A 72,089-nucleotide genomic window follows, 5' to 3' on the forward strand; every position below is an offset into this window, starting at 1 on the left:
GGCCACCTCCCAGGAATTTAGACCGTGACTACGAACAGTCAGTTTGGAAACGAAACAACCAGAGTAAGACAGTTGGAGGCTGGTTAAAGCAGAAGCAAAGAGATTTGGGTAATGGTTATTAGTTAATGAGTTACCTGTCCTTTTGACAGGGTGTTTGGTTGTTCTATTGGGCGACCGATGCTTCAGGTTGGGTTTAGTATAGGGTGGGCGTGGGAGGGTCAAAGTTGTTACGTTAAAAATCACACAAAGTTCAAGAGGTGCACAACAACAACTCCCTTGCGTATGACTCACATAGAACGAAGGAGCAAACAAATCTCAACAAAGAACCAACAGGTGTATGGTCTAGCTCAATCCCTGCCCGCATTGGTGGATCATGGAACACCCTTAGATATGCAATATACTGACACCACACATGCACAAGTTACATGGTACAGGGCACCAACGTAGATAAAGGCAGAGCCATCCGAGTGATGACATGGAACGTTAACGGGCTCGGAAATAGTATTAAAAGACGCCTAGTCCTACAAGCACTGAACCGTCACTCACCGGATGTGGCCTTCTTAACGGAGACACATCTGGTGGGCACGAGATGTACACTGTTTAGACGTACAAACTACCGACAAGCCTTTCACGCCGGATTCACCATGGGATCACGTGGGGTATTGATCCCAGTACACAAAAGACACCCCTATAGCCCCACTGTGGTCACCCAGGACCAGGGAGGTAGATATGTACACACGATAGGAACCCTTTGGGAACGCTCTCCATGATCGCTGTATATGCACCGCCTAACCTACTAACCCCCCTGACTAATGACATTACGCCCCTAATTGTTAACAACACTGAAGGCCTCACATTGATTGGAGGAGACTTCAACGAAGTCATGGACATAGAGCTGGATAGGTCACATGTACGATCCAGAAACCCAGACATACGCACTTAACTCGCCACATTTACCAATGCACTGGGGTTACATGATGCATGGAGATCCCTACATCCCAACACAAGAGAATACTCGTACCATTCTGGTGCACACGCTTCGCTATCCAGGTTGGATTATTTCTTCCTACCACTGAGTAACATACATGAGGCATGTGAGGTGCAACTGCTCCCCAGAGGTATTTCAGATCATTCCCCACTTATGTTAACGATTAGGACCAACAGGCCACTCCCCCCCCACCAAGCTGGAGACTGAAGGGTTATTCCCTAGGATTTCCGGAATTGGTGGAACACATACAAAAGGTTACTGAAACATACTTTGAAACAAATACTGACTCTGGACAGGCCAACAACGCTATTGGAGGCACTAAAAGCAGTATTAAGAGGTGAAATCATAGCCTGGTCTACAGCCTACAAGAAAAAACGCCTTGAAGCGGTACGTGCAGCTGAAGCCAAGGTACAGAACGCAGAATCTGCTCACCTGGCCCATGATCTACCCAAAACATCACACAAGATGGGTATCCCCTAAACCATGGAACTGGGGAGCAACAATAGGACAAAAAAAACCCCGAAGGGGAAGAGTTCACATGGAGGAGTACTATATTAATTTAAGTACCCAATTATAGGAATAGAGGTGGAAAAGAATAGTGGCCCAATCATAACAGATTCATATTTTCATATTTTAATAATCATCGCAAAACATTATAAAATTGCATAATATATAAACAGTATAACAACAATAAAATAGATGAATTGATGTTGGTATAAAATACTTATCCAATCTAATACATTAAACCATTCAGTCGCAATTTAATTACCACAATTCATGACCCAGTATTAATCAAGGTAAAGCATCACTATCTTCATGTTTTTGAATTTCATTCGAATGATAAGGATGCTATAGAACAGGAAATTACTGCCAATGGAATAAAGTGCTAGGTGCAAAAGAGTAATGAGTACCTAATCAAGATAAAGCATCGTTGTCTCATATTTTTGAATTTCATTTGAATGATAAAGATGCTGTTGAAAAGGAAATTGCTGCCCATCTACCCAAAACACAACGTGCACTGCAGTTAGCACAGAAACAACTACAGCACATAGCCTTAGACAACGCAAAACAAGCGCATGCAGCAATGCGAGCGAAAATATATGAAACTGGGGACAAGGCAGGGAAAATACTGGCATGGTTGGAGCGCAGGGACTTAGGCCTCACCCAAGTTAGGAAACTAACAACAGAAGAACCAGAACCACTAGTAACAGACCAGGACATAGCGGAAGGATTCGCTAAATATTACGCTGAATTGTATAGTGCACCACCCGCACTGCCACCAACCGATATATTACAAGAAATTACCCTTCCTACCCTAGATGAGCAACAGGCGGTCTTATTAGAACAAGAAATTACAGAGGAAGAAGTAACCTGGGCAATGTCAGAACTCCAATCAGGGAAGACCCCAGGCCCGAACAGTTTTCCTGTCGAAATATGGAAAAAAATAGGTGTAAACATAATCTCTCCACAACTACTGCGCCTATTTCAACACTCGCGCTCGCAGGGTTGCCTCCCCACAGACCTCAGAAAAGCTACAATAAAAGTTTTCCCAAAAGCAGATAAGCCACCTGACAAGTGCAGTTCCTACAGACCCATCTCTCTTATAAACTGCGAGGCCAAAATACTCGCGAAGGTGTTAGCCAATCGGCTGCAACAAGTCATACACACACTTGTACACCCAGACCAATGTGGGTTTATGCCACAAAGATCCACCAGGCAAAATATATACAGTTTACACGCAGCATTAGAAAAAACACCTAAGCTACAAAACTCCCTAGCCCTACGGTCCATAGATTTCGAAAAGGCTTTCGACTCTGTGCACTGGGAGGCAATTTGGGAAATTATGCGAGAAATGGGCATAGGCCCTTATTTCATGAGCTGGGTCAAACTACTATACCACCTTCCAGTAGCAGTAACAAGAGTGAGTGGGTATACTTCAGAACCCTTCCAAATAGGTAAAGGCACACGACAAGGCTGCCCCCCTATCAGCTTTGATTTTTGCGTTAGCAATTGAACCTTTAGCAATCCTGTTAAGATCCACACAAACATGGAGAGGCTTCAGGTGGGCGGACGGCTGGGAGGACAGGGTGTCCTTATATGCGGATGATCTGTTAATTTACCTGGCGGATCCGCGAGTTTCCTGTCCGGTTGTATCGCACCTACTAGAGAGATACTGCGCGTTCAGTGGACTCCGCGTCAACTGGTCAAAGTCCATACTATTCCAGGTGAAGCATATAGATCATGCAATACCAGATGTATGCCCCTACCGCATTGAAAGGGAACAATTCAGATACCTCGGTATACAAATCACACATAAACTAACGGACTATGTAGGGAAAAACTTACATCCAATAACGACCAGGTTCAAAGACGATGTTCGCCACTGGATGTCCCTACCATTCACATTGCTGGGATGCGCGGCACTCTTCAAAATGATGGCCCTTCCCCGTTTTCTTTATGTACTACAAAGTGCACCATTACCCATAGCCCCCAGTGAGTTCCATAGGATAGACCAAACACTTAGGAGGTTGTTATGGAAAGGGGGGCACCCTCAAATGGCACTTACTACCTTACAAAGATCCATATGGGAGGGTGGGATTGGACTCCTCCGGCTACAGACCTATTACTGGGCCAGTCAAATGGCAATAGTGAACGATAAACTGCATGAGGATACCACTCTACTGCATAACAAAATACAGGACACCGACGCACAGGAAAGGCCCATCATGAGCTTCCTCTACCGGAAAAAAGATTGATCCACTGACCCATCCATGTTGTCGCATATAACCCTAGTCTGGGCAGATATACATAAGCACACTTTGTAATTTAATGTATATTTGTACGCACTTGCAATACTATGTTTGTACTTACCTGTAACTGTCACGTAACCATTGTTGACTGCATTTAATTGTAACTGTAACCAGATCTAACTTACGCGCCCATATGCCCCCGGGCCTGGCTGCGCTTTATAAATACAAATACAAATACCTAGGTTGGGATAAAAAACGAACTCTAGCACAACCACTCTGGAACAACAGACATCTCTCGGAGGTGAACAAACTCCCTAAATGGCGATCATGGGCCCAACGAGGTATCACGAAAATTGGTGATGTGATGAAAGAAAATGTAATAATAGCATTTGTGGATCTGGCTGCCACCTTCGCACTCCCACCCAACGAAGAATACCATTATATCCAGCTCAAACACGTGTTGCAGGGTCACCTCCCTGAATTGAGTGACATACCTGATTACTCCCCGTTAGAACGTAACGTATTCCCAGAATTGCTTAAACAGAAAGTTACATCTACTATGTACAGTGCTATTAACTCCTTTGCTACGAAAGAGCTGTCAGGTCTGAAAGCCAAGTGGGAGAGGGAGGTAGGTGATATACTTCCAGAGGAATGGGTAACTGCATTAATGTACCCCAGAGAATCGACTATCTCCTCCAGGCTTACATTAATTCAACTGAAAATACTACATAGGATTTACTACCCAAGGGTGGCACTGTTTAAGTGGGGAAAGGCTACGAATCCATACTGTCTGAGATGTAAGAGGGAGGAAGGCTCCTATTATCATATTCTGTGGGAATGTGCCATCATTCAACAATACTGGCAGCAGTGCTGTGACAAACTGTCAAGGGTAATGGGAAAGAGAATACTTGTAAATCCAAAGCAATTACTGCTGGGGATAGGAGACATTGATCTAACAAGGTATGAGAAAGCGTTCCTATCTACCACCACAGCAATACTTAAAAGGAACATAGCGCAACTTTGGGACTCCGAAAGGCCACAGAGCTTTGAACAATGGATCACGGATGTGGACATCTGCATCGCAATGGAAAAGAGGGTTTATACTTCTAGGGGGTGCCCTGAGAAAGCGCAGAAAATATGGCAAAATTGGGAAGAGGCGCACTAGAGGTAACCTATAATAATGAACCTTAGCGCCATCCAGAGACTTGTAAATTAATTGGTGGGTGTGGCACGAAAAAAAAAAAACAGTGTAGGGGTATTTGTTGAGGATCAGTGTTTGTCGGAGTGGTGCCCCCGGTGGCCGATGGATCGGTTGAGCAACACTGTAATACCATTGGTTCAATACTGCCTCGCACTCAACCTCCCCTGTGAACACCAAGCCTTTTTTAACATAACCCCCCAACATAACCCCCCAGCCACATCCCTCCCCCAAATAGAGGAATGATAACCCCGTACCCTTCTAACCAAATCCAAACTAATGGCATCAACGCCGGGGGGCCTGCGAACTGGCCTGGCGGCGACGCTCCGAGCTTGGGGCAATTTGAGGATAGACATGGTGTCTGACAATAAGATTGTGCGTAACTTAGGTAGGATCTTATGTAGTTGGGCCCAACGTGACCACCTGATAGTTAAACAATTCACTCAAGGTTGGGAGGATCAACCTCCCAGACTACTAGAACATGAGGGTATCTTGAACTGGCAACACCCAACAAAGCAGCGTAACAGAAGTGGATAGGCGCTGCAGGAGAGGGTCAGCTGGGGAAATGTTTGTCAATGATCCTCAAGGCCTCCTCTGGGATCGTGAAAAAATACACCTGTTTGGAGTGTTCAATCCTTAGCTTGGCGGGGTATAGCATGGAGTATTTGGCTCCGAGGTCTCTCATTCTCTTTTTCACTGCCAGAAAGGTCTTGCGCTCCCTCTGAACAGCCACCGTAAAGTCGGGGTATAGATTAATTCTGGCGTTTCCGTGTAGCAGTTCGCCTTTGGCTCTTGCTGCCCTGAGGAGGGCATCTTGATTGCGGAAATTCAGAACCCTGGCTATGATAGGGCATGGAGGTGCGCCAGGCTTGGGTTTGGCTGTTAGGGCACGGTGGGCTCTCTCTATCGCAAACTGGGGAGAGAGCTTTGGAGGGTCCAGGAGCGCCAGTAGTATACGTTCAACGTAGTCCTTCATAGGTTCCTTGACGCCGTCCTCGGGAACTCCAATAATGCGAAGGTTATTTCGCCTCGAGTGGGATTCAAGGTCCTCATTCGTTTTCTCGACCTCGAGGACCCGGTTGGAGAGCGAGGAGACCACCGCGCGAAGGGATCCCAGGTCATCCTCGGTGGCGCTCACCCTCGTCTCGATCTCTGCCACCTGGCCGTCGGTCTTCTCAATATGGGCTTTAATGGAGGATATAGTGCCATTCATATCATCGAGTTTCCAGTGAAGTGTGGTGAAGCCCACGCGGATATATTCCATCATTCTATGGGAATCAGTAGGATTAGAGGATGTTGAGTTGGTCAGCGCCTGTTCCGTTGTCTCCTCGGCTGATCTTGACGGTGTTTTCGCAAACATATTGATGGAGCACTGTTTTTGCCCTGCTCCTTTGGTCATGGTACCTACAGGTGGCGAGCCCACAGATCCGGGCTCACAGGAGGGGGATCTAGAAGGGCCGAGAGAAAGGCCCAACACTGGTGAGGAGCCGAAGGTGTCCTGCAGCACCTAACTGTGTTATAGGCGTACAGTATGCCGGAAGTTGAGGGGGCGAGCTATTTCCAGTGAGCAATCTCCAACCAGAGCTGGATAGGCGAACCAAGCCGGTGGCTAAGTGAATGTATTAGGTGCTTATCAAGTGAGTGCTTCAGAAGGAGCTGTCTGCAATGTTTCTGCTCAGTGGCCGAGAGAGGCCGGCAATGAATGGTCAGGGGAGCGTGTGATCCGCAGTGATATTTGTCCAGGGGTGGTTGAGCGAGACCAAGGGCAGGCTTATGATGCCCCAGCGCAGGGAGCAAAGTGGTCCGGTGGAATAGAGAGGGTGTGTAGCAGGTGCCCTGCGCAGGGGTGGAGAGGTAATCACCAGGGATGGCACTGTGCCACGGCAGACGCAGTGATGGGCGATGTTGGTCACCCCCTGCCTCACAAGGACTTGAAGGCTGTGGTGTATGAGGTGTATCAGGCACGTGAGGGTCCAGGGAGTCCAGTCACAGGGCGCCGGGCCCCGCACATCCACCACAGCGCGGGCCTGTGTAGCCAGTTGTCCTGAAGTAGGCAGCCCAGTTGTGTGTGGTAGACCCATTATATTGTTGGCGGGAGGTAGTCCAGGTCCTCCGACCCCACCCCACGGTGCGCTCAATAAAATTTCACCACAAGGTCAGACCCCCACCGGTCCCGGTACCCGGGGGCCCAGGAGGAGGTGGTAGTGGTGGCTGTGTCCCCGGATAGGGGGGGCTGACTAGCCCAAAGGGGGAGAGCCCAGGGACCTACCCCAGTTGTCTGAGGAGTTGTGCGGCACCTAAATGCGAGTGTCACAGCGGGGCGGCCGGGGGTCCAAGTGTAGATGAGGTCTCCTCTCACAGCACGCATCCCCGGAGGGGCGGCGGAACAGAAGCTCTATGTCCAGGCTACGTTTCAATAGGCAGGAGTCGGGGCCGGCAGAAACGCAGGCACGGGGAGCAGCGTCCCTCCCCAGGTCTCGATGGATGCTGGCAGGAAGATAGAGGAGCCCCAGTGGAATGGGCGCGGTGCTCCTCCCCCACACCAGGCCTCAGATCCCAGGCTCTCTAGACAGCGCCGCCGGAGAGGAGAAGCGGATCGGGGCCGTGAGGTCTCTCAGTCAGAGCTTCGGCGGACCATATCTCAGTCCGGGGGTTGATTTCCGCCCCCGTACTCGGCCAGGATCTGGGGTGGTGCCCCACCAGCAGGTACCGACAAGTAGAACCAGAACAGTCAGCAAACCAGAGCAGGATGTTAGGATGAGTGTGCTGTCAGCGCGGAGCTCCCAATTAGGCAGCCATTTTCAGCCAGCGCAACAGCGCCCCCCCAACTTTATCTTTTTGAACATACAATATAATTAACACACAGCGCTCTTTATGGCAGATTTGGCCGAACATACGAGCATGGCAACGGGATACACTGACCTTCATAGACATTGAATTTGACCACAGATATTTCCGTTCTAAGCCAGGAGGTGCACAATTGATTTTGGGACAGACCAGTCCCCCAGGTATGCACCTTTCGGGATTTTTGTTGTGATTATTTGCTGTAGTTGTAGTAGTGACACCAGCTCAAACAAAACCATTTATCCACTCTTGATTTTCAGACCAAGGAATTTTAGCACCCAGAATACAGGGTAAGACATGTTCATACTATTTGTCTGCACAGGGATATACATTTTTTAACATTTGGTGCTCACATTATAGAGGTTAATTAGATTCACCCGTACAGCATGGGGATGCAATGCCAATCAATAAGGACACAATCTGGTGTCCAATCAATTCAACTTACCCGATATACTATAGGAAGCTGAATTGACTTATTCAATAAGGACCAGTCGGTGTTTCTGCACACTTAAACCCACACACCTTTTGATATGGGATGCACTTTGCAACCAATTCGAAAAAACCCACTAACTATGAACAATTGTGAGAATAGTAATAACTCCTAATTTTGCCTGATTTGAGAGGAAATATTGGTCATACTATTGATACATAAATAGTTTTTTAAAATTGTCTTTCTCCATATAATCTGACCATGACGTTGCGACTCTTCATCTGAAAACCTTTTGTGTGGTATGTTTCCTTTTACACTTTTTCATAACATTTGAAACATAATGAAACTGATTGTTCTGTATAAATATGAAACATTATGATTTGTGTGAACATTTTGACTACTTTACAGCCTTGAAGACGACCAGCGAGGTCGAAACACGTGTTGGCTGTTATACTTGATAAGCAATAAAATTGGCCAACTTGAGCCGGGAGAACTTTGTATCAGTCACCTTTTTTGGAATCCATTTCTGACATCTAAAGAATCCAATATAAGGACCTTGATAACTTTAGGATTCTTTCCTGAGTGCGAGTAGCTATCCCTAGAACCCAATTCAGATATTTTCATGATATAAATCCCAGTGGGTGGGTTTTGTTTTTGGGATCCTCGCTGCCGGAATATCATCTACAATTATTTATCTTTTCAATTTCTATTGTAATATGGTCAGTAGCGCACGGTAAAGGTATCATAATGACCACTCTTTAATCTTTTGTAGATCTACTATTGATCCCACAGGAACAAGCAAAGGATATTACATCCCCCAAAATAGAGACAGTCACATGGTCAGATCACAAAATAGTGACGGCATCCTGGAGATTTGAAGCCAAAAGAAGGGTTAACCCAGGGTGGCGTTGTAATGTGTTCTATGTCGGGTCCCGTTTTTCAGTTAGTATTTGGGAAATGAAATACGATCCTACTTCAAGATCAATGAGACAGGGGAGGTCCAGCCCAATATTGTGTGGGACGCCGCTAAGGCCACAATACGAGGACTGCTAATAGGGGACGAGCCAGGAAGAAATGTGAGAGGGGACTTATCGAGACTAAGCTAAGGAAGGAAATCCGTGGGCTCAGGGTGCAGCTGAATGGGGGGATGGGGACAGGACAGACCTGCTATATGACATCCGAGACGAGACAAGAGACAGGCCCTAAACACCATGCTCCTAGGGAAGGTCTTAAAGAACATGAGATATACAAAGCAAAGGTACTCTGAAAGGGGGGACTAGGTGGGGTCACTACTAGCTAACGGGGTCAGGGGGAGTAGAGGGAACAGACGGGTGGAAAAGATCAGAATAGTGGTGATATCCAAGCCAAGGAAGGATCCAATGTACTGTCAGGCATACAGGCCCATCTCACTTCTCATGTTGACGCTAAGCTCTTCGCAAGGGTTCTGGCCACCAGGCTAGAGAGGGTCCTCCCTAGACTGGTCCATCCGGACCAGACTGGTTTTATTAAAAATCGTCAGGGTGCAGACAACTTGCGTAACACCCTTCACATGCTACACTCACCTATGGTTAAATAAAGGGGAGCCTTTATACTATCCTTTTTTTTTTAAATAAATTTTTTTATTGATTTCAACAACCAATAAAAAAAACAGACAGTTAACAACCATTATACATTTCCAGTCTCATGTGCAGTTTCCTGATGTGCCTCCCCATTACCCCCTAACCCCTGTCGAGCCTACCGTATATCGCTGCCTTCTGCCACTCTATCTGAGGACACCTCTCCCTCCATCCCCGCCAAGGAACCCTCATCCTATAGGCTAGTCTGGGCCAACAAGGACAATGTAGCTATTAGGGGCCTCCAGGCCATCAATGTCTCTGTTTCATCTTCTCCTCCTCTATTAGCTGCCTCGCTCCACACCACCGTCTCTGCATCTGCCCATTTCAGTAGGTCCTGCCACCAAATTTCTACTTTCGGTCTATTACTTGCTTTCCAGCTCATAGCAATTATACGCTTGGCAAGTATATAGGCCAGGTCTTTAAGTTTACTCACATGTTTCAACTTCCGCGGTCTAGGGTACCCCCCCACCATACATGCCCATACCGCTTCCACCTCCAAATCAATCTCCCTTTCCGTCAACCGGTGAGCCACCTCCCTCAAGAATCTCCTTATTTCTGGGCACGCTTAGAACATATGTGCCATCCCTGCATTTTCCTCCCCACATTTAGGACATGTTTGTGTATCTGCATTTTTAAACTTCGCTATTTTCTGAGGGGTCATGTATGCTCTATGGGTGACATACAGCTGGATTTGTTGCTTGATACTATCCTTAGACTCAGAAAAGGATTTTGACCGCATGAGCTGGTCCTTCTTAAAAGGGATTTTGGCATCAGTGGGAATGGGAGAGAAGTGGGAGAGTTGTTTAGCAGCATTGTACTCCCTTCCTAGGGGAAGAGTGGTGGTGAATGGGGAGGATTCACAAACCTTCAGGCTAGGAAGAGGAACCAGACAGGGGTGTCCCCTGTCGCTGCTCCTTTATGTGGTGGTCATGGAGCCGTGGGCAGTGGATGTCAGGACCGACAGCCAGGTCTGAGGGGTGCAAGTGGGGGAGGAAGAGTATAAACTAAGTCTATTTGCAGAGAAAACCCCCCTGTATATAACACGTCACCAGGCCACCCTCCCAACACTGTTGGAAAAGCTGGTGGTATATGGGCGATTGTCGGGCTTCAAGGTGAACCTTAGTAAATCCGTGGCATATCCGGTGGGACCCAAGAAAACTCAGATTGGGGAATATATGAAGAGACTTGGGTTCTGAGTGCAGGGAAATGGGTTCTGTTATATAGGGGTGGAGATTCCCGGAGACCTTGGTAGCTTATTTGATAGAAACTTCCCCCCACTATGGGAGAAAATAAAGGGGGATCTAGACTGATGGACCAGAATTAACCTGTCATGGATGGTGAGACTCAATTGTATCAAGATGGTAATCCTTCCCAAATTCTTATTCCTGTTCCAGATGCTCCCAGTGGTGATCCCTGCACCCTTTCTAGAATTGGTCAAACACAGGCTCCTGAAATTCCTATGGGCAGGGAAGAGGCCTAGGATAGCATATAGAACCCTTGTTCTCTCAAGGGAGGAGGGGGGGGTGGCTCTCCCGGATGTCAGGACAGGGCAGCCCAGCTGCGCTTGCTGATAGATCACCTGGAGACACTCAATCCTTTCCCTGGTCACCAGTAGTGTAGTTATGGGTCCCACAGAGGGAGATACCAAGTAGGGTCCTTCAACACCCTCTCTTGGAGGTGCTGTGGTCAATCTGGAAGGAAGGGAGCGAAATGAGATAGACCATGACCTGGCCCTCCCCTCTCAGTGGTATCTGGGCCCCCCCTCTAAGGATTCTTATAGCAGACCCCCAGCAATTTTAGGAATGGTATGAGGCGGGGCTCAGTAGGGCAGGGCAGATGTGGGAGGGTGAGAAATTCTTGTCCATGAAACCCCTGGAGCATCCTGTTTATTCTAGTTTGGAAAATCAAATATGTATTTAACAAGAGTAGGGAAGGATTATTCTCTGTAGTTCTTTAACCACCAGTAGCGTCCTAAATTATGGTGAGAGTGTCAAATGGGTGTTTGAATATATTCTTGTGCATTTACTATCCAACCATTATTAATTGTGTTAATTATCTCACCAACTGCAGCTCCTGTCCAAATCCTGTTTGTACCTGAGGGGGTGTGTCCAGTAGCACTTCCACCCGGAGGAATTAGCCACAAAGACTGAACCTTATAGGTCTGTGGGTCAGCTTCTTCCGGATAGGAGAAGCACATCGTCCAGGATTCCCGAAAGAAACTGTACTCTCCAAGCTGAGCTTTGACAGATTGCAAGACCCTCCACTTTCCCGGATCATGGACACTGTGATAAAAGATTTAGCTGCAGCTGTCCAAAAGTTGCAAGTGGAAGTCTCTACATCCCACCAAGAGAACGCAGTCTTGTTCCAGACTATGACGGCTTTGCATACTACTGTGGTACAATTAGTAAAGAAAGGCATCTAAACCAGAGCCCCTTGCAAACCCATGGGGCTCTGGTTTAGATGCCTCTTCTTCCGCTCTGATAGCAGACCGGTTATTGCCTCTGTTACCTTACCAGGAGCAGGCACCTCATTAGGCATTCCTTCACTTCCCATGCCCACCAAGTATGGAGAAGACCCTAAAGAATTTAAATCCTTCATGATTTTATGTTGCATACATTTCCTGAATAGACCCCAGTTGTTTACACCCAATCAAGCTTGAGTATCGTTTATATTATTTAATGTCGCGAAAACCGCCCTTGCATGGGCTACTCCTTATGTAGACGGGAATAGCCCCTTACTGAATGATTATGCAGGTTTCCTGGATGCTTTTAGCACTGACAATACATGGTCCAGGCAGTCAGGAGCATGTTATTAGTTATCAGACAACGATCGCGTGATCTACCTGACTACATTTCCCATTTTAAAGGGCTTATTACCCAAACCAATTGGCCTGATGATGCCCAAATCACCATCTTCAGTAAAGGACTCAAAGAAGACCTCACAGATGCCCTTAGTCAAGTAGTATATCGTTCTGATACGCTCTATGCTTTTCTTATATTGGTAATCCGTATCGATCAAAGAGCCATGGAATGAAAGGGTGAACGATGGCAGTTGGAATACTGCAGAAACCTACCTCCCCAATGCGAGAAAGAACATACGCCGGGAGATCATGCACTAATGCAGTTAGGGAGTAACAAGAGGGCCTGCATCTATAGAAGAAAGAGCAATGTATGTTTTTATTGTGGCAATTCTACTCATCCGATTCACGATTGGCCACAGATAACATCAGTGTCACAGGGAAACACCAAACCTCGGCTCCAGTAGGTAATCAGAGGTCAAGCTTGTGTATACTTGATTCCCCCCCCCCATAGAATATATCCAATCGTGCCTAATCAATCTCATATTTGTTTATATTGATCTATACCTTGACTCAAGAAAGTGGGAGGGGATGTTAGCTCTCATAGATAGTAGGGCTAAAGTGAACTTTGTAGATATTGCGTTTGCCCATAAACTAGATGTTCCTTTAATTCCCATACCCAAGTCTGATCCAATATTTTCTGTAGATGGCTCCCCCCTTATTTTCGGACCCATTTCACTGAAAACCAAGAACCTAACCATGGTGTGTGCCCAATTCCACCAGGAAACGCTAGAATTCGATGCTAGTGCAGCACTTAATGTTCAGGTTATTTTAGGCACCCCCTGACTAAAATATCATAATCCGGACATTGATTGGGAAAACCATCAACTTATGTTTAAGGGATCTAGATGTCCTGATTCATGTTACTCCAATCCTTTTCTGGCATCTTCTTCATGTACCTCTCGTAGTTTATCCCTTGTTAATGTCAATTCTCCTCAACAAGCCATAGTCGTTTCACAACAGCTACCACTAGAATATCAGGATTACCAAGATGTATTCTATCCCCAAGAGGCATAAACACTTCCTCTCCATAGGAAGTATGACTGTCGTATTGAACTAGAAACCAATGCTAAAATCCCCTATGGCAGGATATGTATTTTCAGAGGGAGAAAATGTAATCCCTAAAGAGTACATAGAAGAAAACCTAAAAAAGGGATTAATACGTCTCTCCAGTTCCCCCGCAGGTGCTCCCATCTTCTTTATTCCTAAAAAGGATGAAGATGAACTCAGACCTTGTGTTGAGTATTGTCAACTAAATGCAATCATCATAAAGAATTGTTATCCTTTGCCTCTGATAAAAGTGCTACTGGCCAAGCTCGGAATAGTTACATATACACCAGGTTGGATCTCAAAGGAGCCTACAACCTGATAAGAATTGCTGACAGAGATGAATGGAAGACAGCCTTCAGAACAAAATATGGGCACTTTGAATACCTTGTCATGCCTTTTGGACTATGTAATGCTCCTGCTGTTTTGCATTATTTCCTTAATGATATCTTTAGAGACTTATTGGACCTTTAAGTTGTCATTTATTTGGATGACATTCATGTTTTTTCCCCCATCATATGATCTTCACGTTGCTCATGTCAGAGAAGTTCTCCAATGTCTCAGAGATCACCGTCTTCATTATAAGCCTTCTAAATGATTTGCCATCAAACTTGGATATCGGATTTGGGCAATATCGTAACACCCAATGGCATTGAGATGGACCCTAAGAAGATAACCTGCGTAATTGAATGGCCTTTCCCTCATTCCGTCAAGGAACTACGTTTCTTGGGATTCGCACATTTCTACAAGAGATGTATTCCCAGTTATTCCTGTATTTTGCTTCATCTGGAAAAAAATGCTTAAAAAGGAGAATCCATATGAATGGACCCCAGACGCTGATAAGGATTTTCAATCAATCAAAACGCTTCTTCACAGCAGCTTCGCTTAACTAACCCTGAAGTCCTGTATATGGTTGAAACTGATGCCTCTAAATACACCATAGGCACAGTTCTTTTTCAAAGAGACCCGGTTACCAAAGTGATCCACACTTACTATTCTCGTACATTTACGCTGGTTGAAAAAAACTACAGCATCTTTGAAAAAGAGCTGCTAGCGAACAAAGAAGCATTCCTGATCTGGAGACATATATTAGAAGAGGCACAACACATTATCACAGTATAGAATGATCATCGTAACCTTTGATTTCTGAAGATAGCCTAGTCCATAAATCAACGCCAGAACAGGTGGTTACACTTCTTTGGGAGGTTCGACTTTATTGTGACATTCAAACCTGGTCACTTAAACGCCAAAGCAGATGCATTGTCTCTGGCATATCGCAGTAAGGAAAAAGAACCAGAAGGTGTACCATTTGTTTCTCCAGACAAGATAATAGGTACTCTTTGTCCTCAGTTGTTTCCATATGAAGAAGAACTCAGAAAGAGTTACACAGCTGCTATGAAACAAGAATACCTCTGTAAATATGTAACCAATTCCAAAGAACGAGGTTTATTGTTCCATCAGAAAAGACATTGGTTGCCCACCCAATATTGTCAAGAGAAGTTACTGTCTTGGTGTCGTTAGTTGGCTGGCTCTGGACATTTCAGTATCCGAAAGATTTTAGAAAATGTTTGGCGTCAGATCTGCTGCATAAGGAGTAGGACAATCGGATCCCTCAAAACTGGCTGACACTTGTATTATATAAGGCCAGAAACAGAAAAGACCTGGTTCTTGAATATATCCTCAACTCTTAAAAATTGAGCAGAAAAAACTTAAGAGTGCAAAAACTAAGATTGAACAGTGTGAAGCAATAGATTCTCTCCTGAGGATCCCTTTGACAATAAAAGAGTGAAACATGTGTAGAGTTCGAAAAAATCTTTTGAATACTATAAAAGAATGTTTAAATGCAAACTAAAAAAGTGGAATCAAGATTATTTGGCTCTCACCATATAACAATTTTATCAATCTGTTGGGTTGGCGCAGCAGGGATTATACTCACATTTGGAATATATACTTTTTATCTCTAGCAATCAAGATAATAGTGTAAACCCAATGCAGACAACCCAGAACTACGAAATTATAACAAGTGATTACATTTGAATTCACCCAAAGGAATAAGTCCTCTTTTTGATTGCAATTGCTGTACAAAACAATGCTTGGCGTGTCACACTCAGCCCTTTTTCTCACCTGTTTTTCTCTGGGTTGAGTCGTCTTGGGAGATCTTTCCTTCTTCCTGGCTGTTCTAGACTTGTACAGGTAAGGGCGCGTATCCTCTGGGTCTGGGTCCAGTGTGAGGTTCACTGTCTGCCTCAGGAAGCAGAGTAGCGTTCAGGATCCAGGAAGGAAGCACCGCGGCAGAATCCAGGAAATTAATAGGAGCGTAGATTCAGAGTTTGGAGCAAGCGGGAAGCCTGCTAGCACGGGACCACAGGGCGCGGTCCGAGATGGAAGGAGAAGGGAGCCAAGATTGCGAGAGCAGTTCAAGGGGGGCAGCCTGGATGGGAAGGACGGAAGAAACTGGAAAGGCACTGATGAACAAGGAGCAGTAACGATAGCAATCGCTAGCAACACAGCACAGTAGCATTGAGACGCGCAGAGCCGCGGGGGCGTGCCTATTTTCTAGAAGGCAGCGTGGCCGGCGTAAACGCTAGAGAACGGCGTTCCTGTGCAGGCGGCCATGTTGGAAGGATTACTGACCCGATGTTGCGGTGCATTATGGACCATGAAGTCCATAGGGGGAGAAAGTGGCGATTCATGACATGGCGTTATGCATGGTGGAGTACTATGAAAGATGACACCACAGAATAGATTCTAGCATGTGGAATCTGTGTTCATGCTAAAACGCTAAGACCAAAGCCCATGGGATTGTTACGTCCTTTATCTATTCCATCTGGACTATGTCAGACCTGTTCACTAGATTTTATCACAGACCTCCCTAACAACAATGGCTATACCACCATTCTAACCAGGGGCGTTGCTAGGGGGGCTAAGGGGTCTATAGCCCCTGATCTTTTGGTTGTAGCCCCGGATAGAATCTCAGGAGCTACAGCCAAAAGACTAGCTAGCCCCCAGTCCCAACAGTTCCGACATCAGCGTAGCCCCGGGTCTTTTCCAGACCTAGCAACTCACCTGATTCTAACTATTGTGATTCCTTCACAAAGATGGCACTTCATATCTTTGAAAAATGTTCCATCGGCTCCTGCCTTTGCACGTTGCTTTCTTAACCATGTCTTTCATTTCTATGGTCTTCCCTGGATCATGATCACTGATCGTGAAACTAAATTTGTTTCTGCATTTTGGAAAGAAACCTGTAAGAGACTAGGTGTGGATCATCGCTATTCTTTGGCGTATCATCCCCAAACCGATGGAAAAAGTGAGAGATCAAGCCAGACTCTTGGCCAATATTTGCATTGTTACTCAATGGAAAATGAATTGGGATGGGCCGGTCTCTTACCCGTTATAAGCAGAGTTTTCTTATAACGATTCTTACCACACCGCTATATTTGACACACCATTCGATATCTCATATGGTTATCATCCGACCTCCATCCCTATGATCGGCACCTTGACTACAGAGTTCCTTCAGATTCTGAACACATAGGACAAATGGTTTCAGAGCTCAAGATGGGTATGAAACATCTGCAATCCACCCAGGAATGTTAAAGTAAACAAGCTGAAAAAAGATGCGCCCTGCACCTATTTACAAGATTGATGATTTAGTGTGGTTATCCACTGAACATATTGAGATTTCACTTGTTCTAAGAAACTCAAACCCTGTTATATTGGACCCTTTCCAATATCCTGTATTATTAATCATGTGGTCAAGGAATTGAAGTTACCTGACCGATATAGGATTCAGCCTGTTTTTCACGTCTCTCTGTTGAAGTCTGCTCACCTGTCCCAGTTGTATCCTGGACCAATATCTCTGGCCCTTCCTGCTGTTGGTCCTCAGGATGAGTATGAGGTCCAGGACATAGCGCTTTCCCGCCTGACGGGTCGTTCATTGCAATATTTGGTTCACCGTAAAGGCTATGGTGTGGAGGAAAGATCTTGGGTGTATGTTCATGATGTCATGGCTCCTCAACTTGTGAAACATGTTCATGATAGTTTCCTTTGAAACCTGGTCCTTTGTCAACCCCTGCTAGGGTCGGGGGGGTTTAGAGGGGGATTGCTGTTAGGGATTGGCAGCTGATTGTGCACCCATCATGCTTACCTACTGGGGTTGGCGGCTTCCATTCCCTAACTACAATAGTGGGGCTTACCATTCTTTTTTTTTTTTTAAAGTTTTTATTAGAACCAAACAACCAACAACCAGCATTCAGTAAAGCTTATAACGTTTCATTTAAACACGTTTGACAACCTAAAACACTACACTCCCAAACCCCCCCCCCCTATGAGCCTGCGTGTTCCTCACTTTCAGTGTCTGCTCCGTTCGGTTGGGCATCGCTGCCCTCAGATTCAGCTGGATCCGACACTGCTCCAAACAATTCAGCTATCAATAGTTTCCACGCCATGAGGGAACCCATTTCCTCATCCCCAGTATAACTACTAGCCTCTTGCCACACCACCGTTTCAGCCTCCGCCCATTTTTGTAGGTCCCTCCACCAGACTTCCACTCGTGGCCTGTGACACCCCTTCCATCCCATGGCAATCCTTCGTTTCGCAAGTACGTATGCCAAGTCTTTCAATTTCTCTACATGTCTAAGTTTCTTCGCTCTGGGATACCCTCCCAACAAGCAGGCCCAGGCCGAGTCTACCTGGAGCGTGACCCCCTTTGCCGCTAACCTCTGCGCCACTTCGCCCCAGTAGCTTCCAATTACCGGGCACGCCCAGAACATGTGTATCATGTCAGCGCTCTCATCGTCGCACTTAGGGCACGCCTGGCGCCCAACATTTCGGAACTTCGATATTCTGAGAGGGGTCATGTATGCCCTGTGCGTAACATATAGCTGTATTTGTTTAAACCTGGCATTTCTCGACACCTTCTTATGATATCCCAAAGCCCTTTGCCACATCCCATCTTCAATCGGGGCTCCCATTTCTGTTTCCCATTCTAATCTCAAGTGCCCCAAGTCCTTCCCCACCTTGGTCATCATCATCTCATACAGCCTTGAGACCTCATGTCCACCCTCCGATATATCATATATTACCCCCGCCGTAGCATCTGGTTCCTCCGCTAACGACGTTTCAGGCCACATACTACGAATCTTCTGCACTAGTACATGATAGGTGACATATTGGCCCACGTGTAGTCCTTTCCCCCCCCCCCCCCCCCCCCGAGTCCTTCAAAGGTCGTGATAGTCCCGTTTCGCCACATGTCTCCTAGCGTGACCAGTCCCACTGATTCCCAGTAGGTCCTAATAATTACTCTCAGCTGCCTGTCCCCCTCCACCAGTGCGACCAACGGTATCTGCAGAACACACGGGAAAGGGTCCCCCATCATCCGACAGGCTCGCCGCCACATGTTCCGCCCCAGCAACAGCATTCTAGGGCGCTCCTTCAATTCCGAGCTAGCCAACCAGATAATTTCCCGCAAATAAAAAGGAGTACAGTTCCTCCCAAACAACTTGTGCTCAGGGGTCACGTCATCTGAGAGCCACTTAGCCACGTATTGCAGTTGGGCCGCCACATAGTAAACCTCAAAATTAGGCAGTTTAATGCCGCCTTTCTCGTAGAAGTTCTGCAACTTTCATAACGCAACTCTATTCCGGGTGCCGTGCCACAAAAAGTCCCTGCACATACCATGCAGCTTAACAAAAAACTTCTTAGGTATCATGTATGGGATATTGTTAAAATAATGCAACAGCCTAGGTAAAACCACCATCTTAAGCATAGCACCTCGGCCCATCATCGCCAGAGGCAACCTCTCCCAGAACCTCATGCATTTCCCGATTTTCCCAATGGCTATTTCCGTGTTGCGCCTATGTTCCTCCTCTACCGTGTGATACACATCTATTCCCAAGTAGCGAAAAGAGCTCACTGCCCACAGGACCTGCAACACCGGCAACCCTTCTGCCTGAATTCCCACATAGCTACCCAGCGGGAACAAACTAGATTTCTGGGGGTTCACCGCTATACCGGACAGCCTGGCATACCTCTCCATTACCTCCAGAACATATTGAAGATTTTCCTCCGGGTATTTCAGATATAGTAACATATCATCTGCATACAAGGATATAAAATGTCGTTCCCCTCCCACCTCTATACCGATTGGGTCATATTGTTGCCTAAGATAGATTGCTAAGGGCTCCAGGGCTAAAATATAAAGCATCGGGGACCAGGGACACCCCTGTCTAGTGCCCCTGCCCAGCCGCCACCTTTCGGACACCACCGAACCCATTCGAACTCTAGCCAGCGGTTCATTGTATAGTATCTTAGCCCATCTGATATAGCCTGGCCCCACTCCATATCCTGCTAGGGCCGCCAGCAACCATGGCCACTTAACCGAGTCGAACGCCTTAACTGCGTCCAGTGCCACAATCGCCATTTCGCCCTCGTTATTGCACCCCCATTCGACCACTCGATGGAGCCGTCTGTGATTGTGGGTGATGTTCCTGCTCGGGACATAGCCCGTCTGGTCTGGGTGAATTAGCTTGCCAATTACTTTTCGCATTCTGTTGGCCAGGACGGCCGTCAGTATCTTACTGTCCTGGTTCAACATCGACAAGGGCCTGTAGGAGCCACAATCGTGTCCCGATTTATTGGGCTTGGGGAGCGGTATTATAATCGCCTCCCTAAGTGATTCTGGCAGCCGTCCCACCTCCAACGCCTCGTTGAGCATTTCCAGCATGGGGGGGAGCACCTCCTCCCCGTACACCTTATAGAATTCGCTGGGGAACCCGTCTGCGCCTGGAGCCTTGCTAGTGGGTAACTGCCTTACGACCCCCTTAAGTTCCTCCAAAGTAATCGGTGCATCCAGCTCTTCTCTCTCCTCGTCGCTAACTTGGGGCAGGCCAATATCTTCCAGTACCTCATTTATCTCCTCATTGCTGCCCCCCTCTGCGTCCTCATACAGCACCTTGTAATATTCGGCAAATGCCCTATTAACACCTTCTTGGGTGTCCACCGTGACGCCCTCTGCGTTGGTCACAGTCCGAATCAGAGATCTAGGAGTCTCGCTCTTGTACAACCACGCTAGGAGCCGGCCCGTTTTATCTCCCCCTGCATGCTGCCTCTCTACATACTTTTTGTAATTAAGGTTACAGAGCCTATCCCAGTATTCCGCGCACTGCCGCTGCAATCTGAGCACTACTTCTGTATCAGCCGCGCCCCCTCCCAACTCTCTCTCCAGCTCTATTTCGGCTTTATGCAGGTCAGCTAGAACTCCACCCATCAGTCCCTTCGACTTCGCAATGGCAGCCCCCCGCATCACAACCTTGAAAGCCTCCCATAAAGTACCCGCAGACTTTACGCTCCCAGTGTTCACCTCGAAATAGGCAACAATCTCCTCTCTCATGTCCTCTCTGAAAACTGGGTCCTTAAGCGCCTCCGCTCGGAGGCGCCACATCGGTATTCGCGCCCTGGGGGGGCAATACTGCCACCCCAGGACCAAAGGCGAGTGATCCGATAGGACTCTCGCTTTATAATCTATATGGGTGCTCTCAGTGGCTACGTCTGGAGTGGCAAAGATGTAATCAAGCCTCGTGTGCAGCTGATGCGGGGCCGAGTAGTGCGAGTATTGCCTCTCACCGGGGTGTCTCGTTCTCCAAACGTCTACCAGGCCAAAGTCATCCAGCAGCGCCTGCAATACTTTAGCCGCCGGGTTGGGCCTGTCCGTCCTATCATCCGACCTATCTACTCTAGGGTCCAATACACAATTAAAATCCCCCCCCCCAGATCATCGCACCGCCCATACACTCACTCAATTTGGTACACAGCGTCCTAAAGTATGCCACCGTATTTTGGTTAGGGGCATATGTATTAACAATGCACACCTCTTTGTTCTCTATCAGCCCCCTCAACATAACCAACCTCCCGTCCTCGTCCACCTTTTCTTCCATAAGCTTAAATGGAACATGCGGAGCCACCCATACCAAACCCCCCTTGCATAGGCAGAGTACGATGCACCCACCACAGTTCCTCTCCATTTCCTCCCAACGAGCTCCACTTTCTCCCGCGTCAGGTGCGTCTCCTGTAGCAGGGCGACGTCTATCTTATGTCGCTTCAAATATAGCATGACCTTATTTCGCTTCAAATAACTGTTGAGCCCTCTCACATTCCAAGTTAATATCTTAAGGTCCCCCATGATTCATCGGTAATTTCCCCTTCCCCCTTCTAGTCAGCCCCTCCTCCCACACCAAACAGACTCCTGGTTTTAATTCTTCCCAAAGGCTCATATTTAAACTTGAACGCCCAAAACTCCCCGTCCCCTCCCTTAACCCAAAAATACCAAACCACTGCACACAACCCCCCTCCTCCCCCCGCCCCACCTCACCCCAAAAAGTGCCCAGCTCCATCCCTGGATCTCAGGCTCCCCCGCGTTTGGACCTCCCCTGGAACCCCAGGTCAAGACCCCAGCGGGGTGTCACCACACTATTGGTGACCTAACTAATCTCTAAATGGGGGTGTGCAGAGTAGCTCTGCCAGGCTCTTAATAAAGCAACAATCACAGTGCTCGGTCTCATCATCTACTGCCTCAGTTTTTACCGGCCTGCCGGGCCACATCACTGACTATAATCTAGTCCCATAGTTCCATGCTGCCCTCAGTGCAGGAGCGCCCGCTGCCGGTTACTTATCTGCGCCATCTCCTCCTTTCGCCTGGACGTCCGATTCCTGCGGGCTTCCTACCATGTCAAGCCATCCCATGGCATCATCCGGGGAATCAAAAAATAAAGTTCTATTTTTATAAAACACTTTCAATTTCGCCGGGTAAAGCAACATATATTTATGGCCCGCCTCCCGCAATCTCCTCTTGACCACTCCAAAATTCATCCGACTTCGCTGCACCATCAGGGTATAGTCCGGGTAAGCCGTTATGTTCGCCGCTCCTCTCTGGATTGTCCCTCCCTTGCGGAAGTGCTCCAGTATCCTTTCCCTGTCCCGATAGTTTAGGATCTTGGCAATCACTGGCCTAGGCGGGTTACTTGGCGGCGGCTTCCTCATCAGAGCTCTGTGTGCCCTCTCAACCGCGAACCCTCGAGACAGCACCCCTCCAGGTATTTCTTGCAGCAACATGGATTCGATGAACTCCGTGGGGTTGTGCCCTTCTGCACCCTCAGGTATACCCACAATGCGAATGTTATTTCTCCGGGCGCGTCCTTCTGCTTCCTCCGCCCTGCTCTCCAAATTACCCACCCGCTGCACCAGGGCGTGTAGTTCAGACTTGTGCGATGCACAATCCGCCGTGTTAGGGCCCACCTCTTTCTCTAGGTTATCCGTACGTTCCGCCAGGGCCCGGACGTCCTGCCGCAGAAGGTTCACCTCTTCCTGCACTTCTCCTACCTTGCGGTCCAGTGCTGTCTTCAGTTCAGTCACAGCCAGTTCCAGCTTCGTCTCCCAGGCCACCTTAAGGTCCGCGATCGCAGCCAGGACCTCCTGGTTCGCACTTGTGCCCGCGATGCCACACACGGGGGGCTTGTCTTTACCCCTGGCCCCCTCAGGACCCGGCGGGGTCCTGGCATATTCATCCAGCGTAGGCTGCTTCGCCTTTGTTCTTGGAGGCTTATTTGACATGGCGCTACCACTAAAGGACATAGGCAGCCTTGCCAACAGGTGTAGCTCGCTACAGTTTCACGTGTTTTAGGGGGGGCACCTTAGAGAAATTCCGGGCTCCGCTCCCAATCACAGCAGAGGGTTATGCGCTCCCGCTTGACCGCAAGAGCCCCCTCTACCGTTCCTTTGTGCTTCCCCGAGGGTGTCCCTTAGCCCGTGTTTGTGCCCCTGATGGGTAACTGTCCCGCTTGTGTGCCCCCGTGTCGAGCGTCAGACCACCCACATGGGCCCCGCCACCACCATTCAGTCCAGGGGTCCGCCCCATGCACGGTGCGCCCTACAGTTGACTCATAGCCCTTTGGCTATGTGAATGGGCTGCACATTCAATAGGCACTTCGTGATGCCCCCAGGGTCCACCCCAGCGGATAGCCCATGTGTGTGCCAAGAGGTATTGCGGCACAGGGCAAAATGGTGTCAATTAGCTGCTTCCACCTAGCTTGTGCGGGCGTTCAGTGCACAATTGCCATCCCGCTGTAGACTTATCCCCGCTCCAGAGACCGTTTATTTTAACAAATGTCACAGGAGACCGGGGCGTAGTACTCTGAGGCTTCTCACACAGCTTGCTCCCCCTGAAGTGTCACGGGAGACCGGGGCGCCTCTTTAAGGATTTTTGCACTACGTTCTCTCAGAAGCGTCCCAGGAGAATAGCGAGCGATCGCCTCGGTCTCGGCTCCAGCCCTTGGCAGTCCTCTCGGGGCCGCCTCTCCTCCTCGCTCTCCAGTAGCCGCGGGGATCGCTTTGTTCTCCCGGCTCCCGCGCGGTCCTAGCGCCTGCAGCCTCTCCGTGTCTCTCTGCCCGCGGGGGTATTCCTCGCTGTCCCAGGCAACGGGCAGCTCCCAGCACACTCCGGCGACAGTCCAGGGCTCCTTTACAGCTCCACAGGCACTACAGTCCGTCTCACGGTCACGCCGCCGACGCTTCGGCGGTGACTTCTTCTCCGCCACGGCGGGCCGCCATCTTGTGTTTCTCGTCCCCCGTGTCCACCATACTCCGCGCGCCTCCGGCAGCTTCCTCCTCACCACGAGCGCCGAGTGATCCCAGCATGTTCATGGGCAAATACCAATGTTTCTGTGTCCGCCAGTCCAGTGCAACTGCACTTTATTCCAGGATCATTGTAGGATCGCCACGAGCCCGACAAGAAGCACGTCCGCTCACATGGCTTCGTAGCCACGCCCCCCGTGGGGCTTACCATTCTTCTTGGTGGCTGGGGGCAGGACGCTCCCGGTAGTCCTCTTGATTACTACGTTCCAACTACAGTCGGCAAAGGAATGTGTTGACGTGAATGTCATCACATCAGTGGGTTTGTTCTTCTGTTTTTCTTCTTTGTGGGACATTACATCCAAGTATATAAACACAGAAAGATTTCATGTCTGTGTCTCGTAACCGTCACAAGATGTTGTTTCATTGACCCACGGTATGGAACCTAGAATCCTGTTTATTCTAGTTTCTAAAATCCATTAGGTAACTCCCACTCCTTAAGGATCCCCCATCCAGGTGATCCTCCTGCACTGGTCCACCCCCAGGAACTGGATCCAAAAGTAATGACCGTGTCCTGGCCACCTGGATGACAGATCCCCTGAGACTAGACATGAAGACATCTTCAGGTTTCTCACATACCCTTCCTCCACGCGATGTAGCCACATTTGTTTTGCAGGGGAACCGGGAAAGAAAATCTACATTTCCCTTGTCCTTTGCTTTTCTGTGTTCCACTGTGAAACAATAGGGTTGTAGGTCTAGAAACCATTGCATTACCCAAGGGTTGGAATCTTTACATTGGTTAATCCAAACTAGAGGTGAGTGATCGGTAACAAGTGTGAATTTCCATCTCAATAGGTAGTATCTGAGATGGGTAATAGCCCATTTTATGGCTAGGTTCTCTAATTCTACCACAGAGTCATTTATTTCATGTGGGAATAACTTGCGACTGGTGTATAGTATAGGATGTTCTAGACCATCACAGATTTGGGATAAGATGGCTCCTAACCCTGTGTGGGAGGCGTTTTTTTGTAATGCAAACTCCTTCGAGAAGTCGACTACCTTCGGGATCAGATTCTGACACAGGGTTTGTTTCAGAATGTTATAGCATATCTCGTCTTTGTCATTCCAATGAAGTTTTTGAGGTTCGGCAATCTTAAGTTTATCGGTCAGCTGGGCTTTTTTAACTGAAAAGTTTGGGATGAACCTACGGTGATACCCTAGTAATCCGAGAAAAGCACTGAGGTCTCTTTTGGTTTTAGGGGTTGTTGTCTCTAAAACGGCTTTTACCTTCTCATGTTGGGGCTGCACGTTTCCATTCCCTACGAAGAAGCCACGATATGCCAGTCTGCCTTTGGATTGATTGGCGGTTAGGCCAGCTTCTCTGAGGGCTCTCATAATAGTAAAGAGATGGAAAAGGTGGTCTTCCTAAGTTTTAGTATAAATTATGATATTGTCAATATATGCTCCACAGAAATCAGAGTAGGGCTCTCCTGTATTGAAAACCAAGGTGGGGAGGAGCAATTGCCGCCGTGGTACTGTCCTTGGCTGCTACAACAAAGCAGCATCAATAAAACAGCACAGCCGGTGAGTCGGAGAGACTGATACCAAACTAGCCTGTGTTTTCAACCACTTGTGAAAGTTCAACCCCCTTGAACTGTGGTCACTTGTGTCTGTCTTACTTTTGATACCATGCCTTCCTTACAGTAGTGTCAGGGGACCACTGACTAGGGAAACCTGGACATTTTTTGCATGATTGCACGGCCAAACCACCTGGAAAGGCTGTCTGCGTCATGGACTCCACTCTTCCAGCAGAACACTCAGGAAACTCTTCAGCCCGGAGGGGTGGAGACCCACTTGTTGAGTGGAAAAAATTTAACCAAGGTCTCTCACCTCCCTATTCCCGTGGTGCTCATATGTCCCCCGCAGTCACGAAATATGCATGCTCTAGAAGCATATGTGGATTGCACAGCTGTGGGCAACTATATGGGCCTCACATTGGCCAATCAAATTGGCGTACAACTTCATTTTAAGGCTATAGTAGCCAACGTGGTAGCCACGGATGGCACGCAGTTAACTTCCAAGTCAGTGACCCAGTATATGGCAAGAGTGGTGTTACTCTGTCAGGACGGGCACCGGGAACACATATCCTTCAACCTTATTAGTGCCCTACAGTTCCAGACTATCTTGGAAATGGCTTGGTTAGAAACCCACAATCCTGGTATAGATTGGAGGGTGAGAACCTTGACCTTTTCAAGTGACTGTGTGAACACCTGTTATACGAGGACACCGGCCTCCAACATGCCCCTCCCCGCAGCAGCACTCAAAGAAACATGCTGTACATGGGGATTGTAGGGGTTCTGCCCCCAGAATATGCAGACTACAATGACATTCTCCCGAAGGAGCAGGCCAACACCTTGCCTTCGCATAGACCCAACGGCTGTCAGGGAGATGTAGTTCCAGGAGCATAAGCCCCCTGAAACAGAATGTATGCATTGCCTGAACAGGAACACGAACACCTCCGAACCTACCTGGATCCATACCTGGCAAATGGATTTATCCGGCCGTCAAAGTATCCAGCAGCCTCCCCCCTCTTTAGGAAGGGAACTTATGAACCTGCATAGACTTTAAAAGCCCAAACCGGATCACCATAAGGAAAGGGTACCTGCTTTAATTAATTTCTGTACTCCTGGGCCAGGTCAAGAACGCCAACATCTATACAAAGCTAGATCTCAGAGGGGCATACCACTTAGAGCGAGTCAAAAAAGGCGACGAATGGCAGACCACCTTCCACACTAAGTATGGCATATATGAGAACTAGGTCATGCCCATCGATTTATGCTTCACCCCCTGCAGTGTTTCAATACTTCATGAATTATGTTCTGCAGGAACTCCTTGACGTCTACACAGACTACATTTTGATCTACTCTGCATCCCCTTCGGAGCATGTAAAGCTTTTAAGAGCCGCTGTTGAGAAATTGTGACAAACACCAACTCTATGTAAAACTTGAAAAATGCGCCTTTCATGTAACAGAAGTGGAATTCCTGGGTTTCACAATCTCACTGCAAGGGATTCAAATGGACAACCACAAAGTCGAAGCAATCCTCCAGTGGCTCCTGCCCACCTCTGTCAAGACAGTCGAAAGCTTTCTGGGGTTTGTCTACATTTACCAGCTCTTTATTCCGAAATTCTCAGCTACCGTACACCACATTACTTCACTACTCCGTAGAAACAAGACCTTTTGTTGGAACAAAGATGATGAAGAGGCTTTTACCACCCTGAAACATCGGTTCACCATAGCACCAGTCCTGCAACACCCAAAACTAGAACCCCTGTACGTGGTAGAGACAGACGCTTCATTGGGGGCAGTTCACAGGGTGTGAGAAAACAAAGGTTGTCTCACCCACTAGTCCCTGGGGATCTCTCTCTCAGGTGGCCAGGGCACGGCCATCGCCTTTGGATCCAGACCCTGGGAGTGGACCACTGCTAGAGGATCACCTGGTTGAGGGGTCTTCGTGGAGTCGGGTGAGACGACCAATGGTGAGATGCGGTATTCGCCCCCCCTTTCCCGTACATCTAACCCATCCTATTTTATATGATTCTCCGATGTCCCAACTCCCCCCCTTTTCACACAAACACTGGGCTGAGGAAGAGGACGACAGACTAAAGAGGCAAAAACGTACATATCGCATAGGACATGTCCTACTAATTGGGTCAGACAAAGTCAAGCACTTGACTTTAAGTGCATACATCTGATAAAAATGAGCTCTCCTCACACGGATAAAAGGCGGAACATAGAGACACTCTCTGAGCAAGGTGGAACACGAGCAAGAGCAGAACTTCCGGGACAAAGGCGAACCTACTGGAGCAGAGCAATGGACCGAGGGAAGAGAGCAGAGGGTAGACAACCCCAGAAGTTCAGTGCAGGAGGTTGTTGCCTCCAAAAGGCAGCAAAAGACAAGCGATGAAGGCCAAGTCCCAAACAAGAAGGCTGCATTGTATTTAAAGGACGTCAGCGACCCTCTGTGTAAACGGCAGAGTTGGGGAGGCGAGGCCAAGCCTGTGGTACTAACCTTGACTTGTGAATTGAAAAACTGTAAAGACAAGAAAGAAACGCGCACAGCCGGTGAGTTAGCAAGCAACATGAAAAGCCGGTGTGTGTTAAATAAAGATTGAAGCTGCAACATTATATCGCACAATTGAAGGTTGCTTGTGTGTGGATGAGACGCGAAGAAAGGCAGACCTGTGAATGAACTTTGAAGTAACGATAGCTATGAAACCAACGATACTGAGTAATGGAGTGGTCCGGCGAAAGGAAGTAGCCCACTCAAAAGTCTCAGTGAAAGGCAAAATGTTTGCAGCGATAAAGTGAATGAACTGTAACAGCGAAGTGGACAAAATTAACCCAGAGGAAAGGGGAGAGTAAAAAGGTGAATGTTGAACTTTGGTGCTTATGACATTGAACTGCCCAAACCAAGAAGCACAGGGGCAAGTAGCACAAAAGTGTGACCTAAAAGGGAAAGCTGAAGTGGTCCTGCGGAGGTCCCTGAGTAAAAGCCACGCCTATTAAAAAGTCTTCGACATCAGGAAACGGTCCCAATCCGTCCCAATCCGACTGAGGGAGACCGGAAGTGTGATAAGTTAGGTGAAGGGAACCCCTAAAGGATGTGAATTAAGCTTGCAGAAGGGAACCCTGCAAGTGTTTTTGCTTTGGGAGGTTAGAGGCTGACAGAGGGAGACCTATTGTGAACTTTTGCTTTAAGAGGTCTGAGCCTGACAGAGGAGGACCTATGTGAACTTTTTGTTGAACTGTGTTTTGAAAGCTGGAAAGAGAGACTAACGTGAAAGGCCAGGTGGGCCTCAATCCACGTTTTGAACTACCTTTGTGTTAATTACCTGAGCCAGAGTGTGTAAACCTGCCTTATTCTGTGCTGTCTAATGTGGGGAGGAGAGCTGACTCAGCCACATTTATTCTTTATATTTGAACACTGACATTCCTTTGCATACATATTGTCCTTTACACACTTTTTGTACAAGAGATGGGGCAGGCGTTAGGTTTTGTTAGTATAGGCCATTTTGATTTGACGGACTCAACTAAGACTGTTTTAATTATTGTTTGATGATCGAGACTACCCCTATCCTAGCTATAGGGCAGAATAGGAGTTTTTCCAAACCCCGAAAAATGAGAAGGTTTTACAAATTGTGCCTTTTGTGTCAGTCTCATACTTGTGATACCATGCCTCCCTTTCAGGAGTCAGAAATGAGAGGCGGACACAAAGTTCTAATGTTTTCAACATTAGACATCTTTAGTATAGGGATAGAGAGGCCTTTATCCAACCCTTTAATTTTAATAAAGAGAGTTTCCCTACCTAGGAAACAAAAACTAAGGGTCGTCTTTTGTGAAGGCATCATGAAGCAAGACACAGACAACAGATTCAAAGTTCAAAATGAAATACTTTATTAAATCAAATGTAAGGATGTTAGAAGGCCTAACTTGCCCAAAACTAAAAGTCTGAGTCAAAAAGTTTAACTTAAAAGTTTATCTGTCTGCAAACCCTATGCTTGCCCTCACAACTTACGCTAAACAACGTTTAGGGATGTCAATAATCAAAGAAATGGTGATCAACATAAAGTTCTGCGCTTCGTCCAGCTCTTTGCTTCTTCTTCAGCTCCCCTTCCCCAAGTTCAGGAAAGTTCCACAAAAGTCTCAAAATTACACGCACAGACAGAGCTAGGGGGCACAGACTAAGATGACCATGTGAGCAGGGAGCTCGCTACCCCATGGAACACGAACAACGCAAACGAAGTGTAAACCCCACCAAAGGATCTGCTGGAGGCTGGGGCTGGGACCGTGGTGGTGCCGGGAAACAAAGCAGAAACAAAGAGGTGATGGCTGGAAGGTTTAGAATGAATCTTAACCACTGGCAATGCTCTGGACAACCCTCCAGACCACCGTTCTTCGTCTGCCAAGCCATTACAGAAGGGGAAAGACCATATGAAAATCAGGCTTGGCCCCACCCCAAAGGGGCAGTCCAGCCCAAATTGCTAGGCCACATCCCTTCTGCACGAGACCACAAGCATCCCCAAACATGTTTCGCACTTGTTGGGGCTCATCAGTGAGGAGTAGCTTGGGTCTCTAGGCCCAGCAGGCACGGGACCCACGTCTGGGCATACCCGTCCCACTCGGGGTGACAAAGCAAAAAGAAAGAGGTGATGGCTGGAAGGTTTAGAATGAATCTTAACCACTGGCAATGCTCTGGGCAACCCTCCAGACCACCGTTCTCCGCCTGCCAAGCCATTACAGAAGGGGAAAGACCATATGAAAATCAGGCTTGGCCCCACCCCAAAGGGGCAGTCCAGCCCGAATTGCTAGGCCACATCCCTTCTGCACGAGACCACAAGCATCCCCAAACATGTTTCGCACTTGTTGGGGCTCATCAGTGAGGAGTAGCTTGGGTCTCTAGGCCCAGCAGGCACGGGACCCACGTCTGGGCATACCCGTCCCACTCGGGGTGACAAAGCAAAAAGAAAGAGGTGATGGCTGGAAGGTTTAGAAGGAATCTTAACCACTGGCAATGCTCTGGGCAACCCTCCAGACCACCGTTCTTCGCCTGCCAAGCCATTACAGAAGGGGAAAGACCATATGCAAATCAGGCTTGGCCCCACCCCAAAGGGGCAGTCCAGCCCAAACTGCTAGGCCACATCCCTTCTGCACGAGAAACAGCAATATAATTTCGGAGTCGTGATCCGGTGCACAGCGAGGCTGCGACCAAGGGACCCGCTGGGAGAGAGAGAGGAGCGCAGCACCGCCTCCCGGGAGGCGTGCTCGGGGGGCTGTGCCCTCGCTCAGAGAAAATCAACGCTGGGCGGCGGCTGGCCTGGAGGCAGGGGGGGCACTGAGCCCAGCAGTGCAGAGAGGTGCCAGCACAACAGAAAGCTTGCAGAGGCCGTGCCGGCCCCCGTGGGGAAAGAAGTGGACTTCCTGCACACCAAGGCCTGCCAGGGGAGACGAGGACCAGCAGAAGGGGCCTAGGCCCTAGGCAAGGGATGTCTGGAAAACAAGAGGTGAGGAGGCCTGGGTACACCCACCACTCCTCTCACCCCCACTGAAGTACGCCATAAGGGACTTGTGGACTGAGGAAGAGAGACACCCGGGCACCTGGTGGAGGGACCAGGAAGGAACAGCCCAAGGGTGCTTTGGGTCAGCTGGAAGGAGTGCCTCTAGTGGGCGGGGGAGGAGAGAATCAAGAACACACAGGGAAATAACAGGCCTCCACTGCAGCAAGAAAGACACGCAGAGGGTGATCTGAACACCCATGGGCACACCCAAAAGAGATAGACACCCTATGGGGGCTGATTGGAAACCAGGGGGGCAGAGCGCTGTGAGGGGGTGAAGGAACCTTGGACTGAGGAGACCAGTTGCAGTAAACCCAGAGGGGTGTGCGGAGCCCGGCCACTTCCCCTTTCCCCGCTGCTGTGGGGAACAGGGGAGAGCACCGCCAGTTCATTCGAGATGGAGTTTTGGGCTGTGGAACCATGACCCACACGCGGGTTTCCAAAAGGACAGCTTGGGAGAAGGAAATAGTGCCAAAGGAGCCCAGCACGAGTTGAGCTAAAAGACGTGACACAGTAAACGGGGGAGCCGAGGGGGGGGCCCTCCGATGGCATTGGTCTGCACAAAGGAGAGAAATCACACAAAAGTCAGGATCGCCCCAGACAGAGGGCACGAGCGAAGGGAGGATAGCATGAGACCATGTGGGAAGCGGCACAAAGGTAGCGGTGGCAGTTGAGGCCCAGGGAGGATTGAACAAGCCCACACAGGAGGGGGCCCCCAAGACAGGAATACAGCCCATAGAACAAGGAACCTACAACTGCGGAGGTGACATGAGGTATGGATACCTTAAAGCAAGATGTGCAGGCTATTCTGCTGGAGCTCAAGGTGTTGCGAACAAAGGTACAGACCCCCTTTGGGGCCATCGTGGACAGGGTCTCAAAGGTGGAGGACCGGTTCAAGACCCTAGAGAACAACCAAAAAACAACAGACATATCCGATGTGGCCATGGAAATGAGAGTTAAGCAGTTGGAATGCAGAGAAAGGGAGGCGAGAGCCAAGATTGATGATGTTGAGAATAGGGAGACGCAAAATAATCTATGGAAATGGGGGCTCCCGAGCGCCACCTCTCCCGATCTCCCCTAAAGACATCTCATGTCAAATCTCCCTGATCGCTGTGTGATATCAGTATTTGGTCCATTCCTGCTTGACCCCGAACTCTCCCCAAACAGAACTGACTCTCGGAACCTCCACAAACTGCAGTCGTGCATGCATCAACACAAAATGGACCGGGACCACCTAATAGCATCCCATATGGTACGATCATACTCAGTAGCCACTTCTGATTTGCACAACTGAATTTGCTCCTCAACTAATACAATTTGCCCATATTCGCTCGTTATCTCTTGATTGTGCACACTTACTCCTGAACCCGTGATATCATGGTAATTGAGTGCAATACACATGCAACTGCTCCCATTGATCTGCTCCTCCCAGCTGAGCACCTGGCTGCCCTACAGTCCGATCGCCGCACCTTAGCTAAACTGTGCACCCACATTAACTACAGTTTATTTAACGGCATTAACCAGTCCTAACCACACTCTATGCTGGGTTAGCCAGCTCTAAACTGGCCACTATACCACCCCAACAGCATATCTGTCCAGTCCAACTTGAAATGCCTATATATGCATACCAGATTAGCCTAACTCAATCCACCTATTGTTGACTGCATATTGTGAACTACCCATTGTCAACTGTGAATGGTCTACTGTGAATCCCCTATTGACAATTGCGAACTGCCTATTGTGTACTGCCTACTGGAACTGCATACTGTGTATTGCAAATTTTTGCCTATCGGACTAGCTGAATCTAATCGCCCTACTGAGAACTGCCCCTATGTTGGAAGAGCCTATTTTGTAACTTACAATCTGACTAGCCTAATTGAACTGCAACTGTTGTCACTGTACTGCTCAAATGTATCCTCCCATGTCCTATCTGATAGAACCACCACCCCAGCGCACCTCAAATCACCTCACCTGCCTGGCCGTCTCACTCATCGCTTTCACCATCTGGTCCATCTGCGGCATGTCACTCACGCACACAGATCTCGCTCCGCCATTAGACCACAGTTATACCACTTCATGCCCTCCACAAAACACCCAGTATAGCCCACAAACCCTCAAGCTCAAGTACCACACCCTACTCGACCCTAGGCTCTGCAGACTCAGAGCTCGCACCAAGCTGCACATCACTCACCGCAGCACACCACCCACCACCAACCTCAGAAACACGAGGCTCTCACACACCTACTACACACACATCCCCCACATCCACACAATCACTCTCCAACTACACCTCCCAACCCCAAACTCAACACTCCCACCCAACGACCACTCACATCACCCCATACTGAACTGAAATGCGCACTAATCAATGCCCGGTCCCTCCCTGCACAAGCACTGGAAATCAACAACCTCATCACCTCCCTTAACCTTGACATACTAGCTATCTCTCAAACTTGGCTTCATGAAGCATCAGGTCCAGCCCTCTCCCTTGCCCTCCCTCAAGGATACACTATTCTGAGTCAGGACCGCAAAACATCCAAAGGTGGAGGTGTAGCCCTCATCTTCAAAGATTCCCTCTCCATTAGACTCTGCAGCCAACAATGGGAAAACAACGCTGACCTCCTAACTGCCAAACTCTCTCTATCCCCCAATTGCACCATAAACATCCTAATCACTTGCAGGCCACCTGGCTCACCACCAGACTACCAAAAACACCTCCTCCAAATCATAGGAAACAACCTAAATAGTGCGACCAAAACTATCCTACTCGGTGACCTCAACCTAGGCCTGCATGACCCCAGAGACAAGGCTGCCGCCTCCCTAGCAAAGGAACTCACCCACATCGGGTTTGAGCATAAAAGCACTGCACCTATTCATTGCAAAGGATGATCCATGGATTGGATCGCAGACCACAACTGCGTCACGTCCATCACTAACATCTCAGTCCTCCCATGGACAGACCACCACTGTTACGCTCACCTGGTTCCCACAGGGGCGTCGACCGGAACTAGGCCGCTGTTGTTTCCACCAGCGTGACGTGTAGCGCCGAGATGACTGACTGGACTGGCCCGCTCAGCCTAGTTTGTCTGGCTCGCAAGAATATTCTTCTGCAAAGGAGAAGAGGAATTAACCACCCGTGGAATTGAGTGTCAACCCACCTTCCCCACTCCTGTTTTCTTCCCACAGATCACTCTTGATGGCCCCTCCTTAGACTCACCTGATGGTTTGGAAGGATGAGCTCTCCATCCTGCGTCGACCGCAGGGGCGCGTTGATGACCAGTTACTTCACTGGCGTAGAGGAATTGGTGAGTTCCAGTATTGACTCTAAAGTCCAATTGTTCATAAGAGTTCAAATGTCTGATCTTCACTCTGTCCGATTCCTTGCAGGTTGCCGATTAATCCACTCGAAGATTTCCAAATGGCACTTGGTAAGATTCAGGTAAATCTATTGTGGTTTTCCCCTTAGGGGCCGGGGTACGGCGATGAAGCAGAGTTGACTGTGCCGACCCGAGATGAGGTGAGACCCCCGTGGTAAATCAGGTAAGTTTTATGGGGGGTAACTGGTATTGTCTTTGCTTTCTCCCCTTAGGGGCCGGGGTACGGCGATGAAGCAGAGTTGACTGCGCCGACCCGAGATGAGGTGAGTACCTCCCGTGGTAAATCAGGTAAGTCCTTGGGGGTAGCTTGTATAGACTTAGAGAGTCCCCTTGCTCACCTTGCTGTCTTTGTCTCCTTAGGTGTCGGAGGGCGGCCGCGAGATGGAGAGAGCGTGATGGAATGCTGAAGTACCGCCAAGCAGGTGAGTTCAGCGCGGCGCCGTAGGAATGCGAAGCGATGCTTCAAAGACTTCTGTCTTTCAGTTCCGTGGCGAAATGGATCAGGATTCAGGTAAGGATTAAAGTTAAAACTCCTGTTCTAACCTTTATCCTTCTTTTCTTCTTGTTTCAGGAGTCCCAGGACTGAAGCGGGCGTGGCTGAAGACTGGAGCTGCTGAAAACATGGTGAGCGTTACGCTGCAGCAAGCAGAATAACGCGAAGCACGTGTGGCTGTCCGGGCGTGGTTTAAATAGCCTTTGAAGAAGATCCAGGTAAGTATTCTTCCACAGCCCCACCCAAGTAACAAAATAGTCCCTTCAGTAAAATAGTCCCTCCTAAGCCTCATTTGGCTTGAGTCTTCATGCAGCATGGTCTGCCTCAGGTGAGTAGGCAGCATGGTCTGGTTCAGGTAAGTTATCAATAATGAGCCTGGCGCCCATGGCACCAGGACTGACTTTATCTTTATGAGCCTGGCGCCATAGGCGCCAGGACTGCACCCAAACTGCCCCTAACTGGGGCTTTTGGGCATGCTCCAAGTGGCATGATGCCTGCTTCCGGGGCTGCTGGGCCTGGTCTGGTCTTCCTGGGGGAGGCATCATGACAGCACTCCCCCTTAAGGCCCCTCCTAAAGTCTGTCTCCCCCTTGGCCGTGGTTTGTCTGGAAATTCCCGATGGAACCTCTTCACTAAACGAGGTGCATGCACGTGGTCACTAGGTTCCCAAGACCTTTCCTGCGGACCATAACCTTTCCAGTCAATTAGGTAAAAGAGTTTTGATCTCACTCTTTTTGAGTCCAAAATATTCTTGACTTCGAACTCGGGCTCCCCGTCTATGAGGATAGGTTCAGGTGGAGTGGTTAGCCTAGTTCCTGGTTGCACTGGCTTCAAAAGAGACACATGGAAGACGGGATGGATTCGCATATGAGCAGGTAGGTCTAACTTGACGGCCACTGGGTTAATAATTGCCTTGACAGAAAAAGGTCCCAAATACCTGGGGTTAAATGTCTGAGTCCCCTTGAGTGGTAAGTGCTTAGTGGCTAACCATACTTGGTCCTCTATTTGGTATTGAGGAGCTTCACTTCTGTGCTGATCAGCATCCTTTTTGTATTTTTCCTTAGCCTTTTGCAAATGGATGGTTGCTTCTTTAAAGGCTTGTGTAATAACAGCGTGGAGATGGTCCACTGCGGGCATCTCTAAATGCTGGGGTGAGTCCAAATCCGAGGTTCGAGGATGGTGCCCATAAATGGTAAAAAAAGGACTTTGTCCAGTTCCTGAGTGTACGGAATTATTGTACGCATACTCTGCGATCCACAGAATGTCTTTCCAATTCCCCTCAGACTGATGTAGCATACAACGGAGTTACTGTTCAAGAGTCTGGTTGGTCCTCTCCGTTTGACCGTCGGTCTGAGGGTGGTGACTGGTCGAAAGCCTAACATGAATTTGTGCCAGTTGGCAGCATTTCCTCCAAAAATGTGAAATGAATTGACTGCCCCGATCTGAAATTAACACTGAAAGAAAGCCATGCAGGCGGACAACATTTTCAAGGAATTCCTTGGCCAGGATTGAAGCTGAAGGTATCCCTTTTAAAGGAATGAAGTGGGCCATTTTAGAAAAAAGATCTACAATAACTAGAATGGTATTGTAACCTTGGTACGGGGGTAAATCCGTGATGAAGTCTAATGACAAGGTATGCCAAGGGGTAGGTGGTATGTCTAATGGTTGCAATAATCCAGCAGGTTTTTTCTTTTGCCCTTTATTTTGTGCGCAAATGCCACAAGACATGACAAATGACTTAACATCCTTTCGCCAGGTGGGCCACCAAAATTGCTTCCTAATTTTAGCTTCGGTTTTTGCAATACCCGGATGCCCTTCTATTAAGGTGTCATGGTAATGGGAAATGACAAGTTCCTGTAGTTCCTTTTGCGGTAAAAATAGCCGGCCTTGGTAATAAGGTAAATCAACGATGACAGTACTCTGGACCTTTCTTTGCCCAGTCCTGTAGGGCAACGGAATCAAAGAGTTGGTGGATCTTGTTTTGAATGTCCTCCAGTGCCTGTATGGATGTCAGGCCAAGGATTCTCTGTTCCGGAATTATGGGTACGGGTTCTAAAGTTATTTATGCTTCTCCCATTCCAATCCGGGACAAGGCGTCTGCTTTACCATTCTTACAACCTGGTCGATAGGTTATTACAAAATCAAACTCGGCGAAGAACAATGCCCAACGGAGTTGGCGCGAAGATTGGGCTTTGGCTGTCTTTAGGTATTGTAAGTTGCGGTGATCGGTGATGACCGTGATGGTATGTCTGGCACCCAGTAGATAGTGCCGCCAAGCCTTGAAGGCGGACTTGATGGCCAGCAGCTCCTTGTCGGTTATGGCATAGTTTAATTCGGGGGCTGAAAATTTTCTTGACCAAAACGCCACTGGGTGAAGGTGGTTAGTTTCGGGATCCTTTTGGGAAAGGACTGCTCCCATGGCTGAACTGGATGCATCTGTTTCCACTATGTAGGGAAGCTCGGGGCGCGGGTGTCTTAATATGGGAGCAGATGTGAATTTAGCTTTTAACTCTTGGAAGGCGTTCTCGGCTTCCTCTGTCCACACAAAGCGTTTGTTTTTTCGCAATAGCGTTGTAATGGGATGTACAATGTGCGAGAAGTCCGGGATAAACCTGCGGTAGAAATTGGCAAAGCCAAGCATGCTTTGAACTCCTTTGATTGAACTTGGCGAAGGCCAATTAAGAATGGCATCCACTTTTCGTGTATCCATCCGGATTCCTCTCGGGGTCAGAATAAATCCAAGGAATTCCACTTCCGTAGTGTGGAAGATGCACTTTTCCAGTTTAGCATATAATTTATGCTGGCGTAACTTCTCTAGGACTGCTCGGACGTGTTTTACATGCTCAGATTCTGATAAAGAGTATACTAAGATGTCGTCGATGTAAACGACCACACAAACATCGATAAGCTCTCGGAGGACATCGTTCATGAAGAACTGGAAGGCTGCTGGTGCATTGCATAGTCCGAAGGGCATCACCTGGTACTCAAATAGTCCGTACTTGGTGCGAAAAGCAGTCTTCCATTCGTCACCCTCTTTGACACGTACCAGATGATGTGCCCCCCGAAGGTCTAGTTTCGTGTATATACAAGCGTCCTTCACCTGGTCTAGTAGTTCTGGGATCAAAGGCAGTTGGTATCGATTTTTGATGGTTATCTGATTCAGTGCGCGGTAGTCTATACATGTTCTAAGGTCGCCTTCCTTTTTCGGTACGAAGAACAAAGCTGAGATGCAGGGGACTTGGACGGGCGAATGAAGCCATTAGCAAGGTACTGGTCTAGGTACTGGCGCAAATGGAGATTTTCGGGTTCCGTAAGGGCATAGATTCTGCTGCAAGGTGGTTGTGCTCCAGGTACAAGATCTATTTGACAATCATACGATCTGTGAGGTGGTAAGGTGTTTGCCTGTTCCTTTTGGAAGACATCCTGAAAGTCTTGGTATTCAACAGGTAATTGTATGGCTACTGGAATTACTGGGGCCAGGACTGAGTTTTGAGTTTTCCTTGGGTAGCAGGTGTGAGCACATTCTGGGAAGGTTAGTCTCTTCTCTCGCCAATCAATACAGGGATTATGTTTTTCCAACCAAGGTATCCCCAGTATCAGCTGAAACTGTGGGGCCTTGATTAAGTCAAACATCATAGCCTCTCGATGCCCATCTTGACTCAGCAATGTCATCTCTGCAGTGGAATGATTTACGGGTCCAGAGGCAATTTCCGTTCCATCTACAGTGGTGACAACATCGGCCGTGGTCTTGCGGGTGAGAGATAGATTCATCCTGGTAGCCAATTCCCAGTCCAAGTAATTTCCTATGGCTCCACTGTCTACGTACGCCTTTACCGCGTGCATGTGTGATGGCTGCTCTGGATCTACAAGGACCATGGGTATGGTGAAATGCGAGGTCAGAGTGTCCTTCTTAAAGCTCGGCAAGCGGACCTCTACGCTTGCCGGGCGTGGTCGTTTCCCGAGTCAGATTTCACATGGTTTTCGTCTGCTGCTCCTATAACTTTCTTGGGTGGTTTTACAGGGCAGTTCCGAAGAAAATGACCAGTAGTTCCGCAATATAAACATAATTGCAGTTGCCGTCTTCTATCTCTCTCCTTTTGGGTTAAGGGTCCTTTAACCCCCTTATTTGCATAGGTTCTGAGACATCTACTCCCTTGGAGTTTACGTGGGTTTTAACCAACACCCTGTTCTCAAACTTGGTTCGGTCAGCCTTCCTGGTTTGAAGTCTGTGATCGAGCTGGACCACTAGATCTATATATTCAGCACAGTCTTGAGGCGGGTTCACGATTTGGGCCAAAACATCTTTGAGTTCTCCCCGAAGTCCTCGATGGAATAATGTGATTCGCTTGGCTTCAGGCCATTCGGTTTCCACTACTAATCTATTGAAAGTTGCAATGTAAGATAAAAGATCCTGGTTACCTTGACGTAGGGATAAAAGTTTGTTGTCCAAAGCCTGTCCTCGGGAGTGTCGGGCGAATAGTCTTTCCATGCTTGTTCGAAAACCCTGGACATCTCGAAGAATCGGGTCATCCTGGTTAACTAGTGGAATGGACCAATCCGCCGCACTGCCGCTGAGATATGACAGTACAAAGGCTACCTTGGCCTGATCGTTTGGGAAAGCTCCAGGTCTATATAAAAAGTGCAAGCGGCATTGATTCATGAATGTTGCAAACCCTTTTGGGTCTCCGGCAAAGCGTTCAGGCGGAGCCAAAGGAACGGCTCCAGGTAAATTTATCTGCACCGGGTTACTCGATGGTACAGGAGCTGGACTTGCCCCAAGTCCTGGTAGAGGTGTTCGTCCAGCCTGGCTCTGTAATAGTTGTCTGGCCAACTCATCAGTTCGTTCTTTTGACACTATCAGTTCCCTCCTGAGGGCATTGGTTTCTTGGCGGGCGGAATGCACTTCGGCCCTTAATTCCCCTAATAATTGGGCCAACTGATCAGTGTCCGAGGTCTCCATGACGCCCAGGTGGGTATTTGTGGGTAGGCTTTGCGTTCCGTTACGCTCACCTGGTTCCCACGGGGGTGTCGACTGGAACTGGGCCGCTGTTGTTTCCACCAGCGTGACGTGTAGCGCCGAGATGACTGACTGGACTGGCCCGCTCAGCCTAGTTTGTCTGGCTCGCAAGAATATTCTTCTGCAAAGGAGAAGAGGAATTAACCACCCGTGGAATTGAGTGTCAACCCACCTTCCCCACTACCGTTGTCTTCCCACAGATCACTCTTGATGTCCCCTCCTTAGTCTCACCTGATGGTTTGGAAGGATGAGCTCTCCATCCTGCTTCGACCGCAGGGGCGCGTTGATGACCAGTTACTTCACTGGCGTAGAGGAATTGGTGAGTTCCAGTATTGACTCTAAAGTCCAATTGTTCATAAGAGTTCAAATGTCTGATCTTCACTCTGTCCGATTCCTTGCAGGTTGCCGATTAATCCACTCGAAGATTTCCAAATGGCACTTGGTAAGATTCAGGTAAGTCTATTGTGGTTTTCCCCTTAGGGGCCGGGGTACGGCGATGAAGCAGAGTTGACTGTGCCGACCCGAGATGAGGTGAGACTCCCGTGGTAAATCAGGTAAGTTTTGTGGGGGGTAACTGGTATTGTCTTTGCTTTCTCCCCTTAGGGGCTGGGGTACGGCGATGAAGCAGAGTTGACTACGCCGACCCGAGATGAGGTGAGTACCTCCCGTGGTAAATCAGGTAAGTCCTTGGGGGTAGCTTGTATAGCCTTAGAGAGTCCCCGTGCTCACCTTGCTGTCTTTGTCTCCTTAGGTGTCGGAGGGCGGCCGCGAGATGGAGAGAGCGTGATGGAATGCTGAAGTACCGCCAAGCAGGTGAGTTCAGCGCGGCGCCGTAGGAATGCGAAGCAATGCTTTAAAGACTTCTGTCTTTCAGTTCCGTGGCGAAATGGATCAGGATTCAGGTAAGGATTAAAGTTAAAACTCCTGTTCTAACCTTTATCCTTCTTTTCTTCTTGTTTCAGGAGTCCCAGGACTGAAGCGGGCGTGGCTGAAGACTGGAGCAGCTGAAAACACGGTGAGCGTTACGCTGCAACAAGCAGAACGCGAAGCACGTGTGGCTGTCCGGGCGTGGTTTAAATAGCCTTTGAAGAAGATCCAGGTAAGTATTCTTCCACAACCCCACCCAAGTAACAAAATAGTCCCTTCAGTATAATAGTCCCTCCTAAGCCTCATTTGGCTTGAGTCTTCATGCAGCATGGTCTGCCTCAGGTGAGTAGGCAGCATGGTCTGGTTCAGGTAAGTTATCAATAATGAGCCTGGCGCCCATGGCACCAGGACTGACTTTACTACTCAGACCAAGCAAACGCAGCTTCCACCATCATCAACTCTGGAGTCCCCCAGGACTCATGTACTGCACCCACCCTATCTAACTTTTTCACCAAACCTCTGTTTGACCTGTTGGATGTGCTTGGCATAGCTTACACAAACTATGCCGATGACACCCAAGTACTCCTCCCCCTAACTGGAGAATACGACCACGATGCAGAAGCTCTCCCCCAGATATATACCACCATCCAAACTTGGATGGCAATCAATGGTCTCTCCTTAAATGGGGATAAAACCGAAATCATCATTCTAGGCCCCAAGGAAATTCTCTCCAAACTTAACACCACATACACCCACTTCACCATCAACCACAATAACATACCAGTCTCTACCTCTGTAAAGACCCTTGGAGTCTACTTAGACTCTACACTCTCAATGACAAGACAAGTCAATGCCATCTCTTCTGCCTCTGCGCACACCACAAAACTGATAACCGCCATAAAACCCTTTCTCACCACGCAAAATTGCCTATCCATCGCCAGAGCCACAGTAGGAGCCAGACTTGATTACTGCAACACCCTTCTGGCAGGCACCTCCACTAAATACATGAACAAACTACAAATAACACAAAACAATGCACTCCACACAGCCCTACACATCCCAAAAAGTGAACATATATCTCAGGCCAGATGCAAAGCCCATTGGCTCCCAGTCAATGAAAGGATCAATTTCAAAATTATCACCCTCACACACAAGTGCATCAATCTCTCCGCCCCATCCTACCTATCGGAAACAATTTCCAAAATAATCTCTGCCCGCTCCGCTAGAAGCCACCATGCTAACCAACTGCGCATACCCTCCATAAAAAGAGCAAACGGCGGCGGCATTGGTTTCCCCCACATAGCACCAAAGATATGGAATGCCCTCCCCAACGCACTCAGAGCAGAACCTTCCTTACTTGCCTTTCGCAAATCCCTCAAAACCACACCATTCACATAACACTGGCACCCTAGCCCTCTTCACCAGTTACCTCACCAGCCGCAATGTACTATGTAACCTTAAGATAAATGTAAATGCAACTATATACTACCTTTTCTGTACTATCTATCATCAAACATTAACCATACAATGCAAAGTATCAATGTAACTACTAACCTTCCTTCTGTACCCAGGTATGTCTCCTATGTAACAGCGCCACGATGCCCCAGGGCTGATGTGCACTTTAAAAATACCAATGAATAAATAAATAAATCCCCAAAGGACTTGGAACTAACGCTGCAACACCTGATTAAACAATTGCTGTGAGGAAACGGAGAGGGAGATCCGCTTTGATAGGGTCCATAGAGGTGCCGGATCAGCGGGAAGACTGCGCTTGGTGGTGGAAAAAATGCCACTACTACAGTGACAAAGAGGAGATCCTGGAGAAAGACAGAGAAGTGGGTGAAATAGAATGGGAAGGAGCCTCTGTCACAATTTTTCAAGACCTGTCATCTTACACTTTGGAGCAGAGGAGGAAATGTAGCTCCCTCACACAATGGTTTCTCGACGGGGGTGTTAGGTATAGATGGAGATTCCCCTTCGGCATGTCCTTTGATTACGACGGGGTACATTAAGAACTGCTACAGGGAGACGACGCAGGCCCGCCATTACAAGAACGTCAGAAGGGGGGACCACAGCAAGATCACGAAAGCCAACGGTGCCTGCAGGAGTGCTTCAACAGTGCCTTTGCCAAACCGAAAGCCTGTAAAAGAGATGGCAGTGCAAGAAAGTCCAGAAAACCTCTGTCGCTGTAGCCTAAGGGACATGAATGAAACAGGGCTCTGCCCTCTGGTTGGTGTGCTATTCTGAGCAAGGGAAGTGAAGGAGGGGAAATGTTTTTTTTTTTTAAAACAATTTTTATTCTTTTAAACAAACAACACTCCAAACATTACAACCATTTCGGACGTACATTTTCAATATGAAATCATTACATTATTCACTGCTCTCTTCCGTCCTCCCCCCTCCCTCCGCAGAACCTTGAGCTGTCATTTCCATGGCATCTACCTGAGCGTCTTCAGGTATCTCAATTATCTTTATCTCATCCTGGTCTTCCGTATCATGATTAGCCTGGTGGGGGTTCACCATCGAGGTCACCAGTTGCCTCCAGGCTATCAGGGGGCCCACCTCCTCCTCCCCTCCTCTAGTGAAGGAGGGGAAATGTTATGTTAAATTGTTCTGTTCGTGTTCTGGCGGGATGGGGGAGGAGTGGACCCACACCGTCCTAGTAGCCCGGAAATGTCCAGGAGTCTCAGGAAGGCTGGGCTCCAGACCCAAGCCAGGCCTGTACGAGAGGATTAAACTACGAGCACTTGTGATTACGTACAAATGCCTATACCAGACAGCCCCTCACTACTTATCCGACAAATTTACGAGATAGAACTCCTCCAGACCTACCAGATCCCCATACCTACACCAACTCAACATCCCAAGGTTCAACTTGAAAACGGCTGGGGGAGCCAGTTTATTGTGTTAGCAGCCGAATTCTGGAATGCCTTACCCATGACAATCAGAGCCGACACCTCATTTTGGTCGTTCCGAGCTAAGGTAAAGAATCTACGCTCAACTCAGCTATAGACTGTTAACTGCACTTAGCTAATTCTTGTACCTTGTGCTCTATTTACTTAAATCCTGCATGGTCTAAAATGTATCACTAGACAGGTTACTGGCACCTTTGCAGCTAACATAAGATTGTTCACGGACCACTATGTAACCTGGTCCTTCTCGCTAACTATTACTCTGTACTATCCTATGTTATATCTTGTATGTGCAACGTTATGTAACACTGTTGATTCTAAGACAATGCGCCCAGTTACCCTAGGGTTCGGCTGCGCTATACAAATAAACAAACTAAACTAAACCAAAGGCCATTGGTGGGAAAGTTCATGCTTGGGGAGGACTGGGAGGGGGGAGGGGAAAACACACCCAACATATGTTCAGGGGCTCGAATCACAGCTCACTTGGAGAAAGGACAGTAACAGGTACAGATTTTGTCAAGCAAGGTTATGGCTAGCCTGAAAGTTGCAACATTAAATGTAAAAAGGCTTAATTCCCCGAACAAGAGGTCCCTTACAGCAAATGTAATCCATAAAGCTAACCTAGCAGTGTTATTTCTCCAGGAGACTCACTGTCGTAAAGGAGAGTAGAGGGCCCTGAGGGGGTCAGCAGTAGGGCAAATGTACTGGACCTCACCACAGTGTCAAAGAAGGAGCGAGTAGGTATAGTGTTGGGGAAGGGCAAACACCTAAAGGAGGTGCAAGTTAGGAGGGGCTTTGGGGCCAGATTCGTAGCAGCCAAGGCTAAATTGGTGGGGAAATGGTCACCCTAGTCTCGATTTATGTGCCAAATGCAAATCAGGTGAAATTCTTGAGAAAGATCTGTGCAGTATTGGAGGACTGGGGAGAGGGAACCACGATGGTTGGCTGAGACTTCAATATGATCCTGGACTCAAGTCGCGACTTGCGGTCTGCCCAGGGGGATAGGGGAAAGACAAGGGATAGGACCCACAAATACTTTGTGCAGTTGCTACAGGACTATTTTTGGGCAGATATATGGAGAACGTCCCATCCTCAGCATGGAGGGTACCTCCCCGCCACACCAAACATACACCAGAATTGATCTCTTGTTGACACCACAGGAACAGAGAGACCTAACTGTGCAACATAGGGTCCAGACAGTGACATGGTCCGGTCATGAAATGGTTGTGGTGGAGTGGAACATAGGGGAGAATAAGGGGACACCCAGGTGGCACTGTAATGACAATCTCTAGCGGGATCCCACCTTTAAGGAATTTATGGAAGGAGAGAGTCGCAGCTTTTTGACACAAAGAATGTATTTATTTGAGCATTTGTGTAGCGCACAAAACCCAGAGGTACCTAGGTGCTTAGTAATAATAACAGGGAGACATATTTAAAGTACGTGTGGGTGGCGGCGAAAGCCACCTTTAGTAGCGTCTTGATAGCAGAGGGAGCTCAGAGGGAACCGATAGAGCAGTGGTTTAGGGGAGAACTGAGGTGTATGCAGACTGCCCTAACAAGCCCAGGAGCGGATATGGAGGGGCTCCTAAGGGACATGAGGGATAAAAGACAGGAGGTACACTCTCTCTTGATAGGGGAGGTACTCAAGAGGCTACGCTACGCAAAGCAGAGGTACTACGAGAGAGGTGACCAGGTTGGGACACTCCTAGCAAACAGGATACAGGAAGCGAAGGTGGATTGGAACATAGAAAGAATCAGAGTCGGGGAGGACGGGTCCACAGACCATGGGGTAACATACATGAGTGCTTTGCGGAATATTACACCAACCTTTACACATGACCCCGTGCCAAGGATGAAACAGAGGTGCAGAAATATCTGGGAATCCTCCCTATGCCCTTGCTCTCAGAGGAGGAGAGGCCAAGCCTAAAGAGGGATATCTCACCTAAAGAAGTGAGGCAGGCAATAGCCCGCCTCAAGCCGAGCAAGGCACCAGGTGAAGACGGGTACATCTCAGGCTTTTACAAGCAGTTTCAGGAACTCCTGGCCGAGCCTATGGCTCAGGTATTTAACGCTATCGAGGGACGCGGAAGCCTGCCACCCACATTCCTGGAGGCATTGATTGCAGTCATCCCTAAATCAGGAAAGGACAGGGAGCAATGCTCCTCGTATCACCCCATCTCGCAGCTAAACAAAGACTCCAAGATCTTCGCAAGAATCTTGGCGTCTAGATTGGAAGCGTATCTCTCCAAATTGGTTCACCCGGATCAAGTGGGCTTTGTGCGAAATAGACAAGGGTCGGTTAACATGAGGAAAACTTTACACATTATGGAGGCGCCTGAGGCGTAAGGGAACTGTAATTTTGACACTCAATGCAGAGAAAGCTTTTGACCGAGTTAGCTGGCTCTTCATGACGAGGGTCCTGGAGAAAATGGGTATGGGAAGCAAATGGCTGGGCTGGTTCACAGGTCTATACTTTGAACCCAGGGCAAGAATAGTAGTTATTGGGGGGTCTGTCAAGGGGCTTGGAACTACAAAGGGGTACCAGACAGGGGTGCCCTCATCACCCATACTGTACGCCCTGGTTATGGAACCATGGGCATTGGCGGTGCGGGGGGATGACAATATCACAGGGGTCCAGATTGGAAATGGTAGTTACAAACTGAGCTTATTCGCGGACGAAGCCCTGCCCTGTATCACGAATCTGCAGGAGTCTCTCCCCAGCCTCCTCCAAACATTGAAGGAATACAGAGCAGTATCAGGGTTTAAAATTAACGGGTTTAAAATTAACATAGGGAGGAGATTCCAAGATGGCAGCTCGTTAGAGAGGACGTGAGGTGGTGCGCTCCGTCCCCTTCCAGAAGACGGTCTGACTAGCAGCACAGAACACACTGGTCTGAGAGTCCCCACAGAGCCGGGGGACAAGCGCAGCACCCGGCAGGGGAGCAGCCATGGTACACCCACAGGAGGGGCAGAAGAAATAACCATTGTGGCCAGCCTGCGGTGGAGGGTGCTCCACGATCCGGTTGGCAGCGCTGCGCGGGAAGCCGGGCTCGGTTGCGGGGTGCGCGTAATCTACCTGGGGGCATCCCGCAAGAAGAACTCGAACAGCAGCAGGAGGAACAGAACCCCCGACTCCCACGGGCAGCAGCCGCAGAGACCAGACTGCCCCCCTCAACTCCTAGCGCGCACCGAAGCCCCACCACCGGGCTGTCGTGGAGGCTGCAGCACCGGGACGGACGCAGAGGAAGGCGAAAGCCAGGAGGAGGCAGGAGGAGCTCCGACATAACGAAGGTGAAGATTTGAATCGGGAGGCAGCGGTGAGCAGCGGGGAGGCGGCTAGCCTCTCTGGGGGAGGCTGCGCCCACCCTGTGGCACTCTCAGGACTGCATCCACTGGTGCTACACTGGACGCAATCAGCTTGGCGGCTGTAAGACCGCCCGAGGCGCACACTGCATCTGACTCGATGCAGAGAGGGAAAAAGGACACCAGATGGGATCCGGGTATCGGAGGGCGGGTGCTCCTGAAGACCAGAAGAGAGGGGAGACGAAGACGCCACAGGGACCCGAGCCCCATGGCACAGTGGCCGTACCCCCACTGATCGGCGGGGGCCATCAAAAGCAGATAAACTTATCGGGGGCAGGGCGGACGGGAGCCCAGCGTGTGGAGAATCAGACGGGAGAGGAACTCGCTGTGAGGCACCAGGCCCCCGAGTGCAGCACCCTGATCATTTTAAAATACTGGAGGTCCGTGCTCTCTCTGCGGGGCAGGGCAGACCATAAGACTGCCTCCAGTCAAGAAACCTGCTGCCAAATCAAGGCACAACTTCCCCTCACCCCCCAGCGCCAGAAGCAAATGGAGAGAAGGGCCCTGCCCCCCGGTAGGGGACTGTGCCGGACGCGCAGGGGCGGCTGGGGTGCCAGTAGCACTGGACTCTGACCACAGGCCCCCACGGCAGACCGATAGGGGCCCAGCCAGCCAAAACAAAGTGCGGCACTGGAACTCTGTCTCCCAGGGCTGCACTGAGGGCTGACAAAGAGCCCACCCCCTTGCTGGAATGCATCGCCCTCGAGGCATGGATCTTTGCTTAGCACCCCCTCAGGAGGCTCATAACCCAGATAGACTCTCCAGGAAACCACCGGGGCCCCAGGAGATCGTGGAGCAAAGGGTACAGATCCCAGTCTGGGCACTCAGGGACGGTGGTAGGTCTCCAATCACAGCCAAGACGACGGGGTTGGGGACGGTGCCAGTCACGAGGGCAAGCCCACCCCAGAAGTGAAATAGAAACTCTGCAATGTCAGGAAGCAGAGGACAATCAGCGGTACCCAAGAAACCCACTCCCAACACACCATGGGAGGGCTCAATTCAGCGATGCTGGTCCAGAGACTCTGAAGAAGGGGACCCTCCCCCAGCAACTCAAGTACTAACACCCACGGACAGAGGGCCCGCGCTCTGGGTACCTGTCGGCAACAAAAGTGGACATTGAGTCCTGCTTTCTGGAGTTTTCCAACAAAATGACCCACACATTCCAAGCCCAATTTACAACCTTTTTTTAAAAAAAAGATTTTATTAATTTTAGTCACACCAAACAACAATACAAAACCCAACAACGCAGTGCAATTTACAACAGTTCCATTACGTTTTTTCTTTTTTTTTTTTTTAAATGTTGGCCACTGCTTCCCCAATCCCACCCTCCTTCATGAGCCTATTTGTTCTTCACATTCAGTGTTTGCTCTACGTGGCAAGGTCTCGCTTCCCTCGGAATCTGTTGGATCTGATGTAGATCCAAACAGTTCTGCAATTAGTAGTCTCCATGCCAACAGGGCACCTGCTTCTTCCTCCCCACCCGCGCTGCTCGTCTCTTGCCATACCATCTCTGCCCATTTCTGCAACTCCTTCCACCATACCTCCACCCCGGGGCTTGTGACACTTCTTCCATCCCATGGCAATCCTCCATTTTGCGAGCACGTATGCCAGATCTTTCAGTTTCCCAACATGTTTAAACTTCCGTGGTCTGGGGAACCCTCCCAGCAAGCAAGCCCAGGCCCTGTCTATGACGAGCGTGACCCCCTTTTCTGCTAGTTTTTGTACCACTTCACCCCAGAAACACTCAATTACTTGCCATGACCAAAACATTTGTGTCATGTCAGCGTTTTCCATGTCGCACTTAGGACATGCTTGTCGTTCAACGTTTCCAAACTTAGATATCCTCAGGGAGGTCATATATGCTCTATGCATTATATACAGCTGTATTTGTTTCAGTCTGGCATTTCTTGACACCTTCTTGTGATATCCCAGGCCACGTTCCCACATCCCATCTTCCATCGGGGCCCCCACCTCCGCTTCCCAATCAAATCTCAGATGTGTCAATTCCTTTCCAACTTTAGTCATCACCATCTCATATTTGCTAATTACTCTTCGCAATCGTTTTGCTAGGACAGCCGTCAATATCTTGCTGTCCTGGTTCAGCATCGACAAAGGCCTATAGGAGCCACAGCTATGCCCTGGTTTGTTGGGCTTGGGGAGCGGCATTATGATCGCCTCACTGAGTGACTCCGGCAACCTCCCCACCTCAAACGCTTCGTTAAGCATGTCTAGCATTGGGGGGAGCACTTCTTTTCTATATACTTTATAAAATTCACTAGGGAACCCATCTGCTCCTGGGGTCTTACTGGTGGGCAACTGCCTCACAACCTCCTCCAAGGTAATTGGTGCATCCAGCTCTTCTCTTTCCTCTTCACATATCTTGGGCAGTCCTATATCTTCTAGTGTTTTGGTTATCTCCTCTTGCCTGCCCTCCTCCTTGTCCCCGTATAGCTCCCTGTAGTATTCCGCAAATTCATTATTTACACCTTCTTGGGTGTCCACCACATCACCATCTTCTCTAGTTATTGTCCTAATCGGGGGCCTAGGGGTTTCGCTCTTATATAACCACGATAAGAGCTGGCCCGTTTTGTCCCCTCCCGCATGCTGTCTCTCTACATATTTTTTATAACTGAGGTTACAGAGCCTTTCCCAGTTTTCCGCACACTGCTGCTGTAGTTTAAGTACTAACTCCGTATCCACACTGCCATTTTTTAATGCTCTCTCTAGTTCCTCTTCTGCTCTTTGTAGGTCAGACAGGACCCCTCCCTGCAGGCCCTTTGACTTAGCTATGGCAACCCCCCGCATCACCACCTTAAAGGCTTCCCATAGTGTACCCGCCGAGTCGACACTGCCGGTGTTCACTTCGAAATAGTTAGTGATCTCATCTCTTATATCCTCTCTAAAAACAGAGTCTTTGAGTGCCTCTGCTCGGAGGCACCATGTCGGAATCCACGCCCTCGCAGTATTGCCATCCGAGGATCAGGGGCGAGTGGTCTGAGAGGACCCTCGCCTTATATTCTACTTGAGTAATCTGTGTCATTACATCTGGTGTGGCAAAGACATAATCAAGTCTCGTGTGTAGCTGCTGTGGGGCTGAGTAGTGCGAATATTGCTTCTCATCAGGATGTTTTGTTCTCCACAAGTCTGCTAAGGCGAAATCATCTAGCAGCATCTGCAATGCTTTAGCCGCTGGGGCGGGCCTATCAGTCCTGCCATCAGATCTGTCTACCTTGGGGTTTATTACACAATTGAAATCCCCACCCCAAATCACTGTACCACCCACACACGTACTAAGGTTGGTGCACAGAGTTCTGAAGTATGCCGCCGTGTTTTGATTGGGGGCATACGTGTTTATAATGCATACTTCTTTATTCTCCACCAGCCCTTTCAATATAACCATCCTCCCATCAGTTTCCGCCACTTCTTGTACTAGCTGGAACGGGACGTGCAGCGCCACCCAGACAAGTACTCCTCTAGCGTAGGCAGAATATGCCAAACCCACCACAATCCCCTTCCATTTTTTCCCAACTAGCTCCATCTTTTCCCGCGTCAGATGCGTCTCCTGCAACAGTGCAATATCTATCTTTTGCCTTCTCAAATACAGCATTACCTTATTCCTCTTCATATAACTGTTAAGTCCCCTGACATTCCACGTTATTATCTTGAGATCTCCCATAACTCGTTAACACTCTCCCCCCTTACTTCCAACCGATCCCACCCACTCACGCAATGCAGATACAACCCTTTGGCTCTTCCATATAGGCTCATATTTGAACTTAAACTCCCCATAACTATGTACACACCAAACGTCCCTCCTCCCTCCCCTCCCCCCAACAATCCCTTCCCCAAGAACCCCCTCCCCAACTGTTGCCCAGCTCCATTCCTGGATCTCAGGCACCCCCACATCTAGCCCTGTCCAGCACAAGCCTATGCTCAGGGCTCAGTAGGGTAAAGTCGCCCTAATGGCCACTTAACTATTAGTATTTTGGGGTGAGTTGCTTCCATCCTGTTGCTCCAATTTTCGAGTTTATTATACTTTTATGTTAACGCTATGCTGCTTCCAAATGCATTTTACCCACTATATTCCATTCCATGCCAAGCATAAGGCTCGAATGCTACCCAGTGTTCAACCGGTCTCACTTCCGGGTTTAATCAGGATCACCCTCCCACTTACCCCCTCAATGATCGTGTAACAAGTTCGTCAGTTGTCATGTTCCTGCCGGTCCCGGTCCATTTTCTGTTCCTGGCAGCCTTGCAGGTCCAGCCACGTCACCGCCTCCTCAGGCGTATCAAAAAAAAAGCGCTCTGCTCTTATGTAGCACCTTCAACCTAGCCGGGTACAGAAGCATGTATTTGATGCCTGCTGCTCGCAGCCTCCTCTTGACGGCCACGTAGCTGTATCTCTGTCTTTGCACCAGCATTGTGTAATCCGGGTACGCTGTGATGTCGGCGGACACTCTCTTGATTGTTCTGCCTTTACGAAAATATTCCAGGATCTTCTCCCTGTCTCTATGGTTCAAGATACTCGCGATAATCGGTCTCGGCGGAGCCCCAGGCTGTGGATTCCTCATTAAGGTGCTGTGCGCCCGCTCCACTGTGAACCCCTGTGAAAGCTTGTCTGCTCCAATCTCCTGGAGAATCATGTTCTCCACATAGTTCGTAGGGTCTTGGCCCTCTTCCCCCTCCGGCAGGCCAACCACCCGTATGATATTTCTTCTTGCCCTTCCTTCCGCTTCTTCGACCCGATTCTCAAGGTTGGCAACCTGCTGTTTGAGAACTTGAACCTCCTTTGCATTATTTGTGCTGACATCTGTATTGGTCTTTGCTGCACTTTCCAGGCCACTCATTCTCTCTGCCAGCGCCCTAACATCTTGCCGTAACAGGGTAAGTTCAGTTCCCACCGCATCAATTTTGTTCTCCAAGGCTGATCATAGGTCCGCCATTGCCGCGCCCCATTTTGAGCTCAACTCCTTTATAGCCTCCAGGATCTGATGCTTGTCTTCTTCTGGGGCTTTTCAACAGGAGTCGCGACCGTGTCCTGCGCCGAAGTTGTAGGGGTCCTTTGTGTTTTCGCATAAACCTCCATTGTGGGTTGTTTGGTTTTAGCTTTTAGATCCCTTGCCGACATAATGCCCCCCTGCACACATGTCCAGCTCCAGCCCAGTGCTGTTATTGTTATTCCAGTCGTTGGGGTCTCTGTCTTCCCACCTATGTTAGTTATGGCACACCAGATTATTATTCAGGTGAATTGTAGCCTCCCACGTATTACTTCCTGCTCATAATTCTTATGGCCATGTGTTCTCCAACTCCTAACCCCGCGGTCAGTTTACCTAGGCACATACAGTGTATGCCAGGTTGGGCGCCCCGTTGAGGTTGTCAGCTCCCAACTTCAGGTGCAGCTTACAGTGTGGCATCCGATCGTGAGTGACAGGTCATTTGCCTATCTCATATGCAAGCTCCTCCCGTGTCACAGTGTAATTGCCCAGTTCAGCAACTGCGCACTTCTCAAGTGTCCCAGCAGTGGAAGGGCCAGACCCCGAACTCCTGATGCGGCAGGGCAAGCTTGTACTGCCCCCAAATCTATTATTGTTGTCATTCTAGGCGGTACTGCCTTAAGCTGCCACTCAATTCGGCAGCGCGCCACTCCACACCCTCAAGTTCCTATTACCATGCAGGGAAGTCCAATATGGCCTGCTGCTTTGCTCGATCCAGCACCAGATTGTTGTTGCCTGTGCCGTGTTAAAGCTTGACTGCCTTTATGAGCGGCAGGAGTCCTTGCCCACGCACAGTATGTGGCTGATGTTAACATAATCATTGACAGGCGCTCCACATGTCTGATTCAGTCCGTATTTACTTCGGGGCACCGGTTCGCGTGATGCATGTGATCACGAGCCCCTACCGCCACCCACATTCAGGGTTATGTTGCTCTCACACACAAGCCGCTCCTCGCCGGCATTTTCATGTTTATTTAACACCTGCTCCCTCAAGTCCATGGACCTCCGTCGGCTCCCATTTCGGCTGCCTTTGCAAGCGGCTATGTGCCGCGCCTGCATGCAGCGTTTCTCTGCTGCTACTGTAGCCCCTCGCCTCGGATCAACATTCGGTGCCGGTTGCTGGTAGCCGACGTCTGCCCCCTTCCTCCGATGCCGAGGGGTTCGGCCAGCTTGTGCACGGCGACGAGCCTCGCTGGCGCATCAAGCTCAGCTGTTACAATGCAACAATCTCCGGCTGCAATCTTCGATCAGGCTCAGGAGCGCTGACGTGTTTTTCCCCCGTAGAAAGCAGAAGCGCATTACTTTCCTGTCGGGAGCTGTCCTTTTCGCACTTCGTTCGGAGCAAGAAAGTTCTATTAACATCTAGGCTGCGACAACATTCCCTTTGTTGTCTGCCATTTTGGCAACATTGTATCCAGGCAGCCTTCCCACACAAAGTCTGTTTATCTTCCGATCCGCCAGCAGGAGCGAAATATTCAACAGGATTCTCACAATACATATGTTCCGACGCCCATCCGTTCAGTTCCTGGGTGCGTGCATCATTTTTAAAAGCATAATTCCTCGGATGAAGTCGGATCGTCAGGAGCACAGTTCAAAAACACGTCCTAGCCCATGGCTCTCTAGCCACGCCCCCCTCGCCCAATTTACAACCTTCATGGGGGAAATGAAGCAATCCATTTCCAAACTGAGGAGGGACATTACGGAGCTGGGGACCGCACGGATACCACGGAAAGGGCCCTGCAGGCGGTGGTAGACGACACCCAGAACACGAACATAGCCCAGGAGGAGCTAGCGAGAGTTACTCATAACATCAAGCTGCAATGCGAGGACCTCAACGATAGGTCCTGCAGATCAAACATCCGAATAAGGAACATGCCGGAAACAGTACTGGACCCGGAACTGAACAGCACGGTCACCCGAATCTTCGAAAGTCTCCTGCACAAAGATCTTGCGGGAGATATCCTGATCGACCATGTTCATAGGGTTGGCCCCAAAAGACAAGACCTGGGCGCGAATCCGTGGGATGTGGTCGCAGCACTGGCCAGACTCCCGCAGAAGGAAGCAATCCTTAGGACAGCACGATTGGCGGAACCAATTCAATATAATGGGGCAAAAGTCCTCCTCTACCAGGACCTGGCCCACGCCACTCTCCTCAAAAGAAAAGAAATGGGACGTATCCTCATATTTCTGCAAGACAAGCAAATCAGATATCGATGGACATTTCCCTTTGGGCTTCCAGTGGGAGAAGAAACAGCATAGGGTTACCACGCTGCAAGAGGGACTTCAATTGCTTAACCTAGAGGACGAGGAGGACCCAGCGGAAAAGACATGATTATCAAGACACCCTCGCCGCCCCAGACCATGGGAGTGATCACAATTGCCAGCGCAATGCAATCGGGCCCCGCCTCTGAGGGGCCTCAAACCCCCAGTACGACGACCTGGGGGTCAAATCCACTCACAAATAATCAGAGACCCAACACAGACACAAGGTAAACGGACGTGCTAACAATTCCCTTCGCTATAGGCAGGGGGACGCAGGAGCCGCTCTCTTTGAATTACTAGGAATCCATATGGGCTTTTTAGGACACCCCACAGGTAGGACCTGGGAAATTGGGTGGGGCGAGCCCCTGCTCTTGGCAAGGGAGGGCAGCATAGGCGATGGGACTTGCCACAGGATAAGGGGAAGTGTGGGGGAGGGATCGGAATGGGGGGAGGGATAGGAGTTTGTGGACACAGTTGGGGGGAGGGACAGGGATCAGGTTAGGGGAGACCCTGAGGGACCACCAATCCGGGACACACACAGGGACAGAACTCGGACATACCCGCATAGATGATTAAACTTCTTCCACTGAATATTCCTGGCTTAAACACTCTGGTAAAGCGATATCATTGCACTGCAAGAAACCCATATCAAAAAGGCGGATGCCCACCGACTGAAGCTCAGGCGGTTCCATACACTCATAAAGCAAAAGCAACAAGCAAGTTCAGGGGGGGTTGTAATCGGAATCAATGCAGGGCTGTCGACTCAAATCATCTCCACTAAAGCTGATAGGGAAAGTAGATACGAATTTGTCACAATGGAAATAGATTCCGCCACCATCACACTTGCCACGGTCTACGCCCTGAACTCCGGGCAGGACGGGTTTCTCCAGACGGCACTAGCAGAGCTGGAGGGGTTTGCACAGGGGGAGATTATCCTGACTGGGGATTTTAACCTTGCGTGGGACCCTCAAAGGGACAGAACCGGCAACCCACAGCGCCCGCAGCCCCTGCCGACACAGGCCCTCAAGAAAAATATAGAACACCTTACTGTCCTAGACCTCTGGGTAGCGCGCTTAAGGGAACGGACCTGGGATTCACCTACTTGTCCTATGTTCACAAAACCTTCTCTTGCATCGACTATATATGGGGATCCATAACTCTGCTGGTTAATACCCAATCCATAGATTTACTCCCCATTACCCTTTCGGACCACGCACCAATACTAGCGACCTTCAACACCCAACGCCCCCTGCAGGGTCTGTGGTGATGGACATATCCGAGAGAGGCCCTGTCCGACATGGGCCTGCGAGCGGACATAGAATTAAAATTAGGGAATACTTTGAACTGAATGTGGACTCGGTGGTGGTGGAGGCAATAATATGGGATGCTTATAGCCCTGCAAGCTAGGTGGCAAAACCAGAAGCGCGCCCTGGAGACGCAACTAGAAAAGGAACTCCAGGACATAATGGGGGGATTGAGGCAGAACCCCACGAGAGCACTGCGAAAAGAGCACCAACATATCAGGGGCAACTGAATCTGCTTCAAAGAAAAAAAGGCAGAATGGGGATTAGCGCTAAAACACAAATATTATATCCACGCCAATAAGGCAGATAGACTGATGGCAAGACAGCTAAAGCAGAAGACCGCCGTCCAAACGATCAAGGGGGTTACTACCCCCCAAGGGGAGAAAGTACAGTCAACACCCGATATTGAGGCCCAATTTGCAGGCTTCTGAGAGCCTCTGTAGCTCAGACAATCCAGAAGAGGAAGCCCAACAGGACTTCCTCAGATGAATCACGCTACCCAAGCTATCTGGAGCTGAAAGCAAGGCAATGGAGATAGTTATCTCTCAAGAAGAGGTGCTCCAAGCAATAAAACATCTCCCTTCGGGTTAAGCTCCAGGACCTGACGGGTTTACCCTGGGGTTCTATAAAATTTATCAGCACATATTGGCCCCCAAACTTGCAGCGCTATACAACACCTTTGCCTTGAAAGGAAGCATCACTCCAACGATGGAGGAGGCAAAAATCCTACTCTTCCCCAAGCCAGACAAATACCCCCCTCAATGTGGCTATTACAGACCTATTGCATTGATCAACATTGATGCCAAAATGTATACCATTATACTTGCAAGCAGGCTAGAGGGCCTGCTCCCACAACTGATTCACCCAGACCAATCAGGGTTTATATATCAGTGTCAGGTATAACTTCTTCCTCCCCTGACTCCTCACCTCTGTCTCTTGTTTCACTGGCCTTGGAAGAGAGAGTTTGTTTTCTTGGGAGTTTTGAGGAGTCCTAAGGGGTCTTCTCCTTGGACTTTTGATCATGTAGATAGGGCCTGGCTCCCTCGGAGGCCACATCGGCAGGGATGGAGACCTGACCTGGGGGCCTTCAAGGAGCCAAACCCGAATGTCAGGGAAAAAGCCAAATCGGCACAAAAAACCCTGGCGAAGTCCTTGATGATCCTTGGGTGTTCCACAGATGAAGACTTGTCGGTAGATGAAGACTGGAGTCAGTTATTGAGCAGGGAGAAACCCGAGACTGGATACAGTGGATCAAGATACTTCTGCTGCACTCGAGAACCAGGTAGGTGTGCCGGGTAGGTGTGAGCCGGCAGAAGGAAGGATGTCAAATAAGACCTCTGAAGTGCACGGGAAGATGGACAGAGCTGCCGTGAATGACCGGCAGTAAAAAACAGGAAGAGGAAAGTCACAAAGGCTGGAACACACAAGTAAGAATGAAAGCGGATAGAAAACTCAGAACACACCCTACTTACCAGACAAGCGTAGAAAAATTAAAGTAAAGGTAAGAAGGTGAAGCGACGCAGAGGAAGCGGAGTCGAAAATGAGCCGCGAGTAAGAAAAAATGGCGAGAGCACCGAAAGGTAAACAAATGAGTGGTAACGGAAAAAAACTACAGGAAATCAAAGGATACGGAAAAAATAGAATATAGAGGGAGAGAGCAACAATGGGTCCCCTGAGGAACCGCAGAGCTCAGGAAGGCACAAGAGGAGGCTGCTAACAATGGCTAGTAGCAGAGCGGCATATCGAAAGGCAGATACAACGCACTGATTAGTGGGTGGAGTCTGGCTTTATAGTTCCGGCCGCCATGATGGTTGAGGACTAGACTGCAGCACTTGAACGCGGATAGCGTTAATCTTCCAAGAATGGCAGAGCTTCCAGGGTCGGATCCTGACAGTATAACCCTTCCCCCACTGGAAGCCCCCAGGTTTCCCCGGGTACCTCTCGTGGAACCTGCTTAGCAATTTAGGTGCATGTAAATGGTGTTTGGGATCCCAAGTTCTTTCTTCGGCAGAATAGCCCGTCCAATGTACCAGGTATTGGACGTTACCTCTCCGATATCGTGAATCCACCAAATAATCGACTTCATACTCCTGGGGTTCTCTCTGGACTGGTGTCTTGATCCTCTGAGTCTTTCGCAGAAAGGGATCCTCTTTACATTCCTTGAGTAACGAGGTATGGAAAATGGGATGTACTCGTTGCAGATCTTTGGGTAAACATAGTCTAAAGGCTACCGGATTGACCTTTGCCAGAATTGGGAAGGGTCCTAAGTACCGGGGCGCAAACTTGCCCTTGTGAACCCAACGAGGTAGGTACTTTGTGGATAGCCAGACCTTCTGTCCAGGATTCCATTCGGGTTGGCGAGTCTGCTACGGTCCGCCCTGTCGGCTGCTTTCCAAAGCGCTTCTGGCCATGTTATGTGCTTCCTTAAGTTCCGCCAGCATACTATCTATGGCCGGGGTCTTAGTAGCTTGCATACCTGTCCAGGGAATCTGTTGTGGATGATAGCCGTAAGTGCACCAAAATGGACTCATTTGAATTGAAGAGTGAAAAGTGTTTTTATATGCGAATTCTGCTTGAGAAAGGAAGGAGTTCCATCTTTCCTGTTTGTTACTACAAAACAGCGCAGATATTGTTCCAGACTCGCATTGAGTCTTTCGGTCCGACTGTTGCTGTGGGGGTGGTACCCAGATGAGAGTGCTCAGTGAATACCCAGTTGTTGGCATAATGCTGTCCAAAATCTAGAAGTAAACTGGGTGCGTCTGTCTGAAACTATGGTACGGGGTAACCCATGTAGCTGAAGGATCTCTCTAAGAAAAACCGCAGCAGTCTCTGGGGCAGTAGGAAGATTACGTAAGGCAGAAAAATGAGCCATCTTACTATAGGTGTCTATGGTCACCATGATGGTTGTCTTGTCATCCGAACTGGGCAGGTCTACTATAAAATCCATGGATATTTGTTCCCAGGGGCGGCCTGGTAGGGGTGATTGTTGTAATCTTCCCAAAGTCTTGCCAGTTGGGTACTTGTTAGCTGCACAGATGGGACATGTGGACACATATCTTACCACGTCTTGGAGTAGGTTGGGCCACCAAATAAATAAATAAATCTTAAAGAATCTTATGGAAAGAGTCTTACGTTTGAAAAAAAACACCCCACCCCTGTCCCCCCGGGGGAAAGCCGCCTTACTACCAGCGTGCTGCACAGAGCCAGCAACGTTTCATTAAATGGGAAAAAGAAATAAAGATAATAAAGAAAAATAAATGGGTATATAAGGGCTACCTACTGTTGTCTAAGAAAGAGAGAAAGGGGCTAACAGCTGTTGCCTAAAGAGAGAGAGCAGCTCCTCTTAATCGTCACTATCTAAGAAGGTCTTGCCTAGCATCAAAAGGCAAACAAGCGGATGTGTCCATACGTCTGAATGTCTATTGTATCATTAGGGGACAGGACCGCCAAAACCGGTTCATGATATTTCACAGCATTACTAAAGACAGGAGTGTAACTATAGCAGATATATTAACTCCATTGCTCCTGCGAATTAAGCCCGTCAGTGTAACATTTGGTATGGTAGATCCACCATTGTTCCCTTTGCGAAAGACTCTTTGTAGTGTTTGATAGATCTATGCCTCTTTCTCAATGGCCCACCATTTTAGGGTATCAGGGTTATGATTAAACTCTAGGAAATGTGCCACAAGCGGAGCATTAAGCTGTTTATTCCTTAGTTTTGATCTATGTTCAGTGATTCTTAATTTCACTGGCCGCGATGTCTTGCCTATGTATGTCTTACCGCAGGGGCATACAATAGCATATATAACATTACTGCTATTGTACGTAGTGTGATCCCTCAGATCCCAAGTCCTCTTATTGATAGTGATGTTTTTACAAGATGTGGTGAGGTTACAATTGCAACATCCCCCACAGGGGTAACGGCCTAGAACTACTGGCAAACCCCCATAGAGTAGTAATTAATGGTTGTTTCTCCTGTATACTACTCCTATCTGCTTTGCAGATCCAATTTTTTATATCCTTTCCTTTCTTAAAGGCAAACATAGGTTTGGCTAGGGTAGGTAGATTTAGTTGAAGCAAATGCCAATGTTTGGCTATAATCTTTTTTATCTTATTTTGATGTGTGTTGAATGTTAATGCACAGATAAATCGGTCATTTGATGGTCTTTGTTCATTATCTTTTTTAGATAATAATATCTCCCGATGTTGGTACCTGGCTCTTTTTTTGGAGTTTCTAAGTAGTTTAGATGGATATCCTCTCTCTTTTAATCTGTTTTCAATAACATTATATTGTTTTCCAAAGTCCTCTAATTGGGAACAGTTTCGGCGGGCTCTAAGAAACTGACCATATGGGATATTGGATTTAAGCGCCTGTGAATGGAAACTTTCATGATGGAGGATGGTGTTCCTATCTCACTCTTTCCTATAAAAATCCACCAATAGAACACCATTGGCTTCTTTAATCAGTAGATCCAAAAATGGGATCTCCTTGTTATTTGACTGTATTGTGAATTTCAGGTTAGGATTTAACTCATTTATCCACTTAAAGAAGGCAAGATGATTGCCTTCTTTTCAATCCCATATTATAAGGATGTCGTCAATGTATCTTTTGTAGAATTTCAACGCTTTTGTGAAAGGATTGTGGTCTGCCAAAATGTTACACTCTTCGAAGGCCCGGAGGTTAACTAACCCCGAGCATCTTGGGTCTGAGTTTGTAACAAAATTGAAGTTTGCTCCCCATTTATGAAATAACAGTAGGATTCTGAGGGAGCTCAGAGATTGTGTTTTTTTAACAATGTTGTTTGTCTATGTTTTTAAGCATTATTTAATGTTTTAAATCATGGTTTTGTTGTTGTTTTATATGTTGTACCACTGATAAAGCCTTTGAATAAGTCTACTAATCCTGAAGAAGACGTTGACCAATGGTTCTGTAAAATCTGGCTAATTGATGTCAAGTCAAAACTATACAAAAGGAAATCCAATGATGAGAGGAATACTACTAGAATAATCTTGGATACTTATAGTTGATACATAATGGTGGACTGTCAAAGTAGGAATATTACTACTGTAAAAGTTATTTAGAATGTCTCTATACAAACTAGATTTGATTGTGAAGATGAATGGTAGAATGGTGTGTTAGTGATATACACAGGAGAAATGTCTACACAAAAATGCGCTATTTGCACAAAAAAACTTGTTCACAAAAAATATATGTTGATTGGAAATTAATTGTTGTCTTATAATTGTTCAAAAATGTATTTTATGAAATTGTAACAGAATAAAATGATATATTTTTAATAAGAACACACTCTCTGGTCCTCAGCATGCACTTTTTGAAACACATTTATTGAATTTTTCTTTTTTTTAAAAAAATGCTTTATTATTGACTTGAAAGCACAACAAAGAAACAGAGGGAGCCACATGGCCCCAGCGCTAAGAGCAAGCAATACGAATGATAAACAATACATATTGAGTAAAATGTAGCATATTGATAAAAGGCCATATACAAGTATTGATACATACACCATAACAGGTCACCATCTAAGGGGAACCACCTGGGGAAGTAGAGGGAGAAGTAGATGGTGAGGCCATGGCAGAAATATAGTCTCGGAATCTCTGCCAGATATCCCTCGGCCTGGAGTGTGGATACTGCATCGCATTCCAGGACTGCTCAGTGTCGTGAGCCCATGTGACCGATCTGAGCCATTGTGTATAGGTAGGCGCTCTAGGGCGGAGCCAACAAAGTAATATACAGCAAACTGCCAGTAGCATGCAGAGACCTGCCAGTTTCTTAGAGTCACGGGGTAACTGAGGGAAGTCATGGAATAAGCAGTGCAGTGGGGTAGGGGTGATCGGGTGTTCCAGAATGTCAGACAGTGTAGAGCAAATGTCCAGCCAAAATTGGGACAGCCGGGGACAGAGCCACAACATGTGTATATAGGAGGCTTGATCTGCGCCACACCTGGGACAGGAGAGGGGGGTTGGCTTTAAACATACAATGCAGTCTCATAGGTGTATGATGATACCTGTGTAAGATTTTGAACTGGATGAGTTTAAATTTAGTGTTGTAGGAGACCTCGTGGGTACGAGCGCACATCCGAGACCACCTCTCGTCGGTGATCTCAGAGCCAAGGTACTTTTCCCATCTGTGTCTCAGCTCGGTGAAGTGGGGGGCCGCTCTAGTCTGTAATAAGGAGTAGAGCCCCGACACCTTGCCTCTGAAGGAGAGATAGGAGCAGAGCTCCTCCAATATGGGTTCATCAGGGGGCAAGGTGGGGAAGTCTGAATATCTGGACTTCAGATGTCCGCGGAGTGAAGAGTACTGTAGCCCCACCGAGGGTCGGTGCCCGAGTGAAGGAGGAGGGTCAGACCATTTTATAAAGTTTCCCTGTTCAAAGGCATCGCGCAGCGTCCGGAAGCCAGCACCGGCCCAGCGAGTGACCACTGAAAGTGGAATGTGTGGAACATCGGGTAGGAAGTTCCACAGTGGTAAATCCCTGTGGAACGGGTGGTGTGTGTCGACCATGGACCAGAATTTGGTCAGAGCCAAGGATGTGCTGGCTACAGGATTCGCAGAGTTTGAGTTAGTGGGGATTGGTTGGAAGACCAGGGAACCGATCACTCGGTCACACACAGTTAGCAACTCGAGGCGAACATGTGGGGGGGATCAATGGTATTGAACCAGTATGCAGCAAACTGTGATTGGGCCACCACCCAGTATCTGATAAAATCGGGTGCACTGAAACCGCCCAACGCCTTAGGGGCGGTTAGTGTGGATAATTTGAGGCAGACGGCCCCAGAGTGCCAGAGGAAGGTGTTACATATGGTGCACAGTGTTTGGAAAAAAGTATCCCCGGGCCACAGAGGCAGATTGGTAAATCGGTACAGTAATTGAGGTAATACAATCATTTTGAGTATTCCAATTCTGCCTGCTAGCGAGAGGGGAAGTTTAGTCCAGCCGGAGGTTTTAGCCTACAGGTTAGTTAGGTAAGTTTTCTAGTTGTCGTCACGCAACTGTGACGTGTGCCGGGAGACCACCACCCCCAAGTAGGTGAAACTGGTAGGAGCCCAGTTGAACCCATGTAGATCAGGGGGGGGCTGTGTCGAGTCTGTGAGTGGAAATAATGTAGATTTGGAGCAGTTAACCTTTAAACTGGATATGTCCCCAAATCGAGCCACATCTATCAGTATAGGCAAAAGATTGATTTCAGGGGATCGAACATACAGCAGGGTATCGTCAGCGTAGAGGGAGACTATGTCGGTCTGGCCAGATGTGCGCAACCCCCTGTGCGGGTGTGATTGCCGAATCATGTCAGCGAAGGGCTCCATGGCTATAGCAAAAATGAGTGGGGAGAAGGGGCATCCCTGGCGTGTACCTCTAAATATCTGGAAGGGGGAAGAGCACCTGTCTTCCGTGCGTACCTTGGCTGACGGGGCAGTGTAAAGGAGCTTTATCCAGGTGCGGAAGTTAGGGCCGAATTTGCATTTCTCAAGAACACACCACAGGTATTTCCATGAGACTGAATAAAATGCCTTTTGCATGTCCAATGTAGCTGCCACTGCCTGTGTGGCCAGGTTGATGGACGAGGAAGTGGACCTACCGGGGACGAAGCCGGCCTGGTCTGGGTGAATAATGTGGGACATGTATGGGGCTAAGCGGTTGGCAAGTAGTTTGGCAAATATTTTAATATCACTATTAATCAGAGGGGATGGTATGAGCTACACTGCGTAGGGGTTTTACCTGGTTTAAGGAGCACTGTAATCAACGCCTCCCGGAGGGACGGTGGAAGTATGCCCCTGTCGCACGACTCCTCCCACAGGGTCAGTAGGTGCGGCACTAGTTGGGCGTTGTATAGTTTGTAGAAGTCCATCGGGAGCCCATCTGGGCCGGGAGCCTTCCCCGATGCCAGTGACTCGATGGCCTCCACAATTTCCTCTAGGGTGAAGGGCCTCTCGAGGGAGGCGCTGGCATCGGTTGACAGGACTGATAAAGGGAGGTTCTCTAAATAGGAATCGATTTCAGAAATCTGGGATCTGTCAACCTCTGAGTATAGGGAGGTGTAGAACGCGAGGAACTCAGAATTGATGTCTTGGTGGGAGGTGGCGAGTGTGCCATCCGGTCTAGAAATGGCCGGTATGTTGGGGGCACTGAATTCGCGGCGTAGCAGTCTAGCTAGCATTCTGCCGGGCCGCTCACCCTCGCCGTATTTCCTCGCCGATCGAGGGGAGTCCAGGAACTTAACCTCGCGCTCGGCAAGGCCACGGAACCTGTCCAGCTCAGAACCCAGCATCACTAGAGTAGCCGGGGAGTGATCCACAGCGTATTGGGATTCATAGACGGATAGGGCTGATTCGCTGGTGGCAATGTCGGCATGGATGCCTTTCAGGATGCCACTGCTCTTGGAAATGGTGATCCCTCTCGTGTGTGCTTTGAAGGCTTCCCAGAGCACAGCTTGTGTTGACAGAATTTATATTAATCTCAAAATATTCCTCGATGGAGGATTCGAGCTTGGAGGCAAAAACCTGGCCAAGAAGCTTATGAGGACTCATCCTCCACTGTCTTGTTTTGTTGGCGTCCAATCCCCAGTTTTAAGAGATAAGTACCGGTGAGTGGTCTGATAGTGTCCTGGGGAGAATGGCTAAGTGAGTTACACATCTAATCAGTATGTCTGTGACAAGCCATCTATCTATTCTAGAGTGGGAGTCATGCACTGAGGAGTAAAAGGAGTATGCACGGTCCTCAGGATACATCAGGCGCCAAGCGTCCACCAGTGCCAGGCGGGGGAGCGAGGTCAGGATATAATTTGCTGCCCTAGACAGTTGGCGAGGACGAGAACCCCATCTATCCAGGGTGACATCTAGTATCGTATTGAAGTCCCCGCCCCATAAAATAGGAATCAGTAGGTAGCTCTCAAGTAGAGTGGCCAGGTGAAGGTAGAAGTCAGGATCGTCGACGTTGGGACCATATATGTTTAGGATGACTATCTCCTGATGCTGTAATATACCAGTGATGAGCACAAACCTTCCAAGTGGATCTATGTGGGAGTGCTGACACGAAAACTTCAGGCTTTTATGTATTAGGGTGAGGGTGCCTCGTTCCTGAGTAGAATAATTAGTGTAATACCTCTGCGGGCCCCATTGCTTGGCGAATCGTTCACATTGCTCCGAGCGAGCGTGGGTTTCCTGTAAACATAGGAGCTTCACTCCGTGGTGTTCAGCGTGGAGCTGAATCTGTTGCATCTTTTTATGGTTGCCTAATCCCCAGATGTTCTTGCTCATAAAGGTCAGAGTAGTGTCAGCCATATTTGAAGGGGTGATGGTGGAATAAGTAAAAGTGGATTCCACTGAAATGAAAGGCATGTACCTTAGGTGTATGCGGTCGCCTGACTACATATATGAATTGATTGGGTGCGGTGCCTGCGGGGCCTCTGGTGGCTGTCAAGACTTTTTTGAACCATAATGTTCCCTTCCAACCCCCACCCTAATCCCTCCCCCAATCAGAGGGACGAAACCCAAACAAAACCAAAACAACCATAAACTTTTAGGCATCAACGCCTGGGAGTCTGTTAGCAGCTGCACAATGGCGCGCCGGACTGGGAAGAGCGTAAGGAGAGTTATGCTACGTAGTAGGATAAAGCAGGGCGTTTAGAGTGGGTGCGGGTTACATCGGGATCAGATCTATAAGCAAAGGACCCATAGGAGAATGGGGTGCGGCCACGTGCCCTGACACGGCATCAAAAGAGTTGGGCGTGGTTCTAGTCCGGGGGGGGCAGGGTCCCGGGGCATAATCACAGAAGTGGCTGGGTTGAAGCGCCGGGCAGCTCCGAGACAGGGACCCAACAAGAAACGGTCATTACAGTCTACGATGCAACAGCATGGCGCGAAACATACCTACACAGAGAGGTAATGGAGCAACATTGGCAACATGAACAGCAATAAACTACGATGAATAGTGGCTATCGTGGGGGAGGAAGCGTCGTGGCGGTCCCGACCCGTGGCCCAGGTATGATAACAAATATTGAAAAACATGAAACTTATATTAACACTGTTTAGATCAACCAGGAATGTGTTCGTCTATAAATTTCGAAGCCTCTTCTGGGATGGTGAAGAAGTATGTTTGGTTGGAGTGTTCGATCCTCAGTTTGGCGGGGAAGAGCATGGAGTACTTGACTCCTAAGTCTCGAAGTCTCTTTTTCACTGCAAGGAAGGTTTTACGCTCCTGTTGCACAGCCACGGAGTAATCCGGGTACAAGTGTATCCTTGCCGCCCCAAGATGCAGCTCCCCTTTGGCCCTGGCCGCCCGGAGCAGGGCATCACGGTCACGGAAAATGAGGATTCTGGCTATGATGGGGCGGGGTGGGGCACCCAGCCTGGGCCTCGTGGTCAAGGAGCGGTGAGCTCTCTCCACTGCAAATTGTGCCGAAAGCTTGGGGTTATCCAAGAGTGTTAAAAGGGTACCTTCCACGTAATCCTCCATGGGCTCCCTGATGTTGTCCTCCGGTGTGCCAACAATGCAGAGGTTATTCTGCCTGGAGCGGGATTCGAGGTCGCCATTTTTCTTTTCGACCATAGAGACCCGGCTGGTCAAGGTGGTCACAGCGGCGCGTAAGGAAACCAGGTCGTCCTCCATGGTGCCAACCCTTGTCTAAATCTCGGCAACCCTACTGTCTGTTCTTTCGATATGGGCCTTTATGGACGAGATGGTCCCATTCATATCGTCTAACTTAGTGTGGAGCGTGGTGAAGCTCTCCCGCATATACTCCAGCATTTTCTGTGAGTCATCAGAGGTTGAGGGTGCTGCGGTGTTCGGTGAATCCTCCAGAGGGTCAATTAGCGGCTTGGAGGCGGTCTTAGTAAACATATTTAGCGAACTTTGCTTCTTGCTAGACCCGGCTCCCTGAGTCATAGCGATAGGCCACGTTTGTGCCCAGGGCCCAGTATAGATATAGCGGGAGGCCCTCCGATTGCCGCTCCACCGAGTGCCCAGGGGGGGAGGAAGCAAGGTGTGGAGAGCAGTTAATGAGGCTGGGGGGAACACCAGGGGTCCCCACCAGAGCACACAGAGCCAGACAGCGAGGCCACGGGGACCGGAGGGGTAGGCCAGACGTGATGTTGCCACTGGATCGTTGGATCGGTGATGTGAGGGAAGAGGACGTGGCCCAGGTTGCTGGCACAAGGGTGGGCCGTACAAAGGTACAGCAGGGCCCAACATGAGGCACTCCAGTCTCTGCGGGGAGGCTGAGGAAGGTAAACCAGGTGCCAACGCAGGTACCCACCCCTAGGTCATGGGGCGTGGAGTGTGTGTGCGGTTAGCACAGGAGTGGGGTGGCGAGTGGGCTCACGGGTATAGGCCAGTATAGTTGAGGTGGCAGGAGGCCATGGGAGCAGAGCTGCAAGTCAAGGTGACCTATATTTGGCAACAATAGGGGCACAACCGTAGGAGGCTTCTTGTAGCTGTTTCGCTGCGAGAAGGCGAGAAGCCAATGTTCCTGTGGCAGACGGGAAGGTGTTCAGCAGTGATTACTGGTAGGCAGCACTTGCGGGTCCGAGTGCACCGGGAAGCGCACCGAGGCGGCGAATGTCACTGTGGTCGGTGAGGCCCCCCACACCAGCCCAGGCGCGTCGCAGCATAGACAAGAGGGGTGGGGAGAGCCAATCGTCCACGGCAAAGGAGTGGAGCCGGGGCAGGGTGTCCTGCAGTAGGTCGCCCAGCAGAGATTAGGGTTCAGCAGTTGTTGCAGTTAGGGACCCGCAGCCAGGGATCCAGGAGAAACGGGCGCCTGCAGGAGGGAACAATGGCACTGTGTGGGCAAGAGGATCCGGAGAGACGCGCCAAGGGCCTCTGGTGGGGGAGCAGCCCCGGTGCAAGCTCCCCAGCCACGCCAGCCACCGCACCCCAAAGCAGTAGAGTGACCACGGCAGTAGTGGGAGAGAGGTTGGTAGGCCGTACCTCGGTTCACAGATGGTGCCGTCAGCGGGGGGGGTTGATGGAACTCAGTAGGCGAGCAGGCCTGTTGACTGTAGATATGAAGGATAGGAGGCAGCGTTTAGTGCACCATCCGTGGTGCTCCGCCAAGTGTTAGGCAGCTGTGTGTAGCCGAGGGCCCAATCAGTGGTAGGTGATAGAGGACGCGGGGAGGCAGACCCAATGCACGGGGATCCGGCAGCGCAGAGAAGGGCCAAGGGCCGCTCCCAGGCCCGCCGTGGGGAGGCTCCAATTCAGCGAGTGGTGCCGGCGGCGCGGGACCCACAGTCCAGGTCGGATGCCAGATCATGATGCGGGGATGTGAAGGGCAGCCACCAGTGAGTGTGCGGAGACCAGGAGCCAGGCAAGTCGGGCCCCCCTCCACCCCCGCGTACCCCCCTATCTTGTTGTGGGCTATGATCAGTGGTCCATAGGAGGGGGGCAGTGGAGGGCGGCAGGATGTGGTGTGGCGTCGCCCAGGTCCCCGGGAGCGTCTCCGCCCTCCGTGGCGTGAGACAGGCAGCGGGAGGGATCCGGGCTCAGCGCCGCCGAAGCTTGTGGAAAGGGGCACACGTAGGGTGCAGCAGGATCTGTGGGGTCCTCTTGGAAGGGCACAGACGCCCGCCGAAGCGACGTAGGGTGGCCCCCAGGCAGGGAGAGCTGGGCCGCCGAGGAAGGCAGCAGCACCCCTCCCCCACAGCAGGCCGCAGCGCCGCACACTCAGGTGGAGGGATGGCCGCAGGCGCCGGAACTGCGACACGGCCCGAGGCGAGCCCCAGCAGCCCCGTCTCGGCCGCAGGGCCGCCGCGCAGTCCACGGAGGGCGGTGGGAGGTAGAACCTCTCAGGGTTGCAGCGGAGAGGCCTATGGATGGGCACCGCCGGTATGGAGCAGAGTAGATGCCGTTAGCTGGAATTTAACAAGTTTATAGTGCTCTCCCCGTCCGGAGCCCCACTAGCAGGCGGCCATCTTGTTTCGGCGCCACAGCGCCCCCCCCATTTATTGAATTTTTCAGCACATAGGGCATCCTCTCTGTTTATTATATATTGAACTAACCCCAGATGCCCATGTAGGGGTCCCCACCTTTGTTTTTGGATTTAAGAGCAGCAACATTTTGCTGTGTGGGAAGATGGTGCTTTCACCCTTTTTTCTGCTTAGCAAGTGAGGTTTGAATTTATCCCTCACAGCGACTCCATCTTCTTTAGAAGTGGGAAGGCGTCCTGTGCACATTCTGATCATGGATGCATCAGATTCAGTTTGGTTTAGTGAAGAGCAATTGGCAGAGGTAATTAAAGGGCCATACTATTTTGAGAAGCTGCAGGTAGACAATGTCACAGGGGATTACCTAAACATTTCTAGTGAAAGTATTATTAGGCTCAAAAAAGAAGAAATTTCGTACAGAAATGCACAGCCATCTTCTCACTGAATATTTAAAGAAAAATATAATCCCTATCGGCCTATTGGTTCGCAATGAACCTTGCCTTTTTGTAGATGATGCAGAATACAAACATGCATTTTCAGGTATTGGTACTAAATGAAGCAGGGATTGGATGCTATTGACGATAAAAACAGCTATAAAAAAAGAGTATGTTAGTAGAAGAAGAAATTCAGAAAGCTGAATTAGCCTTTGCGACAGACAAAACCATATTGAATATCAAAGAAAAATTAGATACTATTGAAAAACAAGTGAATTAGTTCATCAAAATAACAACTAAAAAAATGGAAAAATTGGCTAAGGATATCAAGAATTTCTCCAAGGAGCTAGCATATCCCTATTTGAGCCCTGACTATCAAGGACCACAATATTGGAAGGACCAAGACAATAGCACTATGTGTGCACCCACCAGAACTAAGCGAGTGACTTTCTCTGACACGTCTTCAGATGACGGAGATAGTAGCCAAAGGGGCCAAAGAGGCAACTAGTACAACCCTAGACAGAGAAATAGAGGACGTGCGAGAGGAGGCAGGACAGGATTCCAGAATTTCTTCCCCTTTTTCCCCCCCGTCCGGCTATCCCCAAGGGTTTAATATTCAAGGTCAAGGATTGCCTTTTCCTCCCCAGGAACTCCCTTTTCCACCTCAGCAGGTAGGACCACCACCTTTACAAAATGTGTTCGAAACAAGAGGAAAGTCTTACAGAAGGTAAGTTCACCTTCAGTATTTAATCTCTCAAATAGAACACTTTCTTTAGAAGAAATTTCACTTTTGGAAAAGGGCTTCTCCTTTATCACTATGAAGAACCCAAGCCAGATGGAGACAGAAATAGAATTACGAGCCTTCTTGCGTAAAGTTAGACTTAAAGATTTCTATGGTGCTAATGAAACAAATAGTCAAATGACGGGGGCTAATACCCCATTTAAACCTGCTTCCTCCTTTATCCCCACTTTGAATATGATTTCAAAGGAGACAGCAACCTTTGAAAAAGCCATATTACTTGACTTTGGAGCCATCTATGAAAAGAAAAATGGTGAAAAAAACACAGAACATAGTTTCAATTTCTCCAAAACAGATTGGAAATGCCTGCAGTCTTTAATAAATGACAAATCTGCGGTAATTAAAAAGGCTGACAAGGGAGGAGGAATAGTTGTTTGGGATGCACATAAGTATGATGAAGAAATGATGAGGCAATTAAACAATACTGATATATATGTCAAACTACAAGGTGATCCTACTGAGTCCATTTTGAAGGACATAAGAGAATTATGCAATACAGCTCTAGAAAAGGGTATCCTAAACAAAAAATAATTTTTGTTCTTAACTCCTAACAAGAGGACTCCTCCTTTAATATATATTTTGCCAAAAATACACAAGAGTACAACTAATCCCCCTGGAAGGCTCGTCATATCCCTTCATGGGTCTATTTTAGAACCTATTGGTCAATATCTGGACTTTTTTATGAAGCCTTTGGCCAGATTAACACCTACTTACTTAGCGGATTCCACCGATGTGATCAGAGCTCTGGAACTATTACCTTTTAACGTGGATAGTGACCTTTTGATCACTCTTGATGTTGAGTCTCTGTATTCCAACATTCTGCAATTAGATTCATTAAGAGTCATTAAGAAATGCTTAGAGAAAAGGGCAGACAAAGATACAATACCTAGTGACTTCTTAGTTGAGCTTTTAGAGATTGCGTTGACAAAAAATTTCTTTCGCTTTAAGAATTTGCATTTTATGCAGATTAAAGGTACTGCGATGGGGGCAGCATTTGCCCCTAATTATGCAACATTACATATGTGGGCCTTCGAAGAGTTTAACATTTTGGCAGACCACAATCCTTTCACAAAAGCGTTGAAATTCTACAAAAGATACATTGACGACATCCTTATAATATGGGATCGAAAAGAAGGCGATCATCTTGCCTTCTTTAAGTGGATAAATGAGTTAAATCCTAATCTGAAATTCACAATACAGTCAAATAACAAGGAGATCCCATTTTTGGATCTACTGATTAAAGAAGCCAATGGTGTTCTATTGGTGGATTTATATAGGAAAGAGTCAGATAGGAACACCATCCTCCATCATGAAAGTTTCCATTCACAGGCGCTTAAATCCAATATCCCATATGATCAGTTTCTTAGAGCCCGCGGAAACTGTTCCCAAATAGAGGACTTTGGAAAACAATCTAATATTATTGAAAACAGATTAAAGGAGAGAGGATATCCATCTTAACTACTTAGAAACTCCAAAAAGAGAGCCAGGTACCAACACCGGGAGATATTATCTAAAAAAGATAATGAACAAAGACCATCAAATGACCGACTTGTATGTGCATTAACATTCAACACACATCAAAATAAGATAAAAAAAGATTATAGCCAAACATTGGCATTTACTTCAACTAAATCTACCTACCCTAGCCAAACCTATGTTTGCCTTTAAGAAAGGAAAGAATATAAAAAAATGGATCTGCAAAGCCGCTAGGAGAAGTATACAGGAGAAACAACCATTAATTACTACTCTTTGGGGTATGCCAGTAGTTCTAGGCCATTACCCCTGTGGGGGATGTTGCAATTGTAACCTCACCACATCTTGTAAAAACAGGACTATCAATAAGAGGACTTGGG

The sequence above is a fragment of the Ambystoma mexicanum genome, chromosome 8, assembly GCF_040938575.1.
Source record: "Ambystoma mexicanum isolate Mex_15411 chromosome 8, UKY_AmexF1_1, whole genome shotgun sequence".
Classification (NCBI taxonomy): Eukaryota; Metazoa; Chordata; class Amphibia; order Caudata; family Ambystomatidae; genus Ambystoma; species Ambystoma mexicanum.